The sequence below is a fragment of the Tinamus guttatus genome, unplaced genomic scaffold (assembly GCF_059628265.1).
Source record: "Tinamus guttatus ecotype Peru unplaced genomic scaffold, ASM5962826v1 Tinamus_guttatus_pri_ptg000056l, whole genome shotgun sequence".
Classification (NCBI taxonomy): domain Eukaryota; kingdom Metazoa; phylum Chordata; class Aves; order Tinamiformes; family Tinamidae; genus Tinamus; species Tinamus guttatus.
In genome coordinates, this window is record NW_028288590.1 from 6,197,019 (window position 1) to 6,248,963 (window position 51,945).

The 51,945-nt window shown below is 39.4% G+C and overlaps 1 protein-coding gene across 2 annotated transcripts; it reads right to left on the bottom strand.

Annotated features, from left to right (window-relative positions):
* Window positions 1-2,460: 2,460 nt before the first annotated feature.
* On the bottom strand, window positions 2,461-50,837 carry ARFGEF1 (ARF guanine nucleotide exchange factor 1). 2 transcript variants are annotated; one of them, XM_088540184.1, is made up of 37 exons: window positions 50,677-50,837; window positions 49,458-49,604; window positions 44,515-44,694; window positions 43,624-43,897; window positions 42,584-42,694; window positions 41,790-41,962; window positions 40,862-40,995; window positions 37,941-38,175; window positions 35,297-35,396; window positions 35,042-35,181; window positions 34,839-34,947; window positions 33,569-33,770; window positions 32,199-32,310; window positions 31,405-31,610; window positions 31,223-31,307; window positions 30,300-30,471; window positions 29,176-29,327; window positions 27,492-27,620; window positions 23,638-23,796; window positions 23,068-23,218; window positions 19,858-19,948; window positions 18,618-18,658; window positions 18,361-18,530; window positions 17,531-17,682; window positions 17,194-17,366; window positions 16,134-16,294; window positions 15,405-15,535; window positions 13,716-13,845; window positions 12,507-12,642; window positions 12,281-12,419; window positions 9,232-9,301; window positions 7,357-7,486; window positions 6,820-6,959; window positions 6,279-6,447; window positions 4,440-4,578; window positions 3,333-3,450; window positions 2,461-2,625 (listed from the first exon to the last, which is right to left on the bottom strand). In XM_088540184.1, the coding sequence occupies exons 3-37, from the start codon at window positions 44,551-44,553 to the stop codon at window positions 2,467-2,469; spliced, it is 4,932 nt and encodes a 1,643-aa protein (XP_088396310.1). In that variant the 5' UTR covers window positions 44,554-44,694; window positions 49,458-49,604; window positions 50,677-50,837; the 3' UTR covers window positions 2,461-2,466. The 2 variants fall into 2 exon arrangements, with proteins under 2 accessions (XP_088396310.1, XP_088396309.1); XM_088540183.1 differs by lacking the exons at window positions 42,584-42,694; window positions 49,458-49,604; window positions 50,677-50,837 and having other exon boundaries at window positions 44,515-44,678.
* Between the last annotated feature and the right edge of the window lie 1,108 nt (window positions 50,838-51,945).

Consider the following 51,945-nt stretch of genomic DNA (forward strand, 5'->3'; position numbering starts at 1 on the left):
TTAGTTTTTTAGCTCTCTTTTTAGCCCTTTGAACTCCAGAACTAGCTGGAAATATTTATCCAGCAGCAGAGTTTAATCTCTGCATGTGCTGGTACATTTGGGTGTGTTTAACCAAAAGCATAGATTACCGGAAAGGGCACTTGCTTTTCATACAGTGGTAACTTGGTATCCTGTGTGAAATTTCAGGAAGCAGAGTTTTATGGAAAAAATACATATTAGAGTGCTGTATCTTATGTTCTCTAATCTATATGTGCTGGAAATGCAGATATTGTTGCATATATTTAATTTATGGCTCTGATTTAAAGTTATTAAATTATTTTGTTACTAAAATTTAAAAGACTTCAGTTTTCGTCTCATTTACTTTGGTTTATCTTTGGTACTGAACTGGCCACAACAGCACCAGCCCACCACAGTCACAAAGATGGTGAGTTGGATTTTGATGCAGGAAAAAAAACCTTGAAAAGCTGCTGAGTAGAAGCACAGGGTTTTAACAGGCATGAAGTGTAGGTGAAAGCACCATTTTCTTAGGAGTTAAGAAACTGAACTATGCGGAGGTGAAGCTCTGTAAAGAATCTTCTCTCATGATTAGAGTGGACACACTGGGTGAAGAAAAGGCCTCCTCGGCCTCCCAGCCCACATATACATAAATGCTTTAAAGCCCAGGCTTTCTGCTCGGCCCCATGGAAGAGCTGCCCTGTGCGGGGCTGCCCTTCGTCTGCTGCCCCTGCCCGGCCCCAGCGCAGGCAGCTCCCCGTGTCGCTTCCTTGGGCGACTCCTGCGCTCGGAGACGGCCACAACCTGCCCTTGGACTTGAGCAAAAACCCAGAGACAGCAGCAGGGCCCCTGCAGTGTGCCAAGGCACCAGCACAACCAGCACTCTCAGCCTTCTTAAAGAGTTAAATATCCAAAGCCCCAGAAGGTGAGCAGCACAATTTGCATTCACCTGTGCTGTAAATGTGGTGCACTGCAGCAGTGCCACTGCCCTGCCAACACTTTTCCTTCTACTTCCTCCTCCTTTTTCCCTTCCCGCTCACTCTTTTCACACCTCGCTAAACGCTGTCACCTCCTGGCATTTACTCAAAGGCAGCGACTGGGTCTTCCTGCCCCCAACCCTTGGGGCTCCTTTCTCTGAAGGTGTGAAAGGCACCAGAGGAAACTGTAAAACAAGTAGCTGTAGATTAGACTGGTTTTGATTGCACTGATGAAAGAGTTCAAAAACTTTATTGACCTATAACCTGATTAGAATATGCCAGATGAGAACCAAATATTGTACAGAAAGTTGTACAGAATTTTTTTACATAGAAAACTTTACATATCTGTACCATATACATTTTGTCCATCTGAAAAAAATTTCTACATCCATTGTAATACAGAATGCTTGACAATCTTGTCTTTAACCATCAGAGCACAATTCACAGTATGAATACATCTCCAATAAATTTAACCATCCCCAAACCATGCCAGATTTGTTACTTCAATATATTCAACATTAAATTCTGTACATAAGAGTGAAATCTACATCAAACAAAAAACGTGTGACAGCAGACACAACCTAGACTTGTTTGCAGTGATTCAAGTTCCAGTCCTCGAAGGATCATCATTTCAATGGCTCGTTATATTTAAAGGCCCTAAAACAAGTATATTACAGGTAGTTATGTCAGTCGTGATATTTCTATCTCTGTTCTTGACAGCAACGCTAACTGCTGGGCTACAACAGGATGAAACAAAACCAAAAAAAGAGAAAAGAAAAATAATCACAACCCCAAAAATAAACCCAAACTAGTGCATTTGGTAAACAATAAAGTGTTATGGGTTTTCAGCAAATCAATAATACAGAAATAAAATAATTCAGGAAGAACTGTATAGTGTTAAAGAGTTTATATTACAGACCTGCATCTCTGTACATTTTTCACAGAAAGATGATTACCAATGTCTCAGACAGCCTGAGTGTGCAAAAATCTTTGAATATCAGACGTAGTTGCTAAATATCTTTTGCCATGAACAATAATTTCCATTTTCTTTTTACTATAAACATTTTACCCTTCAAAATACAGCTCTCCTGAGTGAGTTGTACTTCTTGCAGAAGCTCAAGCCTTTTACACGTATAGCTCTTTGGGTACTTCCCTTCCACCCCCGCCACAAGCATCTGTTGCTGTTCTGCTGCCTAGGACAGGAGAGGGGAACACTGCAGCCCATGCTGACAGGAGGCTGTGCTAAGAACTGGCTCTGTGCCCAGCAGGAGCCAGGGCCCAGAAACCCCTAGAAAAATCCATCGGAAAACAAAGGGACTGGAGCGGCGCAAGCCTTAAACACAGTTGCAAGCATCTGTACCGTCCGCCCGCGGGTACCCCCTGCCCGACAGAGAGGCCGCGTCAGGGATACCCACACGGAAGGGCTCAGCTCGCTGGTCCTTTTATTGGGCTGCGGAATCCAACGCGGGCCGGGGGCGGCGCTCGGCAGCGCCTGCTACTGCCGGCCGGCTCCCGGCTCCGGCGGCGGCGCTATGTGGAAGACGACGCCGATGCGCAGGAAGAAGCGGCGCAGCACGGCCCGCAGCTCCGGGATGAGCTCGAACTGCATGATCTCGCACAGCAGCGGGTAGTAGAACGACGCGTGGGCCTTGAACTGAGCCAGGGAGGAAGAGAAAGGCGGTTATTTACTCACCGTGGGCACTGGGCATCTGCACAAAGCCTGGTGGGAGCAAAGAGTTGTAAAGGCTCTGCCAAGTCAAAGCGAGAAACCCACAAAGGGAGGAGCAAAACCATCCTGCGAGTGCAGCTGGCAATGCCAGAACAGGCCTGCGAGCTCTGACATATTTTGGCAAATCCTCAGTAACTACGCACAGATCTTTGCTACTCCTTATTTTCTCCAAGGGAAACTTTTTCCTTGATCAGTTAAATTTGATGTTGCAGTTAGTCCCCTGCACTTAATATTTCAGTAAAGTTCTCTCTGGAATAGAGGAAGATCTAAGTACAGGTGCTAAGTAGTTGTTACTTGGTGAAGGTCTATGCGAACTACGTGTAGCACGGGAAGCATAGAATAAGAAGTCATTTCCAAACATTTCACATCAAATATCAGCCATTAATCCTTCTCCTCAGCAGGGAAGATGTAAAATCAACTTAAATTTCTAAAGGACTTCAGCATCTTTAATATTTTCTCAGATACATATTGTTTTAGCACAACACAGATTCCTTCAACATAGACCCTTTTGATCTACACAGCAGTCGTCTTTAAAATTAAGTCTACAACTGCATGCAAAAAAACCTAGCCTGGAACTATTCATTTACTGAATCACTGTTTCAAGCAGGGTATTTTTTTGAACAGTTACTTACCCTTTCATCACTTATCTTCAGGACCTTAGTCAAAAACAGGAGCAGCAGGTTAGTCCAGGCTTCCCGGTGACTTTCTGATGTAAGTGTAAGGAAGTAACCGAGCGCCTCGCTGCAGACACTAGAGAGGAAACACACAGACACTTTGCAGCTCACGTTTCACGTTGAGCCCTGCTCCAGAGAGGGAGCCCTGGCTTCGTGCCCATGCCACCGGTGTGGAGCCGTGCTGGAGAACAGCAGCGCGTCGTGGAAGTCTGCTGGGAAACAAGGAGCTGAGGCTTTGCTCAGCTCGGACCAAAGGCTTCAGTTCTCCACGTGCTTACAGACACAACTGCACTGTTGACACGTGTACTTAAAGTGCATCAAGTGCTCTCAGAGGGGTATTAAAACACAGGTGGCAGAACTATCTGTGCACTTAAACAGGAAAAACAAAATCCTCATGCTGATGGAACCAGGTGGCTTTTCAGCTCTGCTCCTTGATCGATGAACCTTAAAACAGCTCCACAGCGTAACTACCATGGGCAGCTTTGAGCCCTCCTTTACTCCAACACTTGCCTGAAGGATTTGGTAAGCTAAAAACACTCAGGTGAACCTTAGTGTTCAGAGTGCTCCATCACTGCCAAGCCAAAAGCTTTCCTGTGCTCATGTCTGCAATGGGAAAACAGCAGCAGGCCCCTAAGGTGCCCAAGGTTGCTGGAAGAGAAAAGCAGGGCTCGGGTGATGGCTGTTTTGCTTTTGAAGAACTCCATCATCCACCCCCCACCCGCACGCGACCAGGAAGGCGGCGCAGCCGGAGGGCGCGCGAGGCTCCCGAGGCTCCGCGAGGCCCCCGAGGCTCCGCGAGGCTCCGCGAGGCCCCCGAGGCTCCCGAGGCTCCCGAGGCTCCGCGAGGCTCCCGAGGCTCCGCGAGGCTCCGCGAGGCCCCCGAGGCTCCCGAGGCTCCCGAGGCCCCCGAGGCTCCGCGAGGCTCCGCGAGGCTCCCGAGGCTCCCGAGGCTCCGCGAGGCTCCCGAGGCTCCGCGAGGCTCCGCGAGGCCCCCGAGGCTCCCGAGGCTCCCGAGGCCCCCGAGGCTCCGCGAGGCTCCGCGAGGCTCCCGAGGCTCCCGCTTACTTGAGCAGCCGCTGCTGCACCTCGTCCCAGGCGCCGCTCCGGCTCTCGTCCGTGTACATGCGGAAGAGGATGCGCAGCCCGCACGCCAGGCTGCTGGTCTCCTGCTTCAGCAGGTTGGGCTTCGATTTCCCTTTGAAGCCTGCAGGAATGCACAGCGGCCAGTTAGGGTATTTCTTTTTAGCTTGCAGTCCCTGTGTTCCGCACGCAGACTGCTGGAGGCAGCACCTGCTGTGTTTTTCCAGCGTACCCAGTGCAAGGAAGCACTGAAAACATTTAGCCTATGAAAATGCACCAGGCCAGTGCATTTTGTATCTGTTTTTTGCACGTTTCCAAGCAGATGTGAAACCTGTGTGACAAGGATACGTCTGAACAAAGGATGAACGCACTCCACAAAGTCTTAAGCTTGCTTGGAATGGGAATTTTTGACAGTCCTTGATAAATCTGTGCCTCGGTTTACCCAGCAGCAAGGGGGGACTAAAGCTGCAACTCATGCTGCTGGCTTGCAGAAACACTTGAACTAGGGAGAAAAAAACCAGATGGTTTCTGACAAGTAACTTTAACCTTGCAGCCAATACCCGCATTGCCAAGGCACCCACTGCAGCTATGATCAAGGCACTCTGGCTCCTCACCCTCTGAAACTCAGTACATGAGTTCAAGGGATAAACTGTCCCCATGGAGCTATAGGTCCTTTCAGCACGTGGCACACGGTGGCATCCAGGAGGGTTTGAAGATCTCCAGAGAAGGAGACTCCACAACCTCTCTGGGCAGCCTGTTCCAGGGCTCTGTCACCCTCACAGGAAAGTTCTTCCTCACATGGAGATTAAACTTCCTGTGTTTCAACTTAACACCACTCCGTTTTGGAACATTTGAGATTGAACACTGAGAGCTGACAGTGCCTGAAGCTGCTCATAGATCATTTTAAGTTTGGACATGAATGGGAACTCCCACGATCAGAATTATGTGCTATTCCAGTAGTTAGGTCATGGTTACTGCATAGCTGTATACTGCAGAGTTGTAAGTTGCTGTTGTTGTACCCAACAAACCTCACTGCAGAGACTTAACAGCCAAGCTGACAGGGTAATTGAGATGGAGGCGAGGAATAAAATTCTTAAACCCAAGTGCTGTCTTGCCAATGGATCATTCTGTTTCAAAAGCACAGCTACAGGGTAGACTGCTTTAAGTACTTTTACTGAAAACAAACACTAAGAGACTACTGTTTCCAAAACTATTACTGTGTGAACACATAAGATCATTAAACTGAAATCACTAAGAGAGCTCCACACTAGCAAAAAGCATACTTAAATATTTATATGACCCCACTCAAATTAAGATGGTTTTGTGTATGCACATATTCATGCACTGAAGAGGTTGCTGCATATTCATGTGATGTATTCACTGTTAAAATATTAATGTGGCTGACTTTGGTGCAAGGAATGGATTAAATCAGAATGCTACAAAGATTCACTTTCCATCAGTTTCAGAGAACAGCACATATTTCACTCATACATTTGTACGCAAAACAACCCGCCCAAACCAAACAAGCTTTTGGGGTTGTGTCTCTGCCGTTTCCAAACACAGGACTCAGATTTGTGGCAGGAGGTCAGACCGGCTGCTTTACACACTGAAAGGTAAACCAGCAAAACCTTAAGGTTTGTGAAAGGGAACAGATACTTGACCTGCACAGATGAGATCTCCTTCCCCTAGGACTTCCAGGGTTATAAAGTTACAGCCTGACATTCGATATCACATTCAGCAAAGTAATTTTTGACCTATTCTTGGGTCAATTCAAAGCACAGTAACATGTTCTTGAAAAATATTTCTCTGAACCGACTGACCTACCTGCTTTCCAGAGAGCAGTTCTTTGCTCGTTGTTTGAATTGAATGCTTTAGCAAATCTGTGAGACTCCAGCAGACAATCCAGAAGTTTGAAAAGTTGCTGTGATGTTAGAAACCGGTACATCCCTTGATCCTGTGTATCCACATGAACATCAAAGTCTACTGCATCTCTCTAAAACGAGATTTCAACACTCAATTCACAACCACCTTCAGTAAGACACTGCGGTAACTCAATCCTACCTCGTTTTTATCTGCAGCTGCATTGAAACTTAAAGTCGTACTAAAAGTTGCATCCACACTCCAATTACTAAAATTTCTTGAACAATATCTATATTTGAACTGCCATAGTGTTTTGCTCCTGCACAGCAAATCCATTTTAATGAAAGATGTGGAAGATCTCAACGCAGCCTGGGGGAAATTCGCTAGCACTTCTAAAAACTGTGAGTTGGAAAGTGTTAGAGGTACATGTGAAAATTAATCCACTACATCTGTAAAAAGAAAGAAAAAAAGTTGAAAAGTTCACTCGTAATGGTCTTCTACCTACTTGTGCTGCTGCTAGATTCTCTGCATCCTCCTTTTTGCTCGTTGCTGGGAAGAATACAATATTGTCGATAGTCTGAATGAGTTCCAGCTGTACAACACACTTGATCAGAAGAGCAGCAAACAACTTCTGCTCTGGAAATTCTTAAAATGGACAAACAAACAAAATTCTTGTTAATTTAAAGAATTTTTACACTTTTCCTTTTAATCTCCTCTTAAAATTATCCCAAAATAGCTCAACTTTGGGCACACTTCTAAACATTCATAAACCTGAAATAGACCCATCTGAATTAGTCTTCTAAAGCCAGGACTGATCAGTCTGTAAATCAGCAGCTAGACTCCGGATTTTTGAATCACAGGTCAAAAATGCAGACCCAAGGGCAATCTTTCATACTACATGGAGGCAAATCAGTGTAATTTTCTCCACATGACATTTCTAAAATCATGGCTGGGGATACAACTAAAGATCTAGAATATTTGTGAATTAAAACTCTTAACAGATGCAAAATATGTAAGTATCAAACCATTAGGAAACACTCACTCGCTGCTGGCCTGGTTTTACTCATTTCTTCACCTACTGAGGGCCCTGCAGTGGGCTGATACGAACGTCCATCTGAAGATCGAGGCTGAACAGAATCATGGATATCTACTGACTTCTGCGAGACCGTGTCCTGAAACGAAAGCCAAAAAATTAACTTACAGAAAGCTTCAGCAAGCTCATCTTAAATAACGCTGTGCTCTTCAAGTCTATGACATTTGCTATTTCTGCGATCACTTTTGCATTCACCTTAGTGATACTCGATGTTGGCATTCAAGAGAGGCTTACTGAAAAAATGTCTTACTAGAAAAAACTGAAAATCGGTATTCGGCTGGACACCGAGCTGCTGAATGGCGACTCCAAGCACCAGAAGCTGTTACCAGACTGTGATCTTTGCTTGCCTTTACTCCCTCAGGGATCCCAACTGGAAGCTCCTGCTAGTGAGTTTAGGGAGGTACACAGGAACTTGCCACAGTAAGAGGACTGGGGTGGGAGGGAGGGGAAGGTACGTGTGGCAGACGGGCACCGCAGGAAAGGCAAAACCCGCCGCGACGTCGCTGCTTTCCCCTCGAAACGCAATCAGCGACAGAGGCAGGAGTAATTCCTGTGATTAATAATAAAGAGCTTTACCATTAACTCCAAAGCAGTCATACACATACAGCAGTCGGAGCCCCTTGCTATAACCCGGCCTTTCTGGGCTGCGTTACACTGCCAGTAAGGCTGAAACCTGAGCACACAGCTCCCATAAGGCTCATATCAACCCCTCATACCACTAATATACATATACATTTTTAATATATGATACTAAAGACAAAATGATCTTATGTCTGTACATATTATAAAGGTTATTCGAACTATCTGAAGAGAAAATAGATGGACATATCTAACACCTGAAAAAAAATGCATTTTACCAAAAGAACGCACCCCAAATATATCTATTTTAATACTATTTATTATACAAGTTCGCTTATTTTTGAAGTCTTTTTTATAGTGAAAATAAGCATGATCTTGAAAATTTGCATGTTAAACTATCTCAAAGAAAAGAAATCTTGCAGTACATTCACATTCACTTAACACACTTGGCATTTTTGCAAGCTGTCATGTACGACATAAGCAGATCAGATCTGTGGCAGGCAACAACAGTTACACTGACGTCAAACAACTGTATAATGGGCATTGGCCACCACTAATGTTTATATTCTAAGTAAATTAAATTAACACTCCATAAACAGAGGCAGTTGGTCTCTTAGTAAAAATGGTTTTGCTCCTTATCCTTTTGCTCCTTACAATTTCTTACCAAATGCTTCATTAGCCTACAAAGAACAATCTTGTGTGACTATCCAAAATCTAAACTAATTGTCATCAGCAGCCAAGGGCTGTCACTTACCAGCAAATCCAAAGTTCACATTCGTTTATTCTATGAGTCACAGAAAATCCAAAGGGTATGTATATTTGCAGTTTTAAATTAATGTGAAGTTGGAGTTATCAGTGAAAATTTAAAATAAAATAAAATTCCTACATCTACCTACCTCCAGCCTTTTATCATCATGAAAATGAGTATTAAGCAAACAAACCTACCTCTAAACACAGTATCACCTTTGGCAGGGACCCACCAGACACAGCATGTTACCTAGAACACACACTGATACTGGCTCGCTCCAAGCCCACTTCAAATGCTGCAATCTTCACTTTGCTTTCTAAACCCCTTGGCAATTTTTATCATTAAACAGTAATTTAAATGGAAATGTTTCTTTTTCCAGATAAGTCAAACCTAAACTATGCGTTTAAACTGGCATATTTTCCATTTATTTCACATTACAACATATTTTGACCAAACTCTTGCATGTTTTTGAACTGCTTTTTGTTTCAACAGCTTACCAGTTTTTCTCTTGCATCAGAGGGAGGTACAGGGCCAGCCTCCCCACTGCTTGGTCGCCAAGTCAGTAGCCTTGAAGACACAAGACCGGTAGAAAATTACACAATTTGGAAATATGTATCAAAACAAATATGGTGTCTTTTGAAGTTAAATTAATTGAAGACAAACATAAAAAGGATTTATTTTAGCTACTTCTTAAATTAATAAACTAATTTCAGTTTTAAAGAATAAAATACATGCATTTCATTCTTTTACACATATTTACAAAATTAGGTGATTTATTTTCTGAACTTCGATATTTCTGCCAATTGCCCTTGATGGAGGTGGATTCATTTTCCTCTAAAACATAAGAAATTGGCCTTTGGGCAAAATAATAGTAGTTCAGTACAATTAGTGGATCTCTTTCTCTCACACTGCCCTAAACTTCATTTGGAATAAGGAATGAATCTCCCTTGGCTAAACAAACGGGAAAAGCTGGAGATGTTTTGCCATGCCCTGCATTTGCAGTAAAATTGCACTTAAAATTCATTTCTATGTGCAATTCGGCACATGACTGTCTTGAGGATCTTTGTCTAAAGCACAAAAAAAAATCCAGCATTAATTGTAACTTATTAAGGCTGCCTGTTCCTGCTGATAATTGAGAGGAACTGGAATAAATAACCTAGGTGGTCTCATCATCTCTGGTTCTGTCACACCCATTACTACAAAGTGAGAGTGAAGTCATTCATCAGTAAGATCTCAGACTCCTTAGGGGGCATTTTTGAAATAAATCCTCAGCCTGTGCGAGGAAATGCTTGAAGGACGTTTGTGCCTGGGGCTCCTAGGTGAGATCTTCCCCGCTGTGCTAAGGATCCTAAACTCACAGTGCCCTCATCTCTCAAGCCCATAAAACTAAGACAAATTGGAGGTAATGAAAAGGAAATCTAGAGGTGCATAGCAAGATAACAAATAAAGCAAAATGACAACATCTGAACAAGGAATCACTGTTTCCTGAAAGCTGCCAGGACACAAGGCTACCGTGAAGCAGCAGCTGCAGATTACTCCAGCAAACATTACTCTGGTTGTTGTAAGATGAGCTGAAACTAAATAAATACTAGTATCACAGAAACGATTAAAATGAAAGTATCTGGGTGATCTCCACAAGTCTCTTCCAATCTCAGCCCTCCTGTGATCTGAACCTCAGTGACTCTGTGGATGGCTACAGGAGTTTGGGTGTTTTGAACACGTGGTCCTGGTCCCGGCTGAGGCAGCTAATTGAGTGCAGAGTTTTTCAGAGATGGAAATAGTATCATTACCTGGCTCTGCCTCTCTTTACAAAAAAGATAATTTGTCAAGAATAAGCAGCAGCAAAAGCTAGTGCTGCAAATATAGAATGACTGGAGGCAACATAAAAGACCTCATAGTAAAGGAGTATGCTACACAGTACTTGTAACATTTTTTTTTAATAAATGCTGACAAAAGAATGGATGCCTAATCAGAGTAATAAAAGAATACAAAGTGTCCATTAAAAATCTAAGTGAAAACCTGCATATTTGTGTTAACATAATTTCTTCTTGCCTGCTTAAAAGAGCTTCAGCTTCAATTATACATTATCAAAGCCAAGGGACTTGTTTGGGTAGTTTGGTGTTGTCCACCAAATATTTGTAAAAAAGGAAACACGCTTTCCCTAGGGAGAAGGAGACTGATGACACGCTCAATGAAATACTCTGCATGTGAAGCCCAAAAGAGATGTACTTCCCTCTTGGAAAGTTGGAAATCTCCCAGAAATACAAGAATGGAAATAGTATGATGACTGAAGTTTTTAAAAAGGCTTAGAAAGAAGGTGCTGGATACGATCTTAGGATGACTATCCTGCTTGAAAAGTAGAAGTGCCATAATAATAATACGTATTTTCAAAGCAGACAGAGCTAAAGACAACAACAGGGTTTTGAGCGCGTCTAAAGATTAGCATCTTCCAAATGCTTCTATAAAACAGTTTATAATATTAACTGTAAGAAGACTCAGAAGGAAGAAGTTTTGAGTACCTGTGGAATGCAAAGAAAATATTCTTCAGGCACTCCCCTTTAAAATCCTTTTAGGTAAGGAACCTATTAAGTCAGGTCTAATTCAACTGAACTTCTAGCCTAACTCCCAAATATTTCAGCTTTATTTTAGCATTAAAACAGTGCGATCTCACACAACATTAAAAGGAAGGAAAGACTGACATGGAGAAGGTTCCTTTTGGCTTCAATTTCCTTCAGGTCTGAACTAGATGATATCAGGAAGTAAAGACTCTGCACTAAGTCTTTACACACAGGACGACCATTAATGTCACGGTTCAACACTGAGACTCAGACTGCAAAACAGGCCATGCTTTAACTTGGTAAGGATGGAGTAGGGCGAAAATTCTATTTCTCAGGAACGCTACAAGTGGTTTCTTGTTACTCTGCTCCATGGGGTGCATCTCTAACACATTACTTCAAATAGCAGGGCCTTTTTCAAAGAAACTTACAGGTAGAGTTAGGTCAAGCACAAAGAAAAAGACAATTACCAAGCATGGAGGATCACGTTCAAAAATAATTTAGAATTTAAATAAACACAGGATGAAAATTAATCATCAGTCACAAAGTCTTAAATTAATATTATTATTGCAATATTCCAGCTCACATTTTGTGGAAAAAATAGATTGTTTTATCTGTAATTACAAATTGCACAGTCTATTATTCTGCTAGACAACACAATGACCAGAGATCAGACGGTACTCCTCAAAAAAGCCACCACTTTTGAACTTGTATCAGGTTAGAGTATTTCTTTGTTCACCTCCTGTGTGGCATTTCTAGTTTTTAATGGTTTATCATTTATGACATGAGAGAAGTATATCTAGTACTTACTTAATCATTACGTTCCAGAAAAGACCACTGCTATTCAGCCTGCTATGAACTAAACAGCCCAACAGAGCGGAAGTGCTTTTTGTCCCCCCTGCACCTAGTAGAGCGATGGAGCAGTTTGAAACCCACAACCCCCATTTATCCAAACTGTGTTACAAAGCACCAATATCGACAGTCCTCTTACGCGTGAGGGATTGTAGTTTTGAAAATATCCAGCATGCAATTGCAAGTCTTATCCCAGATTTCTAGGGTGAACTTTTCACCATTTAGGATGACAACATTCTCCAAACAGTTTGTACCAGAGCGTGCTAGTTGTTCATTGTCTGGAAGAGACAAACAGCGCATGTGTTTATTTGCATTCGACATGGCAAAATGTTGGCATTGTTTAACGTAAGTTGGTACAATCCTACCTTGCTGCACACACCAGTACAGCTGTGCAAATATATCATCCAAAAGAACATCACTAAGTACTTCTAAATACTGCGTGAATACATCGCATATTGCATAAAGTGCATGATTACATGTAGTTGTCATCCATTCAGCTTTCTAGGAGGGGAAAAAAAGAAGCAACAACATTGTTTAAGGTACAACTTGATGTATTACTTAATGTATATTTAGGACATGCCTGTCTGCATTTATACTACATATTTTTACACAACTTGGGTTTGCTTTATTAACAATCAGTATCATTATTTAGATACTGACATGCAGCTTTGTTCTACAAACAAGCAACACCACCAAATGCACGCAAATGATTATTCTTTGAGACCAGAGTATATGACTGGCAAGTCCTTACCACATGACACACTAAACTTACTAAACTTACTGCCTGACCTAACTCAGTATTTTAACACCAACCTGTTTTCTTTGTGTCTTCTCGGTATTTTCCAGAGAATAAAAATTTAACAAATGCGACTTCTCTTTTTATAAACAGATCTGAACAACTTTCATCAGACTTCTAATATTAAAATAGCAATTTATACTTTAATGCTTCCAGGAAAAACTGATACTGTAGCCTCAGAAACATGGGCAGAGACTGTCTTGGTGACGACAGGACACGAGGTTCTGCAGCTTTTCTAAACCCATTTGTTTTGCTTTCTTGTCAGGACAGTATCTGTTTGGCTGGTCAAAAGGGTGCAAGGAAAGCAGCTTGCTTTTTATATGCAAGTCAGGACAAAGTTTTGAACAAGCCGTTTCTCAGCTCTTCCAAGTGTGACCTCACTTCTGATTACAAGTGTCATCCCATCAACCTTGTTGCCACTAAATGACTGTGTACAAGAGATTCAAGACACGTCAGTGCCGCAGTTCTGCTCACAAACCCTAATTTAAAACATGCTGTGCCTGGTGCTAGTCTGTTGCTCACCTGTCCTTTAACACATAGTGCTTAAAAGGGGAAAGAGGAGACATTACTTTCCAGAGAACACTGGGGAAGAGACTACTTCTCAGAAGAGACTACTGAATAAAGCAGAGTGAGGCAGGGAGGGCGGGTGGCTGACCATGTACGTTGTGAGGGCCCCTCTACATTGGTTGGTAAGATATATCACTCATTATTCAGGGTTTCTATTACAACAATACTGCACATTTTCCCCCCTGCCCTCCATTTTCGCCTTCCCCCCCACCTCAGTCTGCTGCTCTGGCAGTTTCATGTTGTCAAATATCCTGAAGACAATTCTAAATAAATCTTGCCACCAGTGTTTTTCATAAGTATGGCCATATGTCTTCATTATTTCAAACATTACCGTTAGGCCCCTAAAAAGGAAAAAGAGAACAACAGATATGAAGAACTATGAAAAGACGTACCCCAGACCAAGTTTGTCCAGCTAGAACTGGACAGTTAAAGTTACTGTTAACAATATTACACATTGATCTGGACAACAGGAGCCTCAATCACACAAACACACTAAAACTAAGTAGAAAAATACCCCCCCCCTTTTTTTTTTAAATACTTTCAATAGTCACAGACCGTACACAGAAAACTTTGAGAACTGTGGTCATTTCAAATTAAAAGACAAGTACAGCTCAATATCCTAAGGAACAAAAATTTTTAGGTAAGTAAACAGAGCTCTAAAAATGAGTATTAATCTTCACTGACTACAGAGGGGATATAGATGCATAGGTTACATCTAGACGTGTACATTTAAAATTATATGTATCCAGTCTCACACATTTATCATTAAAACTGCATCAGAACACACTTCATTGGCTGGTGGTGGTGGAGAATGTTTGAATGTTGGGAGTTCCAGCATTAAAGAAAAATAACCAGGTTTTATGCAAAATTCAAATACATGTTTGCTTTTTTCAGCCCATTTCTGCAACCCACAACCAGTTGCTGAATTTTGGTATATGAAGTTTTAAAATCCTCGAAGTAAGTATCAGGAGGAAGATGTGGGAGGAAACTGGCAGGACCAGGGATCCAGGAAAAAGATTCCAACAGAATTTTTCTGTTGGGGTCAAAGAATAATAATAATTTAAAAAAAGCCTACACTACACATTTTACATTTATTCAAATAACAAAAGCAGAAGTGTGACACAGAAGGCTTAGCAGGTCAACTATGACAAATCACTAAACTGGAATGCTTAACAGGAACATATGTTGCTTTTAAATATATCGACAAAAGCAATAGAGAGGATTAGAGTTGCTACTAGAAACATACAGATTTGGATATAATCTGATTTAGTATCTGATTGAAAAACAAAGATTTAGTGTATATTGTTTGGTTGCATTTGACCTACCATATCAAAATAACGTTTATTTGTTAGGTGTCATCAAAGTTAAGCTGCCTTTTACGTTTTACTGTGTTCTATATATAAATTGCCCTCCACCCCATCTGACACCAAGTACAGAGTTGAGCTGTTATTATGTTGTAAATTAGTTACAAAGAGTTGATATATTTCAATTTACTTAAGTGTTATTTTTTATACCCTTATGGTTATTCACCCTAAAAAGGTGCTAAAATGTTTAGCATATTTAATTTTAAGAAAACAATGTACTTGTCTACTTAACATAAGGCAATTACAGACACATAACTTTAGTATATATCTAATGGATGGTAGCTTAAGAATTTTAAATGTAGTGAACGCAGATTAAATTTCTGTATTTCCAAATCTGTTTAAAAGGTACTTTTAAAAAGTCTGCTCTTCAGCTAAATTAAATATATAGCTAATATACAACTATATAATTTAGTAATATAAACTCAACTATATATATAAACCTGGGCTGGTTACATTTACTGAGAGAGTTAGTTATTTCTCCTTTAAGGGTGTAAAGCAAGCCTTTTAAAATTTGAATTACAAATACTGATTGTTACCTGGTTCTTACATCTAATTTGCATCTATTGATGATACAGGACAACTCAAATAGAATTGGGAACCATCCTCTCACCCACACTCTGTCTTCAGGAGCTACATTCATATCATCACTCGTGTATTCCTTGAAAGCCTTTAGGAACAAACACAGTGTTACAGAAAATAAATGAATCCAATGCTTGGCCAGAAGTGTGAGCGTCTTCAAAATACAACATAAACTGGATTGCAAATAATTATGGCTACGGTATGAGTGTTACAGCATGATACTTCAAGCGAGCTGGCAATCCAAGTAATAATACTGGGAAAGGAAATGTTATTCAAAGTAATGTTTAGTTCATTATGAAAAATGAACTTTGAAAATAATGAACTGGAGGCATTCAAACATCTTTTTAAGGAGACTGGGCATTTTCACTTATGTCATTACATATTTGCTGGCAACATTTCTGAGCAGAGAACAGATCCTGACGTTGCTCTTGAGCAATTCTGAAGAAAGTTAGCAACCAGATGAACTGGGGGAGGAGGGAAAAGGAAACAAACAAAAATAATGTGCTGATACTTTCAAAGCCTGTGGCATTCTATGCCCGTGCTCCTTTGCTCCTTCTAAATTAAGTATATTCCTCATTAATCTCCAAAACTTGAAGTGAAGCCAAAAAGGCTGGCGCAAGTGATTTTTTGCCTTACAAAAGCTCTGTTGATTAAAGCACCCGTGACCGAGCGAACACGGCCTATACCTGAGGTCTGTCAGACACGTATTTGGCGCAGTGGCGGATGAGGCGGATCGCTTCCATGCTGGTATCCGGAAATGCTGCATTGCAGGCAAACTCAGACAAGCACTTCACTGCGTCCTGGAAAGAGTCTATGGTTGCTGGGAAGTGCTTTTCAAAGACAATTGCTGGGGGAAAAGGGTGGACAGAAGAAGAAAAAAAAATACAATGTATTTTAAGGCAGCTTTTAAAATCTATAAATTCTAATATGAAATGAATGCAACAGAAGCAATGTGAGACTGTTCAATAGATCAATCCTTTCAAACGGTTGAGTATTAATAAAGACTAGAACAAGACTGCTCAATGAAATGTCACCTTGAGGGCATCTAGGTAGAATATAACTCAAAGAAGGGAAATTTTACAGTTAAAAAGCCTGCTGCCTTATTATAGCATCAAGTCTGTGATCAGACTTGAAGAGAGCTAGTTAGCACACTGTGTTTCATCTACAAAGGGTCTTCTCTCAGCAATATGGTCCTGCTGCTTTGATTTTAAGTAGTCACATTCAAGGAATTAAATATTCTTAATCCCAAAAGTGAAACTGCTTGAGGAAGGAGCAGAGTCTCAGAGAGCAGGTCCTTTACAGCACTTCAAAGTTTGAGACATAGATTATAATGGAGCAAAATCACAGTCCCACCTGTTTTGGCACTGAACAGGGCTCTAGATAAGCTCAATTCAGAGGCATGGAAAAAGATAAGCACACAATGTAACAGTAAAATGATTGCACAAAGCTAGTTTTGAAAATAAAAAAGAACTTCCTAAATGAAGCTGAATGCAGCAAGTAAAATAATGCAAGATTTGAGTGGTCTTACTTTAGAATACTTTAAATAGGCAAAAATTTCAAAAACGCGAGATGGATGACATCAATCTTGCTGAATTATCCTCACAAATATTTTCAGAGAGGATTGTTTGAAAAGTGTAAAATACAGGTTTTAAAGCAAGCAAGGCTCACTATGCAGGTTGCAGAGTCGGAAGAATTCCCACTTCCAGTTAGGCTTTTGTTATAGCTGTGAATGTCACCAGTACTCACTGACAATGTGTCCCGTCGTCTGGAACGCAAGTTCCACTATGCTCTCATCCTGGTCTGAGGCAGCCAAATGAAACACCGAAAAGATGTTTTTCCAGCCTGAGCGAATGTTAGCAGCTTGGGAATTTACCATCTGTGCAATACACCGTACAACCATGTCTCGAATGGTAGGAGACCTAAGTTAAGATGATAACAAACACGAATTGCTTCAACTAACTTACATAATCAATTAGAATAGTATCTTTCAGCAGCAACCGGTTTTACAAAAGCAGCTTGAAACATTAATTGCAAAAGTCGATGCTTACGCTCCGCAGCGATTCTGTTAATTTTATGGTATTACCTGTTTCTCTTCATTATATGTTCAAATGGTCTCAAGAAGTCCTTCTGGAATCGGAAATTCGCAAGTTCTCCCTTTTCCAAGAACTTCATTGAGAGTTGCCTTAATGAGTCTACTGCAAAAATAGCCACATCTTCATTGGGATTGCAGCCAACCTGATCGTGCAAGTAGAAACTTGTAAGTTTGCTTTGGGATTCCACCTTATGGTCTCAGCACAAGCTCTGTGTGTATTTGATAATGGAGATCTGAACAGCACTGGAAATCTTTTAAAAACTAAAGACTAGCCATAAACCACATTGTTACACTTAATTCCCCCAATTCTTAATCTCTATCCAATTCCAACTGTATTCTGTATCATTTTAGCATTTAAAGCTTCCTAAAAATAAAAGAACTGTCTAGAGAGACTTCAAAATGCTGCAGTAAAAATACATGTCATGTCAAGCACTTACATTATATGTAGCTGATTTAGACATAAACAGGAAATAACCTCACATCCCAAACTTCTCACAATACCCAAAATAATGAGAACATGTAAGGACCTAAAGGCAGTCAGTTTCACACAAGCCAAGGCAGAATTTAACTTAAACAATGTATAACCCTGCTTTTACAGTTTTGCTTTTTCATGGATCTTTCAACTTTAATGTTATTTTTTCTGTTTTAAGGTATTTACACATAAAGACAGAAAATCGACATAATTCAGGTATGTGCATTTTTTTAAGAAATGGATCAAACAACTCTCTAAATAAAATTTATATTAATAATTCAAGCAGTGTAACGATTACCAGGGATACCTTATTTAATAATTTAAGCAGCATAACGATTATCAGGTTTACCTTATTAAAATGATCTCCAATAACTTCCCAGATTCTAGACCACTGTAGCCTTATTCGACCCATGTTGTAGTAAGAAATCTCTACTATCTTCTGCAGACTGAACATCCGAGGGTGGGTAGCAGACAGCAGTTCATCCATAGATACAGCACAAAGCCAGCGGACAAAATCCACTGTTAAACGATCACAGAATTTTAGTATTTTTTCAAAGTCATCACAAAGCTGCTTTGTAGTTGACAGAGAAAAAGATTTAAACTTACCAATTGCATTTCCATCCAACCTTGTAGATCCCGTAAATATTCTGCAAAGTGCAGTTTAATAATTATTACACTTTCTAAAACAAGGCATCCATTAAAAATGGATGCAGAGGGTGTATCTTTACAACTCCCCAGCTACTTTTATTTATTCAAAGAGTTAATAACCATGGCAAAAAGTGAGAGTGGGGAAAAAAAAAGATTTAATTCATTTCAAATATTTAAAATTGCTCCCACGTATGTCTGGTGGCTGGGGATGAGCACGGTTTCCAGCACTATCCATCCATTGACGACTGAGAAATAATTTAAGCTCCCTATAAGCTGTTCAGCCCTGATCCAGATACAGAAGTCTGACTACTCCAGAGCACACAATCTGTATTTGCCTTGACAAATAGCTACCTGAAAACACTTCCCATTATGAAGCAGGGAAAAACAGTGGAAGCCTAAAGAGCTATTATGGGTTTGACACTAAGTCCCCAGGCAGTTCTGTGCCAATTTACTATATATAGTAACTATATATTTACTATAAGGCAACTTTTAGTGAACTGTCATCAATCCTGCTGCCTATGCTGCCATCAGGGAGGTGCTTGTAGGGCTTCACAATGACACCACCTTGCTCTGCAGTAGCCACTTTTGTCACCCTTTGCCACCACTGGCACCTCTGCCACCCTTTGGCAATGGTGTTCTCTGACTTACAATGCGCTGAGGGAGCAAGAGCCACTAAAACTCTTGTCTAATCCGTACAGCCAGATACAAACTGAGAATTTTGACATCTATTAGGCCCCATCATTTCTAGGTGGCATGAGTAAGATCTGCAGAAAGACAGATTGCAACAACAGTTTCGGAAATTTCAGGCACCATCCACGTAGCCTGGAGGAAAGGAAGGAGTCGGTAACTACATTTAGAAATGGGTTTGTCAATAAGATTTGCTAAGTTATATATATATATCTCAGCAATGACGATGCACCAAGCAGTACCATCTTTATTTCTGCAACTCTCCTGTAGTGATTTTGTATCAACAAAGAGGCTTTTTGCCTAATTTTCCTTTTCTTCCTTACTACAAACAATTTCTGCTCCCTTAAATAAACACATTAAGGAAACAACCCCACCTCCCACAGTGATTTAGTATAGCTGAATTTATAGAATAGTGACTCTAAATACTTGTATAACTAATAATTTCTTATCATTAGGTGCTCAAACACTGTTTTAGAAGTTTGAGATGCAACCAGTAAACGTAACACAATACCTGTCCACAGCCACGACAACACTTTGGGAGCTAGTTTCACCAATGGATTCCTGAATACTTGCTATCTGCTTCCAGTCCACGTTTCCACCAACTACAGAGAACAAAGTTTGAAAAAGACATAAGAGGCAACCAAGAAAGGGTAGGGGGAAAGAGGAATGAAACTCATGTCACTGCCTGTACAACTGAACATATGTTTAATTCAGCATCAGAGCAGCACAATATTAATTTCCCAAGCAGGAGTACTATATCTCAGTGAATTTCCTGAAAGTAAGTAACAAAGGACAGGGAATATTGCACAAAAAAGAATTTTTCACACATTATTAGCGGCGAGTGAGTAAAGCCATCCTGGTAGTCTTTCTTTTTTTAATCATTCATAGAGAAAAGCTTTCACCAGACCTCCCTTTTAAAAATAATGAGGGGGAAAAAAGGCAATTAAAAAGGTAAATGTTTGTCCTGCCAGCTAGAAACCGTATTCCACAACTAAAAAGGTCACATAAAGGAACTCCTAACTTCACACTGAGCAACTTTCTAAACGTCACAGCAGCCTCTCCCGCAGGAAAAAAAAAAAAAAAAAAGAAAGAAAGAAAAAGGACAAAAAGAGAAATATTTTATCATCTTATGATTCTCGATAACTCTATCTACCCTGTATTTAGGTTTTCCTAGCCTATTGCCAAGATAAAGGGGGAAGAGGGGAGCCAAGGCAAGCCAGCAGTTTTATTCTGAGAGCCTTGCTGAGAGGGCAGGGCATCCTGCAGCACCGACAGCCTCCCTGCCTCTCGCGGGGGCTGCAGCCGCCCGGCTGCTCCATGTAACCCACCCACCCTCCCACGTCTTCTCCTGGGATATCCATGGAGTGTTCTTCCCACATGTATCACCCCCTGAGCACCTCTGCAGCTGCAGGACTTATGGGCAATGTTGGAAAGACTGGAGAGACAGCAGATGCGCCGGACAGCAATTTATATTCCAGCACTTAGGAGGTATTTCACCAGCAAACGCACAGACAGCTACACAACTCTGCTTGCTTTGCTTCTCACTGCCCAAAGAGGATGGATTTCTGGTTCCTGAAACACGACCCTTTGGATACTACCCGCTCACAGCAGCAGCTTTTGTCTTCCAAACTGAATAACAGAAATTAGAGTAGAAGAAAGTTACAACTCCAAATGAACACTCCGACCAAAGCAGCAAAGGAAGAGATGCTTATTCCTTTCTTTCACAAGACAAGTGCCTGCGAGATCTCTAACTTCCGAGAAGAAGATAAATTCTCCACGGCCAGGAGATGATGCCAGAGTGATGAAGACATTCGAATTGTGCCTGTCGAGTGCACGCCTTAATCCCCGTTCAAGTAGTAAATAGGCAATTTTTAAGGTACAAACAGCTATTTTGGCATGAAGTTGTGAATGCTGTAAAAAATAGATTGCTAATGCAATGGCTGATTTTGAACCCTGTTTGAAAGATGAGGCTCCTGCATCACTAGACTGCAAATTCACTTCCTCTAATTACCTGTCTGTATATATGGGTACATACAGTAGAGGTTTTCAGAATAACAGTTTTACAGGAAGATTGCTAGAAAGCCGCAGTTCCAAAGGTACTTCAGAGTAATTGTAGAAAGCAAAATTAAAATATCTGCATCCTGAGACAATAAGAAACCTAAAAGGAAGAGTTATGTTTTTGAGTTGTATGCATTAGAAATGTATGATTAATGGTCTTTTACGGCCAAAAATAGCATGCTGTGCATCCCAGTTAAAAACAAGAACGCAAGAAACAAGAGAGCTGAAACTAGGGAAACTTAAATTCAAAAACAAACAAGTCATAAAGTAACTGATTTATGGAGGAGCATAAAAAACACCCAAAAAAATGAGAAGGGGTGTCTCAGTTTTTGAAAACTACATTCTACTGAGTTAGGTATTTTTCCATAGGATTAAAGTGAAATAATTAAGAGAGAGAAATTTGTTAAATTTTCATGTGTTTACTATAAGAAACATTCCAGAATTTCAGTTCAGATAGAAATATTTTCATGCATTTAGACACAGGCTACTTTTGTTAGAAATGAAATTGTCAGAGAAAACAAAAAAAAATGAGCCGGACCTAAAGCAGTGTCTAACAAGTATGATTTAGGGACACCTGACTACACTTTACAGTCTTGAACTACTAACACTTACAAACTGTAAAGCCCAGCCACCTCAGCACAGAGAGGTGTTTGGAAGCAGCCGGCTGACCAGCCCCCCGGAGATGCAGAGGCACCTCCCTGTAGGAGCTGCTGGCCCATGCATTAACTGCCAGGGCTGCCCTTCAGCACCTCGTGGTGACGTGGGGGGAAGACATGGAGCCAGGCCAAAGGAGAGCACCTCAGAAAGAAAGGAATGCAAGCTAAGGAATAGAGAGAGTGAGGCCTGGTGGAGGGCTAATTTCAGGGAAACTATTCCAGAAACTACTCCAGAAAAACTGCATAAATACAAAGCTCACGGGGATACAAAGCTCGTGCCTGTCTGTGGGTAAAGGTGTTCTCATGACACCAGCATCACACTAAAATCCACACTTTCCTGTGGTCAAATGCAATTCTATACCTTGGTATTTCCATCGTTCCATCATATCCTATACCTGTAGGTCTCTAACTGTGTTCCTACAAGAACACAACCTTCAGTTTAAGATAGGACCTTTTCACTTTTCTGGGACAATCACAGGAAAGTAAACTGAGGCTTTATTTTTAAAAAGATTTTCTAATGTTTAGTTTTACTGAAAGTGTTACACTTTTATAGAATTACATATTTTTAACTAACTAGATAATTCTATATAGTTGATAAGTTCATTAACTTGATCATATTTAATCTAGCTCCTTAGTGGTTTGAATGCATGCATTTCTCACAAACATCCCATAACAACATGTTTAATCTGTACACACTAACTTGCCCGGTAAGTAAAGCACAAACTTTGCAATATTTAAATTCCTGGTCATGCCATTCTATCATCAATGGATTCTTGCTTGGTCAGCTATGCTTTTAATAGAAATATAAGCATTTACTTCTTGGAAGTTATCCTCTTCTTACATACACTCTCCCATCCTAGCAACACTGCTTAATGTAATAGAAAGCATTCCAGACACGTTTATCAAACCAACCTGATAGCCACCACCAAAGCCAGGCAAAAAATTTATCAACTGTGCCAGAATAAAGGCCGTTGTCAAGTGAAGTAATTAATACCGAGGTTACTTACCAAGCCCCAGCCCTGCAAATTCATCAGGTGCCTGATCTTTTGTTCCAGTAAAAGAACCTTCCCTGCCACGCACTGTTCCTGAGATGTAGCGAGGTTTTACTCCAGTTCCTATTAACTGTGCCAGCTCCAGTTGACTGATGCATTTCAGAATCTAATCCAGGGAATAAAGGAGTTACTTGGCAACAAAAAGTCATTTGAAATGGCAAACAAATTAAACATTTTTTCTAAAGGCTCATCTTTAAAGGAAAAAAAAATCTATTTTTTTTCTAATTCTAATTCTAACCTCCCCCCTCCATGGTCAGACAAGTGCTTTCAGGCTTCTGACTAAAGTAGGAGTGATTTAAGTATTACAGTGTTTGTCTGTCAGTATTTATTTTAAACTTGGATATGTTTTCCTGATTTAATTGGGTGCATGATGTGCATATCTACCTAAGAGCTGTATGGCAGCACACTTGGCACGCTGCCCGGGAAGCACAGCACTGTATGCAGGCATGCACAAACAAGCACAATCGGCTGCCCAAATTCAGTACACACATTTTCTTAAAGTTTAAAAACAAATGACTCTTGTACCTCATGCCAGGAGTTTCCTAAGTAGTTTCCATCCGTATGAGCCACCGTGATGAGTGTTTTAATTGTGTCTATATTCTTCTGTTTCATTTCGGTAATACCAGAGCTCACTGTAAGCAAGGTAAATCTTGCTAATGCTTGCACATAGGCATCTCTTTCAAGCTACAAAAGGGAGAAAGAAAATAAGGTTTGTCTTGTGTATAAGTATTTCCTTAACTTCTTTCTTGCATTAGAATCAATCTGATTTTTTTTTTTGTCTTCAACAGAACATTTCAAGCTAATACTAATATCCACTCAGGAGCCAACAGATCACATTTTACAGTTCAGTATTACAAGACTACTTAAACAGGATGAATTCAGCTTACAAAAAACTTTACATAACAGCAGTTTGCAATAGCCGATGACCGAACTTGATGATCCAGTGAGTCCTTTCCACTAGCAAGCTCGTATCTCGATGGCAGATGTTTCAATGACAAACATAGATCAGAGAGACAGTTCTGAGCTCCTAGCAGTTTTATTAAGTATGTGTATCACCAATCTGATAAAATTAAGTCAATGAATGAGTGCTTTGCTTTGCCATCTCTACACCCTCACTGTTCAATATGACAAATTCCTTCCTTAAAAAACTATTTGATACATCCTGTTAACAACCCAGGAAATATTGCAGACATTAAAATATGGAATGCTACAGCATGATTACATAGAAAATCTTTTGTTTAGTGCACAAAGGAAATCACTGCATTAAATTTTAGTGATGATACTATTTATCTTCTCTTCATACAACTGAATTTCCAAAGCTTTCTACATAATGAAGATCTCCTTTTTTTCCCTATAGTAAGCCAAGGAATTAAAAAATTAAATAAATAATCAGGCTCCCTCCACTCAGGAAGATAAAGTGTCAAGTCTGACAGCCAATAATAGACATGGTGCTGGCTTTTCTTTTTCTTTTTTCTTTTGAACAGTATGTTGCTTCTGAGGGAAATGACCAGAATCACAGAATGGTTAAGGTTGGAAGGGACCTCTAGAGATCATCTAGTCTAACCCCCCTGCTCCAGCAGGGACACCTAGAGCACGTGGCACAGGGTGGCATCCAGGTGGGTTTGAAGATCTCCAGAGAAGGAGACTCCACAGCCTCTCTGGGCAGCCTGTTCCAGGGCTCTGTCACCCTCACAGGAAAGAACTTCTTCCTCACATGGAGACTAAACTTCCTATGTTTCAACTTACACCCATTACCCCTTGGCCTGTCACTGGCCACCATGGAGGAGAGTTTGGCCCCATCTTCCCTACACTCTCCCCTCAGGCATTTGGTACATACTGAGCAGATTCCCTCTTAATCTTATCTTAACTCAATATTATTTGGGACTTAAAAGTCCCAAATGTTTCTTCTTAGCTAAACCTTCTGTGTTCTTCTACTGCACCTGAACCTACTCTCAAAAAGTTGCCTTCACAGTTTCTACCTTCAAGGAGTTTTTCCTTCTTCAAGTTTTCAGTGGGTTTTTTTGTTTGTTTGTTTGTTTGCTAGTTTGCCTTTTTTTGGCAACAGATTCTAAATTATACATCTAAAAGGTGTATTTTACTAGATCCATAAAATTATTCAGCATGCATCTACACAGCTTGGAGCACCTCCAAAGCCTGTGAGCTAACACTGCCATGGGTGAGTAAACAGCAACTGTTTTATAATCTAGGCAGATGAAATGTATTAATAGGGCACCAAAAAGGAGTGTTCCACGTGCAGGCACTCCATGGGTACAAACAGAGTACCTACATACCAAAGGTAAGCTCTCACACACCAATTTATTACAGAGGGATAAGGGGGATTACAGTTGAGCTCACAAGTTCTTGTGTTTGTTTGTTTTTTGCATGATCTGAAGTTCATACGGTGAAACCATTGCAAGTCAGAGAAACAAATCACACAGTGACAATTATAAATTATTCTATCTTGTTTAGATGACAGTTTTGAAATAAAAACATTAAACATATATTAAAACCAAACATACATATAAAAAAAATGTTTCACAGAGAAAACAGATGACAACAGAAAGTGACAACACAAGACAGAACCTCACAGGACTAGACAGCACAGCTGCCATATTCAACCCCAGCTACCACTAGGTATACTGGCATGGGCAGAGCAACTGAAGTATAACCACTGAAAAACAGAAATTTCTGTAGTCTTCAAGTCATACATCCTTCAAAAGAAATAACATCTTCTATCAAAAAGGGCTGCTGCATTCCCCCACTGTCTCCTACAGATGAAGGAAAAGGAATTCACCCTTTTTCTAAGCCTTCAAAGTGGAAGGGAACAACAACTAAGCAATGTGTCCATCAACCAGAAAGTAGAAACAGATGAGAGACGCAAATTAAATAAATGCTTTTGATGCCGATCTCGTTCCAGATTCTTAAATACAAAAACAGATTGTGCAACAGCCTCAGATTAAAAACATAAATAAGAAAAACCGGAATTTTTATCTGAGCCGATTGAGTGTTTTTAAGTCAGAAGTGAGCATGCATAATCAAAATGATATTGCATGCTTAGGGAACTTCCATAGAAATGAAAGCCTGCACTTCCCTCTGTTTTCTCTCATCCTATGTACACTCACGTAAACTGTTCTTAAGACACTGATCTTAGCCCTCTGTAGGTTTGTTCTATCAATCAGCAAAGTTGCCAGCACTAGGTAGGCATAAGAGAAAACTGCCTCCAGAGAAGATGCTGCAGTTCACTCAAACACACGTTCTTGGAGCACAGGGACCTTGCAGCAAGCCCCTCCTTCCTCCCCTGCGCACCAGGGCAGGCCTCTGGCAGCTGCAGAAACCGCTAATCCTACCCATTTCCCTTTTGGGATTCAGAAACAAAAATGACAGGAATATCCATTTCACTGAACCAGGCAAGGCCTTGTCAGGGAAAATTTTAAAGCAGGCCGGAAAAGAAGAAAGAATGAAGAAGGACAGAGGAAGGAGACCCTTCATGATGTCATATTTTTTTTTTTAGTCAGCTGTATCAGAGCCCTGAACCACATGAGTTATAAAAAGTTAACTAATTTGCTAAATCAAAGTGCGAGGGGGAAGGTGTTCACTGTAGTATCATAGTTCAAGCTATTTTTGTTTGGAGTTATAATGCATTTAACTTCTTTTTTAATATGCATGTGACAATGCAATGGCAAACAAGACCTTCCCTCCATGTATCCATGTGCTTACAAAGGGTTTATGGCAGACCAGTACTCCACTTACTAACTAATGCCCTACAATAAGAGAATATTCACCAGCTATGAACTTAAAGCAGAAGGGGAACACGGGGACCTAAGACGCAAAGAAAACCAAAAAACACAGCAGTGCCCACTTTAAACAACATTATCTCCCAGGGCCAGAGTCAGGAATACTCGTCACTGTGCTTAATGCAAGACACATTAATGCGCTGATCAGCAACGACATTTCCAGGGACATGAAGGTTAAAATGGTACCCAATTACACAAGTATTAGGAGAATGCTGTTTCTCTGAAGTTGAAGACAATATTTCAAACAATTCACAGAGATATTATTTAAGACTCATTTGGAGAAACCACTTAAAACAACAAAGCTAGAAAGGAAGGTACTTAGACAAAAATATTTTGTTGCTTGTGGGGAAATGAAAAGCCAGTATGAAAATACAGAATGACAGAAGTTACCACAAAAAAAGTCACAACTTAAGATATTTTCAGTCAAAAGAAATGAGACAAAGCAGTAATCCTGGAACTAGGCAACCTATTAGTTCTTCAAGCTATGCACTGCAATACAAGAAAACTGACTCTGGGAACCAAGCAAACACTATGTTTGTGTCACATAAATCACAATTTTGTCACAACTTTAATTTTTTATATTACCTGAATGCTGAAAATGCAAGCAATCCTGATAGCGCAGCGTATGCCTTCCAAGCAGAGGGAGGCAACTTCTGTATCATCACAGTCCTGCAGGCCCACGCTGAATGCAGCTAGGAAAGGCGTCCATGCCAACTGCAACACATGCAAAATAAAGGTTATGTTATCAACACTTAGTATTTTAAGTTCCAACATCTTTCTAAAACGTAAATTCAACTCATATCATTAACTTTGATGTTACCTGTTGCAAAAAAATGAAATAGTGAGAAACTGTATGAAACATAAGAGGTGGGATAAAAGTAACATGATGCACTCCCCTCAATAGCACTCTCCTCCACCTCAAGCAACCAACCAAACCCACCATCTTCAGGGTGCTGAAAACCTCATGTTGTTATAGCAGTTGGGCATCTATTAATTTTAATGCTAGGTGGATGACAAATATCTGTGCTATGGGAATACAGTGCTAAGTTAGAACAGAGGTAGAATCTACAGCTGTGACAAGAACCAACACACTCAATGCTAAAGGAGCCTCCATATTCAGAAAGATGCCTATATTTGATTTTTTTTTTTAATTTTGGTGTTTAAGAAAGCAATAGAGAGAAATTATGTTCAGTGCACCTCTACTAAATGATACCCTAAAAGTAGATCCTAAATAAGAGCTTGATTTAGCATTTCAAACACAGTGTTTTGATCTACTTTTAATAATAGGGTGACAGACGATTTAAGAAATGTGCCTCGCAGACAGCAGCCTTGCTCCTAGATGCCCAATCTCTCCTCGGTTAGGGCCCGGAGTTCAATCTGACCTCACAGTAAGTCATTTCAGGGAACAGTTTGTTTCTTGTGACAGTAGTTTTCTGAGAACTTCACTCCCTGGAGCAGTTCACAAGAGAGTCAGACGAGCACTGCTGGTAATGAGAAGGCAGTGTAGGAGAGCACATGGGAAAAGCACATTTTCTTTTCAGAGGCAGTTTGCTGAAAGTGGTTAGGTAAGCCAAAGACAACATCCAAAAGCCTTCTTGGATGTAGATCTCTATTGGACACACTCCATATATCTATAAATCTGAACCACTTGTACAGAAGAGACATTTGTGTTGGAGATAGCTTGTACCTATGCAATGGTAAAGACAGCTAACCTGTATTAAACTGCTGTTCTAAACACCTGTCTCCCACAAAACTATATGGTCCTCCTAGCCTTTTTTGAAATATTAGTTTGCAATTCTATTTGCAATAGGCACGATAAGCCAAATGTTTACTCTGATAACTGCACTCCTCACCCCTGCCCAGTGCAGTAAGTAATCTCCTTTAGGAGCAGGAAGCCCTTGAGCATCAAAATGAGTCATTTCTCACTTTTATAAAACTGTTGCTTTAACTCTGTCTTCATACCTGAAATAAAAATCTGTTCTTGCAAGTTTTAATCACTCTTTACACTTTTATCCCCCTGATAACTCCTCCCTTTCATGAAGATTTCTTCTATCAGCATAGAATTTTCTTAAATCCAAGGGAAATTAAGTTGGAGCAGAAGGCTCAAGTTTATTCTTTCCTGCCGCAAGTTAAATAATTGTAAAATAATCAAATGCAGTGAATATAAACCTTCTATATTTTCAACAAATCCGATCACAATCGGTGCACTTTGCACCATGGAGAACCTACATAAAATCTTAGTTAAATGCCTGAGCACATTTAAACTCACCTTGAACATGGGTCTCACATGCTCCAGGTGTGTTGCACTAGTAAAAGGTGCCTGAACATGGCTCACCGCCTCCATAAGAGCTTTAGCTGTTTTGGCCATTTGTTCCATTTCCAAATTATATAAAAGTCTTCTCTGCTTTTCACTAGCAACACCTGCAAAGATATTTGTTTTTCTTTCTTTACATTTCTTCTCCATCACTCCAGCTGACAGCATCAAAAGCCAACAAGGTATATCCACTGAGTTGAACTCAAAAACAAACAGAAGTTTCATAGCAATCCATCTCCAGAGAAAACAATTAAAATAAACCTTTTCTCCAGCAAAAAGGAATATTTAACACCTTTCTGATTCAATAATGGAACCTCCATCACACCAAAATAGAGAAACGCAAGTATAACATAATAACTCTATAAACTTATGTTAAAAACATTACATTAATTGAATGACTACTGAAAAATCAGATAGATTCTTTTTTTTCCAGCTGCAAATTTCTTGCAAGCTATCTATCCATAAGGCTAACTTAAGACTTACTAAAAGTATACAAATTTGACTATGTTGGGAAGCATCCAAGTCTCTCTCCAACATTCTCTGTAGAAAACTGGAATTAAGAACAACTGAATCTTCACACTGTGCAAAAAACGAGTATCGTTTGTCTGGTATTTTAAAGCTAATTTTAAAAGTGTAGTAAAATTAGGGCTCTGTAAACCAAATAAATCAAGATTTTTGAAGAAGTAAGAGTGCTTCCTGGAAGAAAATGCAATAGTTAGTCTAGTAATAGAGGACACATCCCATTTTTTTCCGTACTGTGCCTATCAGCCACACTGTTAATTCACAGAGCTCTTGTACACATTTCCTTATGAGGTTGCTCAACATCAAAACCTGTTTTCTCTGTGGGAAATTTACCAAATCCTATGCAGGCACAGGCATAGTGATGTTCAAACAAGCAGTGGCATTTTAACATAGGTTTTAAGTCATGCATTTAAATTAAAAAGGAAAAAGAAATGAAATAAAAAGTTAGGACTCATTTGGAGTTCGGTAAATGATGCTGATTTGATTCACTTATTTCAAATAGATAACAAAACTGAAGATTCAGTATTTTGGAAAAACCTAACACTGCAACTACTTACTTTGCTTACTGGATTTTGTGGGTATCGTTAATTCTTTTGTTTCTTTCATTGAAATCTTCTTTCCTGCTATTTCATTATAGATAGCAGACAAATATTCTTCAGGGAGATCTTTACTGTCATTGATACCTCTATTCATTTTAATATACTGTTCTTTTGTCATTTTGTTCTTCACCTGAAATCCAGAAAGCAGCTATTAATATAATCTGACACAAGTTTTTAGCAGTTACAGTGATGTCTACAAAGCTGCAGAACAGATGACAGTTACCACAAAGAATTAACTTGCTGATTCAGAAGAAGCATTTAAGTATTCAATAGGACTACATCTTCAAATCTATGAAATAACACAAGGCCAAATGGAAATTACAACACTCACAAGCATCCATTATGATCTGCAGTTAAATTAGCAGCCCTCGACTGTAACAAATTGAAATTAAAGTGTTGTCATATAGACTAGGTTATTTATTTTAAATAGAAATCTATACACTTTTTCAAGATATTTTTAAATTACTGATGATAGCTACAACTTTGTATGCAATGTACTGCAGGTATTTATCAAAATACAAATGCATTTTTTTAAGCTGACTGATATCAAGAGCAGATTCGTGTTAAAATCAGTGGGTCAATAGTTACATAAGTTTGACTGATGGGTAGATCACTACTGCTGAGTGCTGTAATGTAAAAGTAAACCCCTACTCAGTGAAATATGGAAAATGGAAATGACACCTTACAGAAATACCTACCTAAAACAACTTAAAAACCTCCACATCCATGAAACACAGTGCTACTTAATGGTGCGCAGGTCTAGCCTACCGAATTTTTTAAAGCCTGCTGTTACACTGAGCACAAGTTTTTTTCAGCTGCAGTGTCACAATATCTAGAAGTTAAACTTCTATGGATTATACATGTTTTTTCTAGCAACATACCTGCGGACTGTGAAGATCTGTTGTCAACATGATAATCGAGTAAGCTAAGACATACGCAGTATCGGCACTAGCAAAAAGAGTTTGCCTGATGGGGGGAAGAGAAAAAAACAACAAAGTAAAATATAGGCAACTTTTACTTATTGTTCAGCTTTACAAAGTTCTGAAAATAAAGTATTATTTACCCTTGGTTACATTCTAAATATCTAGCAGCAAATTTTTCCATTAGGCGATCAATTTTTTGAGCCTCTCCTGGAAGACGAAATCCCTCTAGAAACATACGCAGAGCTGAAACAAAATCCTTTCCGGAGAAGTCGTGTTGGTCTACATATGCATACATGACTTCTTTGTTAAATTTATCGTTGTCTCCCAGAAACTCCCCAACCTGAGTCTAAAATAAGAACAGAAAAACTAGTACAGTCACACTGGAAAACACTGGTAAAGTGAGAACAAAGACATACTGCCCTTATGTACTAGAGAGAGAGAGGCCCACATGTAAATAAACTAGGACATATTCCTGACTCTCAGCTCTTAGCACAGCATGTTTTAGCCCTACGTTCTGTCATAATGTTTGTTTGAGCCGTCCTACTTCCCCCACTTCCCTGACTTTCCTCCTGTACCATTTCATTCTGTTAGGTGGGCTCTCCGTGTGCTGAAGCCCAGGGAGTGCTACCAGTGACGCTCCATTCCCCGCTCCAATGCTTTGGGTACTTGGGAACTGACTCAGGTGCATCAACCATTTACTTTATCTCCCCACTGAACTGCAAGGTGTGCATAGTACAGGATGCAGCTCTCTTCCACGTTTTAACTTCTTTTAGTTGAAAGATTTTTGAAAGAGAGAAGTTTCCTTTTCTTCTTTCTTGTACAAGGCTATCATACACCTTAAAACACTCTAATATGATATTCAGCTGGTATAAAAACATCAGCATAAGCAAAAACAAGCATCACAATTAGCAAATTAGTGAAACAGTTTTCTTACTGAATCTAATCTCTCCTCTTGATGCAAGAACTGGGCAATATCTTCAGGGGTCGTGCCGAGCATTCCTTGTTCTTGCAGGTACTGTATCCCTCTCTTTGGCTTCTTATTGAATCTGTACAATAAAGATCAACACGGAATGAGAGGGAACCCTTTCATCTGTAAACAGAGCCGTGCCTGCTTCATCAAAAAGAAATCAGTATCTTGGATGAGATAAAAAAAAATGGCATGTTAGTTACACATTTTTCCTTTATTAAACTATGTATGAGGTAGGAACAAGATACTCCTTTATATTATTATTATTTCTTCCCTTTATCCTTCCTCTCCATGTAAATATTTTCCTCTTCCTCTTGCCTAAGCAACTGCCACCATGGCATCCAAGCAGCTCTCCGTAAACAGGATATCGAGTTCACTACACAGTGAAATGGAGTCCTCCTTCTGACCCAGACAGCCAAACACTATTGTTTACCGTGGGCTAGGGTGCAGTTTCTGCTCTTCTCTAACTAAAATTGACTGAAATTCCAGGTTCATTCTAAGTTACAGAAATGTATGTGCACGCTATATATACATACATACACACACACATGCACATACATATGTACATGTAGGTAAAAACAACATTCCATGGAAACTGCATAGTCTTGGTTTGGAAAGGAATAATTGTGTTATATTGATTTATATTTCAAGCTCAGTGAAACACTTAAGAAATCCACCAGCTGCTTGCAAGAATGGCAATGAATGAATTTAAGAACGACTGGATGAAAGACCAAGGGACTGAGGGAAAGGAAGACCCTAGAATTCTAAGACATGTTTATCTGGGGATTTAAATATTTACTAAACAAAATTTGTATTTTGCAGAAAAAGACTTCGCTGAGGAAGCTGGGCACAAGGCTGAGGTCACATGAAAGAATCATATCAGACTCCATTTAGAAATTATATTATTCTCTGCTTCAAACTAGGACAAGCTTACAAATTAAAGGGAACATCATTTTAAGCATATAGGCACTTCCATGAGTAATATGTAACGTAAAACACGCAGCATTCAATTTATTGCAAGAGCTCCACGTACTTTTTACCCAAATATAAAAACCTTGTTTTTAGACAAGCTGGGCTGGAGAAAAAAGAACAAACATTCAGAGTACTCATCTTCTAGCTGTGAGGAAGTAGGTTAACACAAAACACTGTTGACAGACTCCAAAGGGAGAAACATTCAGCACTCTTTTACGAGGGGAAGTGCTGTTACATCCAGAGGGTTTTTTTTTCTTTTTTCCCTAACACAACATGAGTATCTATGAGGAGAAGGAAGAAAAACCCGGGAATCTTCATAGCGCCAAAAGAATCCACCCTCCCATGGGTGATAAAAGGGCACTCACAAGTCAATTCCTTGTTCTATTATTTCCTTTTGTTGCTTCAGGACCTCAAACTGCTCTGGGTTGTCAGTGCCAGACATCTGTGTGCTGTAACTGCCAATTCCAGACGAAGCCGTCGAATCCAGGGAATTTAAGCTTCCATATCTGTTAATTGTCTCAGGGTGTTTGGTTTCATTGCTGTCCTGTTCTGTGGGTTTTTCTTGGCCTACAAATTTGGGGGAGGAAGAGGGGGAAGTTACATATGTACAAAATACATACATACTGAAACAAAATAAACACAATTTCTTCAATTCTTCAATTATTCTTCCTGTCCTCTCTGAAGAGTTCTAAAAGTTGCAACGGTATCTTCAGCAATCTATTTGTTTTTTATATAAACATTCTGCCTTTGTTATGTTTGGAAAACTAACCTAAAAAATCACATACCATATATCCCTGAAAAGGGATTCTTTCAGCACAACACATACCTGTAATTTAAACTTCAAAATACAAATGTAACTTTGAACTACTTGGGAAGGGAGGGGAGGAAAAAAAAAAAAAAAAAAAAAAAGGCAGCAATACCTCAGAAACCCAAACCCAAACCTTTCCCTCATTCTCAGGTCTACTGTCACACTTGGACCTGAATCCAATGGAAACTGGATGCTCCAAAGCACACAGGACTGTGCATGCCAAATAGCTGGTGCTCGCACTCCGCTCACGCTGACAGCAGTGCTTACCATCTTGAAAAATCATCCTACTACTTCAGCTATCAGCTTTAAGTACTTAAAATGGTAATTGTGGCATAACCTTGGCACTTTTTCATCTCACCTCAGATGGAAACAAAACCACAATTAGATTTAGTTATTTCACTGCTTATAATATTGCACATCCTGTAGCTATGTATTAGGAACTAAAAAAATAATAAGAAGAAGAGAAACTCCAAGCAGCTTGCTTTAGTATTAATCTACTGGAAAGTAGATTACATTTGAAATTAGGGAATCTTGCAAGTAAGTTTTACTGTGCCCTTAAAATTAGAAATACATGAAGTCACGGAATTTAGTCACTTTCAGTATAATAGACTCTCAGGAATTTAGAAAATTTTGAAAAAAATGAACTTCTTCCAATAACAACCATCTAAACTTACTAATATTTCTTGAAACACTACCCACAGCTTGTTCTTTTCATAAATGCAACAGCTTTTACAAAACCAGAAATCAACAGTATTAAAATGTTGCAAAGTCACTACATTTCTGCAGTATATCTTCACTAAAGCCAGAACAAACCTAGCCCATCTTACCGAGCGTTGTCTGAGAGTTGGGATTTACGTACTGATCCTTGCTCCACTCCACCATGCACTTCAAGATTGACACTAAACATTCCAATCCCTTCTTTCGCAAACTTAGCTCCTAGAATGGATTTCAAAAGAAATACATTAGGGAAACGGAGAGTCTAGTTTTAACCTATCATTTCAAGAAGTTTGAAGTTTGACAGAATTTTTACCTGAACATTGGACATGCCAAGTTCTTGGCTACCCCTTCCTTGAGCGATCTTCGACAGGTCATTAACCAGCCTTTCAAATATGTTTGCTGCATTTAAATCACAATCGTAGTTCACATAAATGTCCACTACACTCTGGGCATCTAGAAAGAAAGCAACATTGTCAAACTTGAAACAAAATGTGTGTGAAAGACAAGTTCAGTTTTGCTGTTTAGCATTAAAAAAAAATCAAAAAATAGAACCAAAAGGTCCTTATACCTGCACATATCCGTGTCAGTGTTTGTATAACCATCCATTTATGATCAAATGAGCTGGTAGAAGTTTCCAAGATATACAGGAAAATTTCTTTGAAGAAAACCTAGCAAGTATTCCGAGAAGAGGAAAAAAAAATTGTTATATTTAGAGCACTGACTCTGAAACAGTGTTAGCAACCCTGAACACCAATATTCTGACACTTGTAATTCTGAAAGCATCTGGACAATATGTAAGAAGCATTTTAAAGGTACAGGAGAGGGAAGAAAGGAAGGAACGAAGAACTTGAAGTAGGACTTCAAATTAGGACACGTGTAATTGTGGAGTTCTGCCCATCCAAAATTTTGTTTGTATTCTAATCACTAAAGCAGAAGAACTGCAAATGCTGTGAAGTCCTGAAGAACAATTTAGCCTAAAAGACTAAACTGCTGTTAGAGTTCTGGATCATTGGGGATTATAAAAGAAAAGCTATTACCCTCTTATTTAAAATTGTTTTTAAAATTATATCAAAATTTAAATAATTAAATATTTAATAATAATTATTAAATTAATTAAAATTAAATTAAATTAAATATTAATTAAATTAAATCATTAAATTAATAATAATTAAATATTTAATTAATTATTATTAAGTATTTAAATTAATAATTAAAGGGATTATATGACATAATTTTATAGCGATTTCATGCTATCAGCCAGGTAGAAATATATTTTAAGTAACATTTTTTTAAAACGAAATAAACACTGATAGGAAGCTATTTCCTCAATCAAGAAGCACCAGTAAGTTTTCCATTGCACGAACCTCTTCAGGGAAAAAAGAGCACAACCTCACAGTTATTCTTATTTAAGAAAGTCTTCCTAGGAAGCATAAGGAGTTTGGCACATACCAGGTCAGACCAAAATAAGTGGAACACTATTCCAAGAACTTAAATATATGTACAATATTAGACTGACTTTGGCCACAACTTTATGGAATCTAAGTGGAGGAAGCCATAAAACTAAACATCATACTTTCAGCAATTCTTTGCCACATATTTACTATTTTATGAATTTTTACTTGAACACAATAATGCTACTGATCCCCTCTGAGATTAGAAAAAGAGTTATTTTCTGGTGGAGAATTAAGAAAACAGAGAGAGAGAGAGAGAGTTTCAAGTATGAAAATTAAACCCAAGTCTCTAAGCTACAAAAGAAATTTGCCAGAAATCCTACAATTTATGAAGTAACTTATTTAGATCTCTGTACTGAAACAGAGCAGACTTCTTATTTCTAGTATCAACTTTTGAAAAGCACATCTTAGTATGTACAACTCTCAAAGCTTTACAGACCATTTGTATTTTAGATGTTTACGCTGGTATCTATCACTATGTTATTTGCTAAAAATTACATCATAAACTTGAGACTATGCTCAGCATATCAGGAAACTAAGCCAGAAAGCACTTCCTCATCGGGTTAACTGAAAAAACAGACAGCTCATCCCGAGTTGTGGAAGGGTGGCAAGAAGTATTATAGCTAAATGACACACTAAAATCCCTTGAAATTGATGACTTCATTTCCTAGAAAAGATAAAGCAAGAAAGAGGGAAAAAGGAAGGAGAGGGGGCCCCTCAAATAGTTGCCTAGTGTCAGAGGTGGCCCTTACATTAGTGCAGATGAATCTGCTGGCTTGTTCAGAAATACAGCTACAGGAAAATGCAAGTAAGGTTCAGACTCTCAGAGGGCTGAGTATTACAGTAAGAGCTGAGAATTGCAGTGCAAAGAAGAACATTCCAAAGAGCTGCAATGAAAGGTGCCCCCCTGGGCAACAGCTTCTGAAATTAACTCTTAATTTCAATATGCCAACCTTTCTCATGCAGATGAAGCATGCCGCCTCCATCCTAAAATAGAGATTTTGCATATTTTAAATCAGAGCATATGGCTTGCCTTGCAGCTCCAGGAACTTACTAAATCCACCAATAAAATACAGATCTAGACTTGTCTGCCCACATCTTCTGTATGATCTCCAGGATCACCAACCAAAGAATAGGAATTCTTAGCTCATACCATAGGGGGAAAAATACAAAACAAACAAACAAAAAACCCCTCATAATTCCTCTCTCTTATGATTCATAGTGATAGACATGGTGGCACTGGCAGCATGAAGCTTTTAGCTTTCATATTTGCAAAAAGAAAATACAGCCCTGACATGCTGCGCTAATCCTAATTTTAATACATTCTAAAAGCTGCTACGATAATGTTGGGTACCCTATATCCAAATTTCCTCAGCTACAGCATCATTTTCTGCTTGAAATTTAAAGACAAGATGGCAGAGACGGCCTCTCATCACATTTGTGTCAGGAAAGCCATACACAACATTTATCAGCTGCATGCTGACTTGTAATATCGATGTTACAGAATAGGTTTTATTTAATCCCTAAATATTCCAAAGTCATACTGCTGTCTGTTATACTTGACTGAGGTTTCAAAGGCAGTCTGTAAGTATAGCCACTGTCCTTGGGCAGAAGAGAACTCCACTGTAGGGAAAAACCAGGCAAGTCTTTACACACAAGCTGAGATTCCAGATGAAAAACACAAATTCACCTGAGCAAGACCAATCTACACACAATTGCAGACAGACACTCACCTAAAATCCTCTTTTAAATTAGACATACCTCAATCTGCATCTTTAGATGAGTCTTGAAGTTTGAGAGGAGGGTAAGAAATATGGAAAGTGAAAGCTCAAAAACTTCTGGTACTGATGAGACTCCATTTTTTGACAGTGCAACACAAAGGTACTGCTTAATAGCGTTAATAAACATCTCGTTTGTCCTGAAGACAGGTCCTGCATTCTGCAGGATGGACAGAAGCAACTGCAATGAAAGAATCTTTGATCGCAGTTCATGAGACCTAGAACGAAACAAGACAGCAAATAAACCTCACACAAGTCATAAACATTAAGGCAATCTTCATAAAGTCAGCACGCCACAATTATTTTATGTGTGGAAGATTCATGAAATAAATACTAAACAACTTTGTTTAGAAAGAGCAAAAAGACAATGCTGAACAAATCTCGTTAAGTAGTCACCTTTCAGGTAAGAATATGGATAAAAGAGCCTTTTTTAGTTACTCCATTACTACTTTCACTGCTGCTGAGTTAGTTACTCTTCTGCAGAGCAACACCACCTCTCAGCAGCAAAAGGCAGGCAACCTTGCCTCCTCTTAGTCTGAGGACGAATGGAGGATTCTTTCCTTTTAATGGACTTTGCAGGATCCCACCTGAAAGACCCCATCCCACGCCAGCTGCAGAATGTGAGCTACCAAAAGGGGAAAGAAAACAACTTCCTCTAGAGATTCCTTGTTTGTCTCTACTTTCACAAGCATGAAGAGAGAGCTCAAGGAACATAACAACAACAGTTGTACTGACTATTTCTTCCTGACACAGAAATCTCTCTTCTCCCTAAATATGGTATTTTACACCCTCAGTCAGTCACTGGCTCTGTCTCACTCCAAGGGCAATTAAGATACATAACATGCCTATCACATAGGCATGATCATCATCATTGAAAACATAATGCCATTTAACTAATTTTCTGGAAGGAAGCATTGTTTCCTCGATTCCGGATGCTCCTTGCCACCTCTGATCATCTCTTGATTTTGTAGCATGTTGCATCAAGTTACAGACTTGTTCAGATAAACATGGTTTGCTGTCAAGCATAAGAAACTTATGTTATAGATTCACTTCATATTTAAAATCTAATATTGCCTTCTTCAAGTAAGTGTCAATTCATAACTAAGTCCTAAACTTTACAGCCTCACCAGCGAAAATTCACTTTAGTCTAAAACAACCTCAAGGACTGAAACATAATAAATGATCTTGCAGGAAATTTCTCTTAAGTATTTCTTCTTAACTACAAAATAAGATGGGAGAAAAGGACTGAAAAACCGTTAAGCATGCTTCTAGGAAGCACAAGCTAGATCTTTACTCCTAGTCTTGTGTGTTTAAATCAAAGCTCCATGCCCACTTGCCTGAAATTTAAGAATATTTCCTTAAAAACTTCATAGCTAATTTAATTAAAAACTTCATAGTTAATTTCGGCAAGCTGATTTAAGAACTTTTTTTTAAATGCTGTAGATATCCTACATATATTCTCCCAATTACAGCAAGAAAGCCATCAATGCCTCAGAACAAAGATAAATTTTAGGCATTTCTCCAAAAGCAGAACATCTTTGAATTCCTTGTCCAAAATGTTACTTCCCTAATTTTTCTATAGGAAGAGTTTAATCAGTTTTAAAATACACATCAAGGACTCCATGAACTCAAATGGTTCTAAATGCCTCAGCAGCTAGTGCTGCTCTTCCAGAGAGACTTAACCTCTTAAAGTTTTGAACAAATAACAAAATCTTAATCTCACAGAGGTGACTTAAATCACAGAATTGTTATGGCACTTTCCCGTAGAAAAATTCTCTAGAAGAGGCCCTTAGGCCCCTAATTGTTATTCTTGGATTTGCTAACTTTGCAGAGAGCATGACTAGATGACAATGTAAAAAAAAGGTTTTAGATCAACTCTTTAAGACCCCATTAAATTCTTTTTTTCAACTTATTACTGATATCTATAATTAAATATAATCTATCTTAGAGCTACGTAAGTTAAGTGGGAACCTGCAACAGAAAAGATATTATTTTAAAGAATATTGGGCTGTTGATATTAATCAGAAGTGATTTTATAGTTTTAATTTCTTATGTCAAAAAATAAAAGCAGTCCTCTTGAAAATTATTACAAGCTGTTCTTAGCATCTAAAAAATATGCATATTCATCCTATCCAAGATCAGAAATGCAAACTTCTGTGCCAACAGATGTGACTAACTCAGATATTGGCATCCTAGATATGAAGTTTTTTTGTTTCACAATAAACAATTCTTTTGGCCAAATTAAACACACAGTATCTTCTATCAGATGGTAAAATTTCCCAAACAGACAAATAAAGACCTCATCTCCAAAACATTTCTGTTTTAGGTTGAGAAGGCTGTCAAATGTGTCCGACTTGAACACAAGAATGAAAAACTCTGTATCGCAAATCTGTCAGAACTACTATCAATTCACAGCAAAGACCTTATAAAAAGAGGAGCTAATTGGTATGCACACTGAATACTCACTATGCAAGAGATAAAAGAAACTACAGGCCATAAATGACAACGGTTTTGAACTTAGGTTATGAACTTAGGTGTCACTCAAAAGCAGAGTAAAAATAGCTGAGACCAAAAGATACTTGAAAACCTTCTTTACAAGCCCTGCTGGATGCAGACTGTCACACACACAATTATTAAGTACTTAGAGGTAGCAGAAGGCTGTTAAGAACCATAAGATTGTTAAGAAACTTCTAAAGAAGCAGATGGGTAAGGAAAGCTGCTTTCATTAAACATAGCAAACATTACACTACAAAGCACTACAACATAAAGTATCTTTTCAAGGTTTCTAGGCTTTTTTTTTGCCATACTGTTGTTCTCTGAGTAACTGAGGATTCTCAAAAATATTTAAGTAACTTATTTTTAAAATAGAAAAGACTCATTATAGGAACTCTTAATTCTACTTACTTTGGATCTGGTGGTCCATCTGACAGGGGCTTCATAGAGAGTTTACACAGTGACCTGAATACAAGGAAGGCATCCTTTTGTAAAATGTGGGAAAACTTAGCACCAGGGGTAGGTCCTGAAGAATTTCCAGATTCCTAAAGAAGTTAACATATTTCAGTATTCCATTTTGCATTAGCAGCGTGTGTAGGGAAATCCCCACCTCCTAGCAACAAGAAGTTAAGATATTATACGATATAACCAATTAACTATAATTATATGGTCTCAAGATTAAATTAAAAAGTAGTATTCCGCAGTGCTGCTAAAATAAATACGTTCACTAATAAAAACGGCCATCTCAGTAAGAAATCAGAATTCCGTAGGAACAACCACCAAATTAGACTGACCAAGTTTAAACAAGGCAAATTGCACTGATTTGCCCTCTGTAGTTTTGAGCAGATACCTCTGATTAATAAAAACACCAGACAAAAGAAACAAAAAAGTAGTAAACTGGTAAAACTTACAGGGTACCATACTGATTCCTACTACCAAGTTCTTGCAGTTCTGAACTACTGTTCCCTACATTGCAATACTTAAATATATAAGAAACATACTTAATGATATCTTTGGCTAGTACAGCATAAATGTCTGGTGACTGCTGCTTTTTAACCTTAAAAATCTGTTCTTCCCAAACCAAATTATTTACTACCTTGACAGCAGAGACTCTCTGCCAGTAGGTACTGTATGCGTGTTGACAACAGATAAAACAGAGGGTATGTATTAAAATGCAATAAAGCTTAAAAAATTATTCATCCCTTGAAATTGATCTAAGTCATTTTATGGAATTACATTAAACATTCTCTATAGAATTGTTTGGCAAAAATAAACAAATAAATAAAACGTATCTTAATCCGTCCTTTTTCAGAACCTCCTAATTTATATTTGTCTGTACCTGAGTGTCATTGGAAGAGACAGATAATCTGTCATCAGGTAAGGATGGTGTATAAGCAACAGAAATTGGAGTCCCTGGAATTCCATTTGCCTGAATGTTTTCACTGTCACTGCCATCCTCCAGCGTTACAATTGTGCCATCAGCACTTGCACTTTCAGCAGTCCCTTCAATATCTGTTAGAGAAGACATAAAAATTAACCTCAAATGTCAACTGACAATGCGAAGTAAAATGAACTTTTAAATACTGCCTCAACTAGAATTGAAGTTTTGTAAGGTAGGAAGGAGTTTAAGGCAAAATTAACATTAAATATGTAAAAAACTGACACTAGCTCCCATTAATGAAAATTACAATAAAAAGTGACTGAGAATTTCACAGTTTCACTATTTTACCATGTTTTGAACTAGGGTTGGGGAAAAAGGTCATCAATTTCATATGTAATTTCCAGAAAACTGAAAAATATTGAGCTTCATTGCTATTTTAGAGACAAGCCCACTGCAAAGAACTTCTGTGGCACAAAACAGAAAAATTAAATTACCAAAAATTCTGAGAGAACTGATCATAAATTAGTATCACAAGAACTTGAGCTTTTCTTTTCTTGAATATCATGCTCCGATAGAGACTGTAAATTAATGCTTGAAATCTCATCAGAGAACTTTAAACTTTAATATGTAAGTGATAGTTAAGTAAAGGTATATTTTAGCTAAGTAGCTAGCATTATTAAAATAATTCTTAATGTCAGGCTTCAGACTGTAGTTCTTATTGGATAGACAGATAATTAATATGGATATAATACCTCCTACTACTATGTTCACCATTTCCCGCACAATACTTTGTACAATTTCTTGTGCCTTCTCTTCACATTCATTTTCACCATCATAGGTTCCTCCATCAGCCTTAGAAAGAGCTTTAAAAAAAAAATCAAACTGATATTACTAAGAAGCTCAGAAATTAAGAAAGTATTTTGTTTATATTTATGTATTTATATTACCAAATCTATTCATGGAGAAATATACATTAAAAAAAGCAATGGCTGAAAAACAGGAATTGAAGAATGAACTTTCCAACACTTCCAGAATTTAACATATAGATGGTGGATAACTTGCAGACCTATTCAGAAAATACATCAATTTTGTACATTTACATAGGTTACACACTAAAAAGTTATTGCTTTCAAATGCTATTTTCAAAAACTCTCCCAACATTACTTAGACACATCTTTCCTGATGTGTCATCTTTCCTTTCTGAGGGAGCTGGGCCTGTTCAGCCTGGAGAAGAGAAGGCTGAGAGGGGATCTAATCAGTGTCTATAAGTACCTCAAGGGAGGGAGTGAGGAGGATGGTGCTGGTCTCTTTTCAGTGGTGGCCACCGACAGAACTAGAGGTAATGGCTACAAACTGAAGCACCAAAAGTTCCACATGAACTTAAGGAAAAAAAATTTTAACAGCGAGGGTGACAGAGCCCTGGAACAGGCTGCCCAGAGAGGTTGTGGAGTCTCCTTCTCTGGAGATCTTCAAAACTCACTTGCATGCAGCCCTGTGCCGCGTGCTCTAGGTGATCCTGTGTGTGCAGGGGAGTTAAACTAGATGACCTCTAGAGGTCCCTTCCAACCTTAAGCATTCTATGATTCTATGATTCCTACAGTGACTACAACAGAACAAATGTAGCAGTAAACAGTATTTGTGATAAAGCTTAACAGGGGTAACAATGCCAACAGACATTCTGTATCAGTTAACTATGTGAAAAATATGTTGGGAGGGAAGGGGACAGAGCCCTTAGCTTTTTTTTTACACAGACCTACCCCCTCCCTCCATGAAACAAATACACACTGATTACTTTCTGCTGCTGTCGCTTGGTCAGCTTCCGTCTGCTCATTTTCAGCACTAGAAATATCAGATCCATTTTCTGCCTCCGTATCTTCTTGAAAGTTCTTGTCCACATCATTTGTGTTGTGGTCAAGCTCCCTCTCATGCTCTTTAGACAGCTGATCAGTCTGAGTAGGAATGTGCCTCAGCGGCGGTGACTCAGGCTCATGATGGCTTACTGGGGACTGTTGTAGATGGTGCTGCTGTCTGTGCCTTTCCTTTTCCATCTGCTTGGCTTCCTGAAGCTAGAAAAAATATTGCAATTGCACAAAAGTTCTATCAGAACAAAACAGGAGCTGTAGGCCCCAGTGTATGTGTTGTTTTATAAATACGTAATCCCTATTGTCTCTGCTTACACAATGCCTTAATATTGCCTTAAGAATTAAAAAAAAAGTAATTTGCATTACTACAACTACAAATCAGACAGAAGGCACAGGGCTTATGCTGGGGTTCCTGATGACTGCTCCTAATGACAGTTTCAGCGACATATAGGTAGGTATGTGTTACTGACTGTGACACACAAATGCTACAAGAATGTAAGCAATGACATGATTGCCAAGTATTATTTTTTGTCATGGATTACTCCTTTGGTGCTGATCACCGCAATATCTGAGCACTTCCCAAAGACTACTGTATTCCCATGCACTCTTATGAAGAGAAGTGGTGCTGCACCTCTTACAGCCTGAGAACAGGAAGTGAAATCAAATATATCCACTAATCACAGAGACCCAATCTGAGAAGTTCAAACCCTATGAGCTTTGCTAGACTATGAGCTTTACTAGTAACGAAATCAAATATCTCGAGGTAGCTTGCTTTCAGACAACTCTTTTTCTATAAATATTACAGACACCAAGATACTCACTGCTTGATTTTCCATACGTGCAAATATGACATTCAGCATTTGTGTGAGAGTGGCCTTGGCTGTGGTTTGATTTATGAGGTTTTTGCTTGCTAGATAGATATTGTAACATGTTCTTACAGCCTGCAGCACTGTCCCTTCGTGGATTTCTATATGTTGAGATGTTACTGCAGTGAGCAAAGCCTACAGAAAAAAATAATACGTATTTGTACACACGCATATATACAAACATTCCAGTCAAACGTTTCTCTTCAAAGAAAGTATGCAATAAATATTAATCCTGGATTACTTTTTATATATAAAGCAATAAGAACACATCTTGAACTCTAGTTTAATTACATTTTGTCATGTAGTATCATAGCCATATCTGAGCACCATGCCAGTTTATCAAGTTGAGAACATTTTTACTAATGTATTTAGGAAATACCCTAGAACTTTTTTAGGCATAAAACATGAAAAAGGGGATACTGCTTAAAACACAGAAAATAACTCAGAGGATTCAAAAAATATTTAAAAATAAATTTAAGAGTGAAGAATGAAGACTGAGTAAGGCGGTTACTCCTGGGACAGCAACCCCCACTAAACACTTTTTGGATATATGCTAGAATATTGTGTTTCCCTCTCTGTAGAGGCTCACTTCTTTCCTTCCAATTCAGCTGGTTTCTGCTTCTCTTATTTTACAGAAAGTATGAATATAGTTACCTCTGTCAGGTAACTGGGTGCAAAGACATTGCCAGAGCAACTTGGGCAGGGGGAAGTATTGGGGTGTGGAAGGAATGGAGAAGAACTGGTCCAGGAATGGAAAAGACCTAAATAAGCTCATCATCATACACCAAGAGGTGTCAGAAACCAATTACATGCATTAAAGGACCTGACAGAACTAATGATTTAATAGGATGCTTAAGAAGAAAAAAAATGGAAGCATTAGAAAGCTTGTACTTTGGAAAGTCTCTTCCTCACAAGGAAAAACAAAAATATTTTAAACACTGTATAATTATTCATCAAACTGTGTCCAAATTTTCTCACAGACATTGTCAGCATCTCTGTCAAAACATGGCATCAACATACAGATGAGTGTCTACTTCTCAGTCAAACACTTAGAAAGAATAAACCTCAATACAAAACAACAAAAACCACCACCACCACTATGAAGCTTAATAGGAAAAAAATACACTACCTTGTATACACTACCTTGAATACAAAAAACACTACCTTGTTGACCTGCCTCTCAGAAGTCCTGAATCCTACTCCTGGACACCAGGTGGCCCAAGGTCCTTTCTTATTTTCTATTCATATCACAGCTCTCTCATCAGCAGCTACATATGCAGGAGGTACAATTCCCTGATTAAGGGAATGAAGACCTCCCAGCACTGGAATTGTTCCTCCCACCACATGCAGTTCGCATGTACCAGGGAGCACTGGGCTGAAATTCATACCAGCGTCCGTGGCAATGCCTGCCCCTTGGCAGTAATTCAGTACAGCCACAGAACAGGAAAAGGAGACAAAGCTGGGGGTGGATCAGGTACTCCACTGTTCTAACTGGCGTGGCAGCCTGTATTTCAGGATCTCTTTGCTACGCCTGTCACGAGCAGCGAAGCTGGGTTAGCTCATAGCTCCTGCCCCACCGCCAGCTTGGGGGGTGTGTGTGCAAAGACGTGTTTGTGCACATGCACAGAGACAGGCTTCCTCGCAGCCCCGCGTATTCATGCAAGGTCATTCAACATCCCCATCTTCCGTGCAAACTCAGAGGCCGGTCTTCCCAACAAGGCACCTCCCTGTAGTTCCCTAACTATTAGAGGTCAGTGTGGCTACAAATGCTCTAGGCGTCTTTCCTATTGGTTTCTTTCCTTCTTGGGCACTGTAGACAACAAACTCTAATTGCTACTGTTCGTGTTTATAAACTGAGCACCATTTTTAACTTTGACCTTTTGTTAATACCCTTCAGATTCCTGCCAAATAAGAGCCAATCTCTGGCTATTACTCATGGCTACTTCCCCCTCTCAGTGCAATTGCTCCTCCTCTAGTCTCCACAGTCTAGCAGAAATATTATCAACCACCCCGAGACAGGCAGGGAGGACGTGCCTGGACTCGATGATCTTGAAGGTCTTTTCCAACCACAATGATTCTATGACTCTGCGACACAGAGGAGCAGACCACCGCCTCTTCCAGCAACAGGCTCCAGACAAGCAGAGAGAACATGGGCACAAATATTCATCTGCCATCCTTCTGGGAGAACCTCATCCCCATTCTATCTTTATAGATTTATTTTTAGAGCTTATTTTATCATACATAATAATTCTTCTGGAACAAAAAGGCCAGGCGGAAATGTAAACAGAACCTCAACTACCAGCTCTGCAGGTGTCAAGGGCAGCTTTACAGACACAAGCCACAAATGCCACAGCAGAGAGCCTAAAGGCAGCAAAGCCTCTCTTGATGCAACCACTTCAAACATAATTTAATTAAGCAACTTACAATGGCAGCACTAGCCTAATTATCTGCTTCCCTTCTGCCTCTGGCCATCCCCTCCACAGCACTCCAATAAGTGTTTGCACAGCTTCACATCAAAATTACACCAACTGAAAATAAACTATGAGAGGAAAGGAAGAAAAGGCCAGTTTGCCAGTCTGGAGTCTGGTCATGGAGTTTGCAGAGGAAAAAGAACGCGGCTACAGGGATGAGAAAATGCAACCAGAAGCAGGGAGAGAAAAGAAACTGTTTCTTACACAGCCTCAGCTGTCAAGACTACTGTCAGATACATCTCTAAGCTTAGATATGCAAAATGAGGCAAGTTATGTCCCTTGGTCTGGGCAGGATTATTTTCTTGCCAAGTGTAGGAAGAGGCACTTCCAGAAGACCGAAGCTGTTCTGGTTGTTAGGGTCTGCTTCAGATGACTCCACCAAAATCTCCAAAGCAGTTTTGTCAGAAAGCCATCCAGAAGCCAGCAACCACCACCACATACGAACTCTTACTTAGCTCTAGCTCCTAGAGGTCCCTGGCCAAGGGTAGCCTACTGTGTAGTTACCACCTACCAGCAGAAGCTGGGGCAGAGTGGCTGCAGAGCTGCGTGGCAGAAAAGGATCTGGGGGTGTTGGCTCACAGACAGCTGAACACGAGCCAGCAGCATGCCCAGGTGGCCAGAAAGGCCAACAGCCTCCTGGTTCATATGAGGAACTGGGTAGCCAGCAGGACCAGGAAAGTGATTGTCCCCTGTCCTCAGCACTGGTGAGGCTGAAACCTTGAATACTGTGTTCAGTTTTGGGTCCCTCAGCACCAGAAGGACATTGAGGTGCTGGAGCGGGTCTAAAGGAGGGCAATGAAGTTGGTGAAAGCGCTGGAGCACAGACCTTGTGAGGAACACCTGAAGGAGCTGGAGATACTTAGTCTGGAGAAGAGGAGGCTCAGGGGAGACCTTATCGCTCTCTACAACAGCCTGAGAGGAGGTTGCAGTGAGGCGGGGGTCAGTATCTTCACCAGAATAACTACCAATAGCACAAGAGGAAATGGCCTCAAGTTGTGCCAGGGGAGGTTCAGGTTAGACATTAGGGGGAATTTCTACACAGAAAGAGTGGTGAAGTGTTGGAACAGGCTGTCCAGGGTAGTAGTGGAGTCATCATCCCTGGAAGTGTTCAAACAACATGTAGATGAGGTGTTTAGGGACATGGTTTAGCAGGCAGGGCATTGAAGGGTTTGCGGTTGGACTCCATGATCTTGAAAGTCTTTTCCAATCATAATGATTCTCTGATTCCATGAACCTCCAAAGAGGAAGGTGCCCGAGCGATCCGGGTTTGCACATGCTGCTCCAGGGCTGGTGATGCAGCTGCCCTGATGGGAGCGCGGAGCAGCCTCCTCACAGTGCACACCTGCAAGCAGGGGCCTAGGCCGCCTGCCTTTTGCCTGCCTCAAGGAATTCAAATTCCTAGAGAATACACCAACCATGAGAACAGTTAGATCATCAGAATAATTATCAGAAGAGCTTAAAAAGGTATGTGATCCATCCTTGAAATCATACTGGGGAAGCTGGGTCAGTGGCCCAGAACTGACAAGTTATGAAGCCTCAAATCAAAGAACATGACTGACTTTGCAGTTGTATCATCTCCCACTTAATGCATTTTAAAAATGCTGAAGACACATTATGACTATTTGCTGGATCAATAAAAAGAAATTGGGGAACAACATACCTCTTTTGCAGTAAAAATAAATAAACCTAATCTGCAAGAAAAGTCAGCACCTCAGGACTCCTATGCCCAGAACACGAGGTAACAAACTCTCCGTTCACATACTCAGCCTTTACTACTGTATTCTTCACTACTGCTTATCAGCAGCACAATCACTCAAAGGGTAGATTAAGACATTCCCATTAGGTGTTAGCTTCCCTTAGCTGGCATCCCCAGGATTACTGAGTGTCATCAGAAATGCTACGGCCCTGCAGGAACATTTATTTGCATGAAGACTGCATGCAGAGTTTACCAAATGCATGTACAGAAACTCCAGACCACCTTTAAGCACAAGTCCATAGCACAACAGCACAAAGCCACCATGGTAACAACTAACTGCCAGCTCTAATCACATTTCATATAATAACTTCAAAATTGATTTAAAAATTTGCTCCTTAATCACCTCCTTCCCCGCTGGGAGAGCAGGATGATTTGTTTGTAATTCTGCACAATTAAGAGAACTCAACTGAACTGCAGGGAAAGAAATTTCACCCAGTGCTCTGTGCATAGAAGTTCTTATCACAATCATGACTTCACTCAAAATTTAATGGGAGAAAATGGAAAAAGCAGCAGAAGGCAGGGATTACCTATCTTAAAGGAAGAGGATCATAGAATATATTTTAAAATCTAATTACATTTTCAAATGAAACATTGCTTTTGAATTCTGAGACCATGAATATCTCCCTGTTCTCAGTATTATAGATACTGGAAGTAATATTTAATCAGATTACCTTTATTATTTGTAGTTGAACCCCTTCGTCTGTTTGAGGGCCTTGAAAACAGCCACATATTGTCTCAATAATTCTATCAATTAACTTTTTGCCCGGAGCTGTGCTGTCTGGAGCATTCCCCGTCAAATGCCCATATGCTATAAGTTTCTGGAGAGGGGAGAAAAAAAAAAAGAAAGAAAAGCTTAAAAAATAAGAAAATACGTCAGGCTTTTATTACAATATATAAATTCTTTTGATATCACTAACTTGAATAGAATAATTAAAAAAAATTTACCCCAAACCTCATAAAATGCAATGAACTCTAGATTTATTCAATTTTTACTCAGTAACTCCAAAAAAAGTTTGCCAACAAACTCAATATTAAATCTTTGTTTCAATAATAAACAATAATTTCTAAATAGTTATTTTCTAGAATAACTCATATCACACAAGTCTTCATATGTAGTGAGCACATTAATGTTTTTAATAGCAAGTAAGTCAACTGCAAATGGTTTCTGTTCAAGGCCTTGTGTTTGCAACTGTTCTACCTTCTCTCTAGAGATCTTCAATAGTTTGAAAAAATATCAAAATTAACAAAATCCTGTTGCAAATACTTCAGGCAAGAGAACGTTTGTAAATCTCCGTGGCCCACCTACTTAAATATACAGAGTAGCAAGGCATCACAGTGCAAGAGCATGCCAGGTATGCATGCGCCCGTGAGTGTAAATATATTTATTGAGCTCACTGCTATGGGGCTACTCAGGAGATAAGAATCTGATGCTGCAGACATCGTTCTGAACACACAACAGGAGCAACAAACCTCTGAGTTTTGAAGGACTAGACATTTCAAATTTAAATATTTTACCAGAATTACAAGCAACATTAAATGAATCTGACAATGATATGCCTGCCACACTAGTGGAGTTTCAGTCCTTCACGTTACTGATAGCAATTCACTACACAGAAATGTGCATACATTAAAATGGATCGTTGTACACTGGTGCAACAAAATTGCTCCAAATGTGCAACTATTTGTGGTTATATGTGTATACAGAGAAATACACACTATGTAATAAATAGTAAGACACATGATCACCTTTCTTCCTGAAATAAATTAAATTTGGCTGTGTGCGCATCAGGTAAAATAACAGCAAAACAACAGTCTTAGACAGAACTGTTACCTGCCATTCAAACCAACAACATTTTGTAGTTGACAGTTAAATCCCATTTTCATACAGACCTGTAAACAGTCTAGAGAAGTGCTAACAATCCTGGGGCACTTGGACTGGCATGCCAGTTCAAACGGCAGGAAATACTTGTCAGCTTCAATAAAGCTCGTCTTGGATTTCACAGGGGGAAGAGTGCTTGAACCAGGCTTGGCTTCTCCATGAGGGGGACTGAACAGAAGAATTTGGTTAGAGAGTTAGAAGTGTCCACACAAGTAATTCCCATCTTCGCAGTATTTATAAACCAGAAGAAATATCAAGAAAATTGACACGAGGAAAGAATGCCTTCTACAAAGTGAATGCAAAGGTAATACAGTCATGAAAACATTCTTAACAAGTTTATTTTTATACTGAATCTGTCTCCTTTCTGGAACAGCCGTATCAGCTCTCCTTTTCAGGCAAATACAGAGCATTACCTATTGTACAATACTCCTTCGATGGAAATGCAGCTCTTTTGGACAAACATCCAAATCAAACAGGTTCCACACGGAGTACAATGCCCCTCTATATCCTTACACCTCTCTGAGGCATCTCTTGCTCATGTCCCGTAACAAAATGTTGTCCACCCCTGAAATTATGCCCATTTGGCATCATTAAAATTAGGTTAAAAGATCACCGCAGAAATAAAATCAAAATTCTCCAGAAATGAAAAACAGACCAAGATAAGCCTCAAGAAAATGGATGTGTTACACAGTAAGTTAATACAGAAGCCTGAAGCTTCCCTTAATTGCAGGCTAGGAAAAAACAAATAATAATAAAGTAATAAAGATAATTCAGTAAGCTCATCACGTTGCTGATGCCAGGTGGAGGAGAAGAAGGGGAGAGAAGGGATTTTCCGAGAAGAAGTTTGATGAAACAAACATCTGAATTAATCCCAAAAGGTCTCTGCTTCTTAATGTCAGCCAAGAAAGAGCTTTAGATGCTTTTCTAGCTGACTGTGAGAAACTGCACCCCACAAAGCGTCCCACCACCATCAGAGCCATGAAGCAGAAGGATTATGAAATAGCCTGATATTTACATCCCAGCCCCGGAAAGACACCAATGTATGTATCAAATAGTTGATTTCTAAAAGGATTTTGGCAGCATCCACAGTGTAACAGTTATGTAAGTCTGCTTCTCCTTTTCTATTCCATATCCCTCCCCTCCTGCTGCCAAATACTGTTCTTAGTAGAAAAAAAAAGTAAAAATAACAATAATATTAAAATTAATAGTAGTAATAAAATAGTACTAGCACTTTTTTCCGTATAAAACTTTTGGCAGGTAGAAATGATGTATTTTTCAGG

Coding starts and splice junctions, on each gene's coding strand:
- ARFGEF1 (XM_088540184.1), bottom strand. CDS start 44,553: ATGCTGAATGTCATATTTGCACGTATGGAAAATCAAGCA. Junction 30,472..31,222: donor CAGATCTTCACAGTCCGCAG/GTATGTTGCTAG, acceptor TCTGGATTTCAG/GTGAAGAACAAAATGACAAA. Junction 15,536..16,133: donor ACGTGTCTGACAGACCTCAG/GTATAGGCCGTG, acceptor TTGTTCCTAAAG/GCTTTCAAGGAATACACGAG.